At 35.5% G+C, this 59,438-nt stretch overlaps 3 protein-coding genes across 6 annotated transcripts; 1 reads left to right on the top strand and 2 right to left on the bottom strand.

Moving 5' to 3' along the window:
- Positions 1-5,278: 5,278 nt before the first annotated feature.
- Positions 5,279-13,800, bottom strand: LOC128547868 (uncharacterized). Of its 4 annotated transcripts, none has more exons than XM_053521434.1 (7): positions 13,663-13,800; positions 12,095-12,196; positions 10,263-10,498; positions 9,823-9,952; positions 8,783-8,977; positions 8,174-8,262; positions 5,279-7,347 (listed from the first exon to the last, which is right to left on the bottom strand). In XM_053521434.1, the coding sequence occupies exons 2-6, from the start codon at positions 12,162-12,164 to the stop codon at positions 8,192-8,194; spliced, it is 702 nt and encodes a 233-aa protein (XP_053377409.1). In that variant the 5' UTR covers positions 12,165-12,196; positions 13,663-13,800; the 3' UTR covers positions 5,279-7,347; positions 8,174-8,191. The 4 variants fall into 4 exon arrangements, with proteins under 4 accessions (XP_053377409.1, XP_053377408.1, XP_053377407.1 ...); XM_053521433.1 differs by lacking the exon at positions 13,663-13,800 and adding an exon at positions 12,938-13,087; XM_053521432.1 differs by lacking the exon at positions 13,663-13,800 and having other exon boundaries at positions 12,095-12,361.
- A 621-nt stretch (positions 13,801-14,421) lies between these two features.
- LOC128547867 (recQ-mediated genome instability protein 1-like) lies at positions 14,422-42,144 on the top strand. Its single transcript, XM_053521431.1, has 12 exons — positions 14,422-14,516; positions 21,124-21,259; positions 21,985-22,131; positions 26,230-26,340; positions 27,122-27,241; positions 27,790-27,923; positions 32,476-32,737; positions 34,594-35,521; positions 36,003-36,088; positions 40,479-40,631; positions 41,184-41,237; positions 41,752-42,144. The coding sequence occupies exons 2-12, from the start codon at positions 21,155-21,157 to the stop codon at positions 41,917-41,919; spliced, it is 2,268 nt and encodes a 755-aa protein (XP_053377406.1). The 5' UTR covers positions 14,422-14,516; positions 21,124-21,154; the 3' UTR covers positions 41,920-42,144.
- A 3,877-nt stretch (positions 42,145-46,021) lies between these two features.
- Positions 46,022-58,374, bottom strand: LOC128547866 (coadhesin-like). The gene is made up of 11 exons (XM_053521430.1): positions 58,144-58,374; positions 55,525-55,618; positions 54,863-54,993; positions 53,678-53,771; positions 53,259-53,411; positions 51,830-52,000; positions 49,369-49,539; positions 48,904-49,077; positions 47,837-48,013; positions 47,287-47,418; positions 46,022-46,467 (listed from the first exon to the last, which is right to left on the bottom strand). Exons 1-11 carry the CDS (start codon positions 58,357-58,359, stop codon positions 46,391-46,393), a joined length of 1,590 nt encoding a protein of 529 aa, XP_053377405.1. The 5' UTR covers positions 58,360-58,374; the 3' UTR covers positions 46,022-46,390.
- Positions 58,375-59,438: the final 1,064 nt, after the last annotated feature.

The raw sequence follows: 59,438 nt of genomic DNA, 5'->3' as shown, positions 1-59,438 counted from the left end.
TCGAAAACCGATCTCCCAAATTTAAAGTTTCAAGATAGCTTCAATCCCTCAATGCACCATGGTCCATCATATTTACACCACATTTCGTCAGTTGTTCAAGAGACATTTGTAAAACCTTCTGACAACAGAAACAGACTGGATCATTGAAATACGTCTCTCTATTTTTCTAGAACAAGATGTGTATGCTTAGGCGACAATAAGTTTGAAAGTATTCAAATCAAGGTAATGATACAAACTAACGAGTTTTGCATTCTTGCTACATAATCTAAAACAGTGTACCAAAAGTAATTTTCTTGCAAGAGCAAAATTGCCATGCTCGTAACAGCTAATTGCCTGTGTACGAGGATAGCTTCTAATTAGTGGGTAATTAGAATTCTTAATTACATCATTAGTACAGACACAGACTGTATACGAAGATACTTCTACGTCAAGTTCTAAAATGACACGAAATTGTGTTCAAGTATTTTAAAATAGATCTTAACCAAATTAGAAATATGCTTTACCTGAACAATGCCTGAACCCCGCGTTAAATTCATTGTCTTCATTAATATCCTTAACAGTGTATTGCATAAAGTTATTATTAAAAACGTTAATATCAGGAAAATGCTCGTTGCAGGGTCTGGACCTAAACACAATATGTCCCAATAAGCTGAACAGGATGCAGTGGTGGTGTGGTGCTTTGTGCGGACCGACATGTACATGCATTAAGCGTTGCTAGTGCCATTGACTGCATCTGTGTCTGGCAATATTCATAGTTTTGTAATGTTTTTTTCTGCCTTGCCTAAGTGTCAATTTCTCGCCATCATATATTAGTCTTTCACGAACTCCAAAAACACGCTACACAGAATCTTATCTCAAATCTTCGCCCATGTATTCTGGAGCGTTTGTTTGTCAAAAAATCTCCTCTTGAATTTTTCTCCTGCAATTTGTTGTTAAAACGACATCTTGCAAAAACTGAGTTATGGTTTGGCTGTAAATGTGCTTGAAATGTGTCACAGGATGTTTGTAAATTTTAGAACATGTTCCAGAAATTATTCGACGTATGACGTATCTGTCTGCCATGAACATACATCCATAGAAGTGAGTATTATTCATATCACACTCCTTTGTTATCTTAATAAACCGACATGTATTAAATGCACTTGTAGTATTTACTTGTCCCATTAATTAATATGATTCATTTATTTGCCTGCTTGCCCATATCCGGCGGCGGTATACTAACAATTTGTTCATTTTGTAGAAATAATCCGGTCTGAATCGTTAGTTCGTCATTTACTTTACATATATCTATTTACATTTTTGCATCAAGTTTGGTTATTGATTTTGCTAGGGAATTTTATAACGCGTTGTTTAAACATAGGATGACAGTGTAAAGTTAAAATCTTTTCATAGAAATCAACCTTTATCATCCGGGACCACTTCAAATACAATATCTGAATATAGGGTCTGTTTTAATTATGCTACACGATTATTATCAATTTATTTCCGTTTATGTAACAACTAGAATGTGTCTGAAGAACACAGGGTGTGTACCCCACTGGTACATTTGTCACAGATAAGGGGAAATAATTCAAATGTTTGCAGTCTTAATGGGGTATAGCCTAAAACAAGAAATATCTTTAAAAATGATGGTCGGCGAATTGTAATAAGGAAAGAAGTTTATGAATTTTTCATCTAACATTCATCTTTCATCTAACAGTTTTCAAATTGCAAAACTAAACTCCGCACTTTAACAATTTAAATGGTTCTCTTTTAATTTTTCGCAAAGGTTTCGTAGGGTTGCAATTTTGTTTCGTTTATCCTTACACGAATAATTACAGTAGTAGTTTGGTGAAGACTCATGAAGCGGTTAATGAGAAGAGGTCATTAAACAGGTTTATATTTTTAGCTAAATTGGTCCCTATCCCCATTTGTAACAAAATAGCAGGAGACCTTACGATATTGTTACACATCGAGTTTGATAAAAATCCATTACATTTTAGTGGTTAATGCGAAGAAAGGCATATCTACCTTTAGCTATAGTGGTCCCTAATAGGGCCCAAGTTCCTATATAAATAAATTTGGAAGAGGACCTTATAATGATGCTCCAGACCAAGTATGACAAAGATCCACCAGGCTGTTCATGAGACGCTGTATAAAGGCAATTCTAGTTTTAGATCTAGCAGCCCCTAAAAGGGTTCAAATGTCCCAGCTGAACAAAGTTGGCTGCGGGCCTAATAAAGATGCTACAAATCAAGTTTGATTAGAATACATGAGAAAAAATCAATTAAAGGATTTTTTTATTTACTATCTTTATTTATTTCTAAAATAGGCCAACTGATCCCGCTATAACAAATAGCATATTCGCTATTCATGAATCTTTGGACAATGACGTCACACCTATAAAAAAGTGAAGGTCAAGCAAAACATACATTTGTAATTATTTCAATATTTCTGTTTCATAAGCAAAGTTTGACCATAGTCATATCACATAGATAAACTGTATGCAGCGTACCTTCATTTCGGTGTAACGAGATTCAGTCATTATATAGCATATATATAATAAAACAGATTTCAACTGAGTTCAATATTTGCATACCATACTAAAGAAAAATATTCATATATAATAAATCAGTTAAATGATTTATAACAAACATATCAAAGCAAACAAGTAGTCATTTTAATATGCAACCTGAATAAGTCACAAAAGCAAGAAACCTTTTCATATACAGACGACAATTGTAACAAGGAAAATCTTTTAAAAAGCACTTCTCTGCATAAAAGACTCTTTTCACACCCTTATTCATGTGATACGCAGACCGTATTCAGCTCTTTCTTTAATTTGATATATGTTGGTATTGAACAGGTTTTTATCATATTTATTAAACTTACTTATCATTTTGAGATATATCAATATTCTTGCTAAATATACTGAGCCAAAGTTAGCTTTAAAACTGTGAACTGCGTCGTTTAGGATAAACGCTTTGTCTACATTTCACTCAGCGTAGCACAATCAACAGAGTGAAAGAAATTGACACTCTCGTCCAATCAGGCAGAGTGTTGCATAAATCTTCCATTTTGATAAATTATCTATAATGCGTTATCAAGTAGTTTGATTGGCAAACTGAAGTCACGTGGCATAGGTAACGAAAACGAATTTAGACGGCGTCGCCGAAAAAATTATGAAAAGGATTCATTATTCTATACCATATCGAGGGCTTGGTGCAAAACTATTGTAAGTGTATATAAATAAAGAACAAGATACGATAGTTTTGCGCCAAGCCCTCGAATTATACTTTTTGAGCTATGAGCATCACAAACAAAAAATCCACTATTTTGGCTATTTCATGGGCCATAACTCTGTATTAAATGCTAAAATTCTCAAGAAGAATGCCAAGTGTGCAAGGTCACATTATGATAAAGACTCAAGAAGGGTTTCATGAAATTTACATTAAATACTTTCTGAGTGAGGCACACAATTAGGTGAAAATGTGCATTTTTTTACTATTTCAGGGGCCATAACTCTGGAAATAGGGGGCGGACCCAGATGAAAAAGAATAGGTGCGCAAGTTTAAGACTAGTGCAAGGTTTCATGAATCTATATCAAATACTTTTTGAGCTAGGCATGTCACAAGGTGAAAATGTGCATTTTTGACTATTTCAGGGGCCATACCTCTAAAAATAAGGGGCGGAGCCAGATGCAAAATAGGAGGTGCGTGAGTTCATATCACGATAAAGACTCATGCAAGGTTTCATCTATTTATATCAAATACTTTTTGAGCTAGGCGTGTAACAAGGTGAAAATGTGCATTTTTGTCTATTTCAGGGGCCATAACTCTTAAAATAGGGGGCGGAGCCAGACGGAAAATAGAAGGTGCGCAAGTTCATATCATGATAAAGACTCAGTCAAGGTTTCATCAATTTATATTAAATACTTTTTGAGCTAGGCGTGTCACAAGGTGAAAATGTGCATTTTTGACTATTTCAGGGGCCATAACTCTAAAATGAGGGGGCGGAGCAAGACGAAAAATAAAAGGTGCGCAAGTTCATATCATGATAAAGACTCACGCAAGGTTTCATCAATTTATATCAAATACTTTTTGAGCTAGGCGCATCACGAACTTCGGACGGACTGACGGACGCACGAACGGACGCACGGACAACAGCAAATCTATATACTCGGGGGTGGGGGGGAGGGGGCACAACAAAATGTTGATTATCTCGAGTACATTTTTCAACGGGGCATTACTTTCTTATGTGTTTCTGTCCAAATAAAAATCAATGTCTGTTACTATTTTAGTTCAGACTTTTTCTATCATTTAATCCTACACTTCTGTACTCGTGCATTGACAAACACGCTTGTAGAGACATAGTTGAAAACGAAAAGGTGCTCAAGTTTTGGTAACTATTAATTTTAGACCCTTTGTGATTGCAGCCAATGTTTTTCTTTTTTGGGTGTGTGTGTGGGGGTGGGGGTTGATTGCAGAGGTCTGTTTCAATAGAGTACTAAGTGAATAATGTGTTGGAAAGTGATACGCCAACTTACTTATCAAGGTTAATTTCCACGCATCAGTCATGTCCCAATTGTCCAAGTGCATTTATCAGAATGCCTTTGCTTACTACCTAGCTGGCTGTCACAATTTTGTTATGAACATAAGATATGCTAATTTCTTATTTAATCAGATTTCCGGTAATTGTTTTCTCTAACATTTGTAAAAGGTTTGAATATTGATTAACACAGCGGGAATACTAGAAGTATTACTGGATTCATCGCTTGTTTTGGTTACCTCCCTTTATGGATGCAACTGTATTTGTTCATGTGCAGCATTAAAATAGCGCTTTAATAGGAATGTTATATGTACATAAAATTATAAGGCTCGGTTTAAGCTCACTAAGGGTGGTTTGCCACTGATCGTTACATGGCGGTGCCCACTGTACGTGTTCCTTTGTTTGTTTTGTCCTTGTGTGTTTGCATTGTGTGTGCGCGCTGTGCGCGTGTGTATGTTAGTGTGTGCGTGCGTGTATTGGTCACTTTTTCTGTAGAACCATTGGGATTAGTACGAGATGTGATCCCTAATCAGTATTTTTGATATGGAAATTAATATAGATACCCTCTACTGAATTTATAGACAAAAAGAGAAAGAGAATGAAACTGATAAATGTGTTATAATGATAAATAGATACGATACTGTGCACAAATGGCTAAAAGGATACTTTAACCATATCAAATTAAATATGTACCGAGCCGTTTAACTGGTGAAAGAGTTTTATTGCATCACAAAAGTTAAAATCGAAAATTAAAATAAAATATTTTAATAACAAAAATACAATAATGTAATTCAAAACAATGCAAATATGCATACTATAAAAATCTGTTCAATTATTTTACATTTTGTCTGCAAATCAAGCTAATGAAGATATGTCATGTATACAAGTAGGACGCAAATTCATTTTCTTTTTCTATTATGACGTAAATTAGAAATGAATTTAGTGTAACGCCATAAAATAATGATAAAATGTGAACACTATGTTATCACCAAACTGAGGTGGAGATATACGTCTCTGTGCATCATATGAAATACAATACAGTTACTTTGTACAATACTAGTATAACAGAATACAATACGATAGCACCCATAACAACTTATACAGAAAAATAAATCAAAGTCTGAAATAACTCTATAACTTTAGCTGACCATTGTGACATAAAACGTATACATGTGTTTTTAACAAAATTTCAATGCTATGATATATGCCATTTGGGTATCTCTGAGAGACAGATACCTATTACACTATAATTTGCTTACAAGAAAGAAAAAAATGCATTCACTTTACTTGCGAGAGTTTATTTTTGTATAATTTGATTTGATTTGGGTTTTATGGCGCACCAACACAGTATAGACAACATTGGGATAATGTTATTAAGGATAGCCCTATCCGCGAGATTGCACGCGCCTTCACACACAAAAGAGATAAAGAAAATGGTGTGGTGCTAAAATCTTTCAAAATTGGATACAAAAACGTTCAAATAGACATTGTTCGATACAATAAGACAATTGATATGTCTTTTCTATGAATTGTAGGCACTTTAACTATATGACTACAACAAAAACATAGGATTCTAACTTGAATGAAATATTTTACCTATATCAATCTGGAAGTGTAAAACATAAGGGTATATGGGGTGGCCGCTAGACAAAACTTGTTCAAATGTTAAGGATGGGTAAGATAATCTATTCCCTGTTTTTCTGCAGCCTAAAAGGTCTACGATTAGAATATTCATGTCTGTTTTTGTTTAGAATTTTAAAACAAAAACGGATAGCTTTATATACTTTCAAAATATAATAGATGTGCTTAACTTTGAAGATTTGCTAACATCTTATACGCTACATATAGCCAAAATGGTCGAAAGTGCTGCTTATTGTCTCATTATGTGGAACATATAATTCAAGTTACATAAACCATTGAATATTTTGAATGCAAAATACGACCTGACATTTCGACAATAACCTTGAAGTGACATGACCGAAAGTCGTCTCTGTTTTAAGCAAACATTGTTTTTCAAGTATGTGCATGAAGTGAATGGAAGACGGATGAACGAACTGATCAATATAAATAAATCTGAATCTACCAGAATCAGGGTAGAGAAAAACAAATCTTTATACTTTTCACTGTACAATTATAAAATCTACACAACATGAATGACTTGTTTTAATAATATTATCTGATATGTTCACAGTATGTCAAATGAAATTGAAATGTTTTGATGATATAACAGCAATTTCACGAAAGCATAAAACTTTTTAATTTCCATAAATTAGCGTCAAACAAACAATTTTACTGAAAGTTCTACTTTAACATCCAATGATGTACAATTCATATATATTCTGGAATGCAAAAAATAGTCATGATACTTGTTTTTATTTTAGTTTTACTTTCCAGATTATTATCAAAATGCTAAGCAATTTGAAAATTCTTGCAATATACATGTACTATAATCTTTCCATTAAAAATGTGCAATGTTTCATATTTCCAGCAATGAGCAAATGATTCATTAATATTATGATTTACACTACTGTACAAAAATAATCAGCATAGCTTTTTAAATTTCAAATGCACAAGGCCACACAAGACAGCCAATAACATCCAGCCAGCTGGATTATACTTCCAGTTCTTATTTATTAAAAATTAAAAAATAATATTCAAATGACGTAACGTTTAGTTTACATAATATTTTTCAAGATAGTGTAATACAGTATCGAATAAACTTTTAATGAGTACATGTATTTGTACTGTTGCAGTGTTGGTGTTTAAATTCAAAGGCAACTCTTCAGTCCGCAGTGTAAGAAGGCTGTTGCATGGCAAAGTCTGAAAAATACGTACAAAAAGAAATTGAAATGAATGAAAACAGATACACCCTTATTCATGTCAATAATTTAGCCAAACAATTGATGAAATTGATCATATAAAGAGAATGCGTATTTGAACGATGAAGTTGTCAGCCTCAGCCGTTAATAGCAATAAAATATATTGATCTTTTACAGATGACATAATTTACAACGCTAATCTTTCTTATATGCAGATCACATGGATCAACTTGGTACACTAAACCATATTTCATACATTGCATTATACAACATATATTAAGAAAATATAATCAACACCTTCCGGTCTTCTGTAGGTAAGATTAAAGGTATACTAGACTCAAATTTCAAATTTGAAAGCATGATCAAATATTACATACAGTTTGTGTAAACATTAACAAATTACATGTATAAACAGCTCTATGCATTAGGTTAAAAATTGTCCACGATGTATACATGTATAGCTGAACACAGTATGAATGTATACTTTCACTAAAACCTGGAAGTTTCTAAACAATCCACTGTTACTGTATGACATTTAATTTTGAATGTAGCTCTACGTACACAATTAATTAATGTGTTTATTCCTTGATTGGATTTTGCTTTATGGCTTATCCTGTTAAACTAAACTGCATTCGGGGTTGCACAACAACCCAGAACAGTATATTGCTTGGAGCTAAATGGAGAATTCCCTCGAAAAGGAACGCCATGTAACTCTGCTCGTCAGGTAGGCAGTGTCTTGTCTCGTTTTATCTGTTACACGAATATAAGAAAATGATACTTATTTTCAATTAAGCAATCCTTACAAGAAAATAAAATACAGCTCTAACCTGAAGCAGTACTTGGATCTACTCCAGTCTTGTACCAGCATATCCGGGATGTACTGACTGGTATCCAGCCGTATTCTGCATTGGGTATGCTGACGAAATAGTAAAGTATCTATTACAAAACGTGTTTGATTTTGTTAAGCAACTCATGCCTGTAAGCTTAAGTTAAATGAAGCCAATTCAAAGACACTGCTATGAGTAATCTACTGAGTCAAAAATCAACGGGGCCTATCTGCTTAACATGCACAACCTAAATGCAGTATGTTTAATCAAGGCAGTTATGTCTAATTTTCTTATATTGCTTATTTAAGACCTTTTTACTTACTGGCCCAAAATGATGATAACAGTCATCGCAACATACAAAATAAAGCGACACTGTTCATGCTTCCCGTTTTAACGGTTCTCTGATTTAAAGTAGAACTACATTCTTAAGTATAGGAAGTATGTACTTATCATTTGACAAACTGGACCAACAGTATAGTGGAGAAAACCTTTAAAAGAAATAGTTGAGGAAACAAAGGCATGTAGAGGAACCGTCTAAACTTTTTGCAGCATATGCTTGACGCTACATAAATGTCCTACAGCTGCGGATCTCTGTATATTATATTTTACCTGTGGCTGTTGGTGTTGTTGCTACAGACGGTTGTTGATCCCGGTAAACTGCTCCAGCATGGCTTCTTCGTCTTCGACAAAAGAAGAATATGACAATGACCGCCACACTAATTGTCAGCACTATCATCCCAATTACAATACCAATAACCGCATATACAGTTGTAACTGCAGAATCAATTATATCTGAGACGAAGTCTGAAATATTAGTAAATAGTTAACAAGAAACATCAGCTTATAGAATAACTAGTATTCCGGATTACATCAGAAATGGCCTTTAATTAAACTAGTATGAGCTTTACTTCACAGTTCGGTATCGTAGCAATCAGAAAAAAATACTTACTCAAACTTTTATTAATTCAACAGACTTGAAGAGGAAATTTTGATGACTTGAAGTGCTATTTCAGTTAATACAATACCTTTATAATTACATTCGGTATTTTCTTTCTGCTGTGTAATTTCTGTTGATTTCCATAATTTCAATGTAATCTGTGTCCAGTATATATTTTATGTATGTTGTGTTTTAAAAACGTACTGAAGTCACATGAAAAATGACGCAACTGATACGGATTGCTGTGTATTCACTATCCTAGTCAAGTAATGGACCCATAACCACAACCGGTAATTTCTGCACAATTGCGCCAGTAATGCTTATACTTTTTCGGCATCTTTTGGTCTGCTTTTACATGGCACTAGATTATGCCAAAATCTCGTACATAATTGAACGGAAATGCCGATTTTCATTACGAGGAAACTACCATCTGGACTGTGCGAATTACCTATTTGTCATCAGAGTCTACAGAGAGATTATATATATGATCACAGAAGAAGAACATAGAAGGGAATTTTCTTTGAACAATAATTCAATTTGTCATTAATGTTGTGTTCAGCTTTAGTTTTACACGTAGGCAGATATTGTATAGAACTGATCGGTCACGTTTCAAATGTTGACAAGCAAATAAAAGATGAAAGTGTTGGCATCTTACATAAGCTAGCACTATCAAACTATAACGTTAATATGACCAAGAATATAATTATAATACCATCTGTAGTATGAAATTTCAGATTTATTGTACTTGTAGAACTGGTTGCATTGTTCTTAAATACAACATGCAATGTCTGAGATGTATCTGCACAAAAGTCATCGGTCTGTTTGTTGTTACACCCATACCGCTGGAAAATAAGAAAACAACGGCATGAATCTAATCTTCGAGTGAACTGAAAGGCTTAAAATTACAAAAAATGTACATTATATTTTGAACTAATTCAGATTTTTTTGTGATTATCTAATCAATGATGCTGAAATAACTGGATCTATTTCATAAATTACATGAATTCTAAGATGTATATATAAGCTATCGTAACGTTCGATAGTGTGTTATTAAAGTGATGTGAGGTTAATCGTAATTTCCGTGGACAACTTTGAAACACAGTGACTGAGTGCAGAGGTAAAATATTATTGTCTCATTTCTGATGTACTTACCTTATCTGGTATATAAGATGAGCTGTGAAAGGTTTTATAGTACTTCAACTCCGTTTCACAGTCAACATCAAAATGCACAGGCGCTGAACAGACCGTCTTGGAAACACCAGCAGATACGCTAAACTTGCAGTCTGAGGCTAATGAAGCCCCGAGGAAGTCGAGATAAAGTGGGTCATCCTTAGATATACTGTATGTTCCATCACACGTAGAAGACGTGACTGTGACAGTTCTTGTTTCTGCAAATAACTAGAAATCACTGAAAGTTTTCAATAAAAAAGTTTAAATACTTCGCATAAGGTTTTTATAAAAAATTATCTTCTAAGAAATTGTTAACGAATTGGAATACAAGCGTATCTATTTCGTTCTAGTGGTCTTAAGTCCGAAAAGATCGATTACAAATTCAAAGAGACAAAACAGAGACTTGGTGAGAAGTAACTTATCCAGACACAATATAAAGACGGTTTATAAAATATTGTCACCACACTGCATCCTATCATGGTGTTTATTTCGAAAGTGTAAGACACTTGATACTGTGTAGTATCAGATATAATCTCAAGTTATATTTGAGTTTTATAGTTGGGATATATAAACCAGGTCTATGAGGCAGATTTTGAACACAAAGCCAAGGAATTGTAAACTGTCAAAATTATGTCTTAAAGAAATTTTCTTACATATAATTTATTAGCTCAAACAGTCGCAATTTTTACTATATTTATATCATTTCGAATGCATTGTCAGAATGTCAAAATTCCTCAACGGCGCAAAACTTTGCCGACGATCTTGTCATGGACAATTTATTTGTGATTCGTCAATTTCACCGACAGCACAAAGTAATAATAACGTTAAAATCTACAATTGGTATGCTTAAAAGGAGTATATCAACAAATATTGTTGTTTGTTAAATAATTAAGGCAGTGTAAAAGCCTGAAAATACATGTTTTGCAAAGCTTTGACAATTTGACTGGCTCATCCCTAAAAGATGTGAACTTAGATATCCATTTTTATTTCCGTGTAATCAAAACAAATGTTTTGGCTAAATGGTGAAGAGTATTATAACTTTTTTTAAATAGGGTAACATATTTGGCTATTGATAGTTAATCATTATTATGGTCTTCTAACATAATGGCACAAAAACTCCAAACTCCACGAATTGAGATAACGTAATTGTGAAAAAAATTAGTACTAAGTGGCATAAACAATATGTACGTAGTACAATGAAAAGAGTTTAAAATCTAGTCTAATATATATAATAGGAATAGACAATCCTTTAACAATGTATTAAATATCATTAAAACACTATATTTAGTTGTAAATGCCATATGCTGAATTTTCCATTCAAAAGACAGGTATCAAAACAATGATAAATCAATTGATCAAACGGCAAAATGTTCTTTTATACCCATGGTGTAGTTAATAAATTTTATCAGTTATATCTACAAAATACTGATATTTCGAATACATATATCAGCCTGTACTACAACCAGTAATTCTCTAACAAATGTAATCATTGATTTCGATCAAAAACAAAAAAAAAATGATGGTATCAATGCACATACTAAGTTTTTTTTCCAGTACTTCAAGCATATTTCTTCACAGAAAGAGAATGAATAAAGGTCCCGATTAAAATACCACCTTTAGGAACACATGGTAGAACTACAAAATGGATATATAAAAGTGTTTTTAAAAAGTTGAATGAACACCGCTTCACACTGAGATAATTTTTTCTTTGATTTTGTAAATGTTCAATGTTCATCAAGCACAAAGGTGGATACAACCATGTATTTTTAATATACATATTTCAATATGTTCAAATAGAATTGTCAGAAACTTACCACAAACTACAGTAAACAGTCCTCCAAGTCCTCCAAGTCCTCCAAAAAGTAATACACAAACCTTGTTCATTTTCTCCTAGATGACGCTTGTCTTACGAAACTCTGTAAAAACATCTATTTAAATACCATATATGTAGATTCTAACTCATCATGATCATTATTAGAAATGCGATATTTTCTGCGCATGCCCGACCAAAAGCTTATTTATAGTCGCCACGTTAAACCCATATGGACAGCTCCTCCAGAAGACTGTTTGTAACTGTAGTTCAGCATAATGCAAGATAAAGAAAACACTCCGTTTCCAGAAGCCATACAGTGTTTACACTGGACAACTGCGTGCGACCTCTTAAATAAAAGGTTCAAAACCACTAAACCAGGCTATTCTTTATATCAAACGTACCAGCAGAGAGATATAGAAAGTGCTAAATAAATACAAAAAAGGTGTAAATGATCAAATGTTAAAAAATCGAAAAAAAAAATGTCATTACTTGTTCAAAATCTGATTAACCATCTTTTAACAAAATTTAAACTGAATACTAGTTAATCAGATCCATATGCGTATTATATGAAAGATTAAGACATTTAACCAGGTGTGTATTATTGATTTAAATTTATTTTGCCTTTGTTCCAAATTTTTCTTACACGCACAACACATTATATTTTTAGACAAAAAGCAGATATTATCATTTATTTACGATATCGCCAGTCATTATTCACCCATTACAGCATTTGATATATTGCTGTGTGCATTTATTTATCTATAATACCATTTCTTTATATAATAACGATGCTTAATATAGCTTCTGCCTTTAACTAAGTCTCGAAATTGATAATATCTCTTACCTTCATTTAAGTTATATGTCACTTTAATTCCATAACGTGAACTGACATCATCATCAGTGTATTTTTTTGACGGGACAGTGTAATGAATCTGCACCTAACTCACGCAGTTGCAACATATTGCATGGCATGTAAAACACAAAAATGTTTGGGGTTTTTTTTTTGTAAATTTATATAAAAAGTAGATTAGATAATCCGTTTATCTTGTATTTGTTTGTTCAAACATTTTATAACAACAGGACTCTTTGACTGGAGGCTTAAAAATATAATCAGATGCAATTAATATGTCTATGATTTAATCAGCCTAAGCCTTTTATGTTCTAACCTTTTCTTCATGTACCTTATTTATTAAATTTTATCATTTATGTTCAGTCAATATTATAAATGCAACCATTGTAATATGCTGATGCAGCTTTAAGAGTTTGGCATTTTTCTCAAATTAATCATAAATTTAAAACAAATATGTTGAGAGTAGACTAAGTACCCCAGTTTCTGTCAATTAACCAAAGAACAGATCAACAATTACAGTTTACTTTTGAGTTCATAAAAAACTAAGAGCTGAGCCATGCGAAGATACATGTCTTCAGATAAAATATACTGAAATATATGTCTTTTCAAATTTCAAACAAATGATTCTTCGAAAGATAATATTTGCAGAATTCAGCCACAAAGAGCACTTTGCTAATGCCGTTGTCATTTCCTTAAAAATACTAAATTCATGTACTCACCGAGAAAAAATGGAGCAACTTTAAAAATATCCGAAATACACCCAAACTGAGGCACATTATATCCTGGATATGCAAAAACACTATAACACTCTCTATCTAAATACTGAAACAAATATTGTATGATCTGCGTTTTCCAATATCTGGTATATTCTTTGTGGTCTCCATTTTGCAGATCCCCTATATATCTGGTCTGCACTCCTCTTTCCCTTTGTAGTCTGCATTATTTACCTGTGCCGTTTGGTCATAATCTCTTTTATTAAAACGTTTTATAATTTTACAAAAAAAAGTGTAGGAAAATTATCATGCCCTAAAATCTTACGGAATCGGGTTTTGAAGTACCTTCTCGCTGAAGTGTCATTAAATTACTACTAATTTTAAAAACCAAGTCTGGATTACGGTCATAAATTTAAGCAAAATATTTACGCAATTTATAATAACAGTAGCCCTATTGAAGAAGTTTATTTGTAACGTATTGATAATGCACATTGAAATTAACTGAGACATATATCTCCCATGCATGAGCTGCCTGGGAAACATGTCCCCATTCAAATGGGGTGGGGGGAAGTTCGTTGTATAAAATATCAGGCATATATACCAATGGCATTATCTGTTTATTTATTCTAATTGGTCATCATCTTATTTACCATATGTAGAGCTTATAGGTCTCAAAGAGATATAAAATACTTTTTATACTTCTTTATAGCCCTTAAATCACACCGCGTGCAGCTTTACATCTACCCGGAATCCGGGTCCCGGTCCCAGGTTTTAGTCTCTGGTACGCGCGTTCGGGCGCAAATTGTGACCGATAGGAAATTTTGTTGAATAATTTTAGACAAGATTTTCTGCTTACCTAGGTAAATTTAAGCATAAATAATAATATGATCATTCACATGAACACAGTGTCACATTATTCGGTTGTTACTGAAAATCACAGCCAGAAATGTTTTTCTTCCCAATAGATGTGCAACATTCGGATAGAACAAATATTTCGGATGTAGCTTAATGCGGATTCATTATATGTGCTTATATGTAGATCAAGTTTTATGTATTATTAACATTAGATTCTAAAAAATATGCTCAGATTGATAGCCAAGTGGTAAGAATTTAAGTGTTTTTTATCCGTATCTGTATGGTTAGTCCAAATAATAGGACATTTTAGGGACAGAGACTGAGTGTGATAACTTTTGACTGTCGCTGTCAAGTCACGGCCAAACTTATTCTGCATATGCATATGTCTGTTAGGAAATCCACAATGAAATCCATTGGGAACGTTTTCTGGTACATGTACAATGTTTTTGAAATGATTACATCTCTGATAATTTGTGTCATTAGCAGTTGGCTGTGTATTGAAACCTGTGTCAGGGTAGCCTCACACATTTGGCTTGTCAGGATGACATATTCTATGATCTGATATTTTTTAGTTGTCATCCCTCTAAGCCTTACCCGTATCTGCATTTTACTGTTAGGAAAACAAAGACATTAAAAAATCCATAAAAGTTATAATATACTGGTCAGACTTACTTGCTTTCATAAATTAGACATTAATATTTATGTAGAAACTTCAAAATAGTTGAATATAATTCATAATTTGAAATAAGAGACTTAAATCTTCGAAAATATGAAGTGACAGGTATGAGGAGAAATCTACCCTGACACCTGTTTCGGTACATCAGACTGCCGATAACACTAAATTGCAGAAACAAAACACATAATATACATTCATAAAATGTCAGCAAGGTAAAAAAATTTCAGGACATTTCCGGGATTCTGAGTTCAAATTTTCGGGACTTTTACCCTTTGTCCGGGACATACACCGTGACATTAGTATTCGTCTGTTTCATGCATAAATATCATAAAATTACATGTAGTTTCTGGAGATAAACATTGTTCACTTGCTTAGGAATAATTTGCTGCAAATGTCGTCGCTTTCACGGGAGGTAAATACTGTAAATAGGGTAATTCACGTCCATAGTTCGGCACGTGAATTGGTTGCATTCCCGAGGTGAACAGACTTAGGAGACTTACGAAGAATTAACCTGGTCATCGTGATTTAGAATCCAACTTATTTGGTATCATTTTAAAGCTTAAACGTTTATCTAATCATTAATAAAATGAAATCCTCAAAGGAATAAAATAAATCTTGTAGATAAAATCGATATAAAATATTTCGGGTTGGGTAAATTTTCATGGATCGGTCGGCAAAGGCATTCAGTAATCAAAATTTTAATTTAGAATATGTGTGACAATCAATCTACATTTTAAAAGATTACTGTAGGGATAATACACTTTTTTTTGTGTATAAACGTCTGCAGAAGCCCGCGGGATTGTTTGTGACCGAGACCGAATATTTCATGACGATTTATGTATCGTTTTCATATGTGATGACTTGACGATTCCGGTACATTTTTTATTTACCATTCCTGTTGTTCTTGGAAACGGTAAACATGTTTTAAATATCCGTATCCAGGGCCCGGAAATAAACAACACTATCAAAAGCACATCCTGAAGGTTTTTAAGCGATCTTTTTATCTCTCATTATTACAAACATAAAATTACCAATAATTGTTCATATCATTTCACAATTTGGTGGACTCGATCACAATTTCAAGAATAATAACTTTGCATTCGAGTTATATTGAGTACGGACACGCAGTTGGGAGTACGGATGAGTACGAACGTAGTGTCAAGTTTCCAAGCTGTTTATATAAATTCTTCGAGAAATTAGATAAAAACACACCGACTGATACTTACCAAAATCATAAATATAATACCTAAAAACGAACAATAGCATAAGTTACCCGCGGTACTTGTTTATTCACAGTTATTTACAATAACTGAACAGACGCTTTGTAAAGGGAGTTAACTCTAAGAGAAGCTAGTGCGCACATTGATGGGGGCAGTACGTTTGGGGTTGGAAACAGATACAGCTAAACATACTATGGATTACATTGTATATATAATGCTACAAGAAGAGGTTGTTAAGGAAGAAACAAGACGCAGATGCCAAATATCAGTGTGCGCAAAAATACATATATATATCCCTGGCAAAGCATTTCAAAAATAAAAATCATGTATTAACAGCACGTGAATTGCCTTGTTTGCACACGATTTTTCTCCCGTTAATACATGTGCGGATCCAGTGAAAAAAGTAGTTTTTATGCAAGAAAACCTTTTAAAATAATTATCGTTTAATTGACCTTTTTCAGCCATTTCTTCCATAAAGGCTACATGTAGCTTCACCGCCTACGTGCTAAAAACACCGGGATTTTCGGCTATTGTTCCTAATATTAAATTATCATAAAACTGTTATTGATTGCATAATTCTGTCAATTCATAATCAGGGTCATCAAAATAGCCGACTGTAAATTAATCTGGGACATCAAAAGATCGCGGGGCGCGTTCAGTATGAGTGTTGATCGGAGCTGGCTTAATCAACATGAGTCCCGCTCGAGGGCATGAAACTGATATCGGATAATTAGGAATAAACAATGTGACACCGGGGACTGGTGTCAACAATTTATAGACCAAAAAAACTAGTTTTTTTTGGGCCAGGGTTTTTGTTTTCTGTATTTTTAACTTTCCGGGACATTTCAACACTGTCCGGGACACCGGGACAAGTATGTCATTTCCAGGACAATCCGGGACGTATGACATGTATGAAGGTAAGTTTATGCTTTAATGTCAACATAAATTCATTTTCATAGATGTAATCATTACAGATACTTTGTACATGTACCAGAAAATGTTCTCAACGGATAAAATTTCCTAATGGAAATATGCTGAATAAGTTTGGACGTGAAGGGACGGCGACAGTCAAAAGTTATCATGTGGTACCTAAACGTCTTATTATTTGGACTAATGTCAGGGTAGATTTCTCCTCGCAACTGTTTACACATATTTCCGAAGATTTAAGTCTCTTTTTTAAATATATACGAGTTATATTCAACCAATTTGAAATTTGTACATGAATATTAATGTTTAATTTATTGGAGCGAGTAAGTTTGACCAGTATTTTACTACCTTTTTGGATATTTTATTATCTTCGTTTTCCTAACAGTAAAATGCAGATATGGGTAAGGCTTAGAAGGATGACAACTATAAAATAGCAGATCATAAAATAAATCATCCTGATAAGCCAAATGAGTAAGGCTACTGTACAGTCACAAGTTTACTTTAGTAACAGATTATCTTATCTATGTTCCAATACTGTTTAACCCTTCACGGGGACGTGGACGTAGATACAGTGATATTTACTCCAAGAAAAGGTATACCTATTCTCAATGTGCCACAATAAAAAAGCAGTCTTACAGATGTCGAAAACTGCTTTCCTGTTTATTCTAGTCCAAATAATAGGACATTTGAAGTTTCAGGACAGCATGATCTGCATATGGTTCTGTTAAGGAATCCCTAATGAAATCTGTTTTCAATTTGAATATACATGTACAATGTATTTGTAATGACTACATCTCTGATAATGTGTTTATGTTGACATTAAAGCATAAAATTGCCTCGCTGACATTTTTTAAATGTATATTTTGTGTTCTGTTTCTACAATTAAGTGTCATTGTATTGAAACCAGTGTGTTCTCTGTGACTATTTGATAAATGACATTGTGTCTGAAATCATTAGTCCTCCACCTCTGACTCATGTGGGGAAGTTGGCAGTTACTTGCGGAGAACAGGTTTGTACTGGTACAGAATCCAGGAACACCGGTTAGGTTAACTGCCCGCCGTAACATGACTGAAATACTGTTGAAAAATGGCGTTAAACCCAAAACAAACAAACAAACAAACATTGAAACCAGTGTCAGGGTAGATATCTCCTCACACCTGTTCATGTCACATTTCTGAAGATTTAAGTTCAACCAATTTGAAATTTCTGCATTAATGTTTAATGAACTGAAGCAAGTAAGTCTAACCTGTATTTTTTAGCTCACCTGAGCACAAAGTGCTCATGGTGAGGTATTGTGATCACGCTGCATCCGTCTGTAGTCAACATTTGTGTTTAAACGACATCTCCTCCAAAAAAACTGAATGGATTTTGATGAAACTTGGCCATGGTGTTCCTTGGGTGGTCCTCTACCAAAATTGTTCAAACGGTTCCGCTTGGTTGCACATAGATGCTGCCAGAGCTGAAAATAGAAAAAACTTAAAATGACATCTCCTAAACCAATGGTCCGATTTTGAAATATTTCACACAAGTGATCCTTATGTCACCCTCTACCAAGATTGTTCAAATTATTTTGATTTGTCAAAAAAACATGGCGGCCAGAGGGCGTGGTCACTTTTCCCTATATATGTATATAGTGGAAACTTTAAAAATCTTCTTGTGTGAAACTGCTGGCCCGATTTTAAAATAATTTTATACAAATGGTCCTTGTGTGACCCTCTACCAAGATTATTCAGATTGTTTTGATTTGTTAGAAAACATGACCGCCAGAGGCCGTGGTCACTTTTCCCTATATGTATATAGTGGAAATTTCAAAAATCGTTTTTAGCTCATCTGATTTTTTTTTTTGAAAAAAAAATGATGAGTTATTGTCATCACATGATCGGTGTCGGCGTCAGCATTGCCTGGTTAAAGGTCCAATACTAAGGAAAGTGAACATTTTAATTTCTTTTAAAAAGCACAGAAACTATTTCATTTTATTGGAAAATGAAAGTTGGTGTGTAGAAATTCGAAATAAATCGCAGTTTATGTACAATTATTTTTCTATGAAGTATGAAGAAAGTTAAAAAGACCTGGGGGGTCATTCTGTCGATTCATTGAAATTTCAACATAATACACATGCATTTCTTTGAGTTCCAAAGACCTTCTGTAAATTTTGACCTGCCAATCTTCATTATTTAGTGTCTTGCAGAAGTCTATGCACTGGCTATGAAAAAAATTGCCTACTCACTTTCCCTTAGTAATGGACCTTTAGGTTTTATGTTTAGGTCAGCTTTTCTCCTAAACTATCAAAGCTATATTGCTTTGAAACTTAGAACACTTGTTCACCATCATAAGCTGACCCTGTACAGCAAGAAACATAACTCCATCCTGCATTTTGCAAGATTTATGGCCCCTTTTGTACTTAGAAAATATCAGATTTCTTGGTTAAGTTTTATATTTAGGTCAACTTTTCTCCTAAACTATCAAAACTATTGCTTTGAAACTTGCAACACTTGTTTACCATCATAAGCTGACCCTGTACATCAAGAAACATAACTCCATCCTGCTTTTTGCAAGTTTTATTGCCCCTTTTGGACTTAGAAAATTAGTTTTCTTGGGTAAAGTCTTATGTTTAGGTGAGCTTTTCTCCTAAACTATCAAAGCTATTGCTTTAAAACTTGCAGTACTTGTTCACCATCATAAGCTGACACTGTACAGCAAGAAACATAACTCCATCCTGCTTTTTGCAAGATTTATGGCCCTTTTTGGACTTAGAAAATATCAGATTTCTTGGTTAAGTTTTATGTTTAGGTCAACTTTTTCTCTTAAACTATCAAAGCAATGGCTTTGAAACTTGCAACACTTGTTCACCATCATAAGCTGACCCTGTACAGCAAGAAACATAACTCCATCCTGCTTTTTGCAATGATTATTGCCCCTTTTGGACTTAGATAAAGAGTTGTTCTTGGTTGAGTATTATGTTTAAGTCAGCTTTTCTCATAAACTATCAAAACTATTGCTTTAAAACTTGCAACAGTTTTTTACCATCATAAGCGGATTTGCATTTTGCAAGATTTATGGCCCCTTTTATACTTAGAAAATATCAGATTTCTCAGTTAAGTTTTATTAAGGTCAACTTTTCTCCTTAACTATCAAAGCTATTGCTTTGAAACTTGCAACACATGTTCACCATCATAAGCGGACGCTGTACATCAAGAAACATAACTCTATCCTGCTTTTTGCAAGAATGATGGCCCTTTTTATACTTAGAAAATCATGAGTAGGACAATATTTCTGTTATACGAAAAAATCAGATGAGCGTCAGCACACACAAGGCGGTGCTCTTGTTATGTTAAACTGCTGGCCCAATTTTAAAATAATTTTGCACACATGGTACTTGTGTGACCCTCTACCAAGATTGTTTAAATTACTTCGATTTGTCAAAACACATGGCTGCCAGGGTGTGTGGTCACTTTTCTTCTCTGAATCAATAATAGCTACAGCCTTGATATTTGATGTGTGATATCAGATTTTTTAATGTCTACCATAATTGTTCAAATTATTGCCCTAGGTTCAGAAGTTTGTGTGACATGTATATAATATAGGCTGACATAGAAGAAACCTAACTCTGTACTTATACAAACACACTTGAAGCCTTGTACACAGGTGAGTGCTTTAGGGTCAGTGTATTCATGTTTGACTCAATAACTCTATAGTGTCAGTTTAGTTTATTAGAAAAACTTCAAGATTCATAAAATGATTAACTGAAAAACATATTCCTTAAAATGTGCATACTTATTTTGATTGTAGTGGCATCCTGTTGGTATATTAAAAATTTAAAATGCATGTGGTGAAAAAGACGGGTGACTGGCTCAAAGGAAACCATATACTTGTTAATGATGACTGGCTGAAAGCTTGTGTTGAATGGATACAAGAGGAAAATCAGGTAAAGGGCTTGCACAGTGGTGTAAGTTTTGAACTGATAACTTGCAGGTACTAGGTTCAACTCTTAAGTAACAGGTCAGTACCAGTTCATGAAAGATCTTTGCTTGACTGTACCAACTTTATAGACAGCTGTCCCAGTTTTTACACACTTGCACAGTGGTGTAAGTTTTGAACTGATAGCTTGCAGGTACTAGGTTCAACTCTTTAAGTAACAGGTTAACGTTAGTACCAGTTCGTGAAAGATTTTTGCTTGACTGTACCAACTACATAGAGAGCTGTCCCAGTTTTTACACACTTGAAATTATTGCTATAACTATAGCTTTGGAAAAAGTTTATAAAATTTTGTTTGGACTAAGATTTCAAGCTGTTGTTTCAAGCAAATTAGACTATGAAAAAAAGTATTAAAAGGTACTTAAAAAGCACTTGAATTTTTTTTCTCTGATTTTCTGTGTCCTACTCACAATTTGTGTATATGTGTTAATGTATGACCACCCACTATCTGGCATCTGTCTGTCCACACTTCTTCAAATGATATTGCCTCTGAAACTACTAGTCAGAATAGCATGGCACTTGTCCAGTAATGTCGTGATGGATTTTGTTCTGATATAGACAGGTAGTTGAATATGACAGCTATTGTATTTTGATTTATATCCAGCCAGATGCAAGTACAGGCATTCTTTGATGAAACTTTCGTTAGCCAAGCATTGTTTTATAAATATTTTGCAGGGACAAGGGTTGCCAGATGAAGACATAAATTCACAAGTTTATGAACAGTGGTTGTTAGCAGATCTTCATGAGTTAGAGACATGCTGTCTTCCGGCAGAGATAAGAGAATCACAGAAATACGAGCTATGTGGAACTTATGCCTTACAAGTATTGTTCTAACACAGTGTTATTGAGATCTTAATTTGAAGTTGTTATATAATTATTAACATTTCAGTTTTGCATTGTGACAAAGAGTGTATCAGAAAATTATCTTGGTTCATATTTATTGCCCTCTGCATTTTTGGAAGAATAAAAAGGGGACATAGAAAAAGACTGCATCCTTCCGTTCATCCGTTCGTCATACTTCTTGTCCCGTCCATAAGTCTGCCATCTATGAAGGGATTTAAATATAACTTGGCATATACTTTCCCTATAATGAGATGGCATGTCTTGCATAAAACCCAGACCCTAGTTCCAAGGTCAAGGTCACACTTAGAGGTCAAAGGTTAACAGGGTCTGTTTCGTGTCCGGACCAAAACTGCCTGAAGAGATTGTGAAATTACACAAATGTTCCCAATAATGAAACTGTCAGATGACACATCATGTGCAAGACCCAGACCCCTAGCTCTAAGGTCAAGTTCACACTTAGAGGTCAAAGGTTCACATGGTCTCTTTCTTGTCCAGTCCATAACTCTTCCATTCATCAAGGTATTTATAATTGCTTGGCACAAATGTTCTCTATAATGTGTTGATGTATCATGTGCAAGACCAAGACCCCTAACTCTAAGGTCAAGGTCACCTTTGGAGAACATTTTGGTAATTTGTTTTGTCTGGTCTGTAAGTTTTTTAATGCATTGGTGTATATTCGAATAACTTGGCATAAATATTCGCCATTACGAGTTGTCAAGTACAAAAGGTCAAGGTCACAGGCACCCAGGTTAACCTTTTTTTGTTCGTACATGAAATTACCTCCCTTTTACCGGTGTATGATAATGTACAATACATGTGGTTTTTTAGCTCGACTAATCGAAGAATAAGTAGAGCTATCCTACTCACCACGGTGTCAGCGTCACACCTTGGTTAAGTTTTTCGTACCAGTCCACTTTTTGACAAAGTCTTTTGAGATAAAGCTTCGAAACTTTCAACTCTTGTTTACCATCACCATGGCCAGTTATAGGCAAGAGCACATAACTCTTTCAAGGATTTTGGCTGAATTATGGCCCCTTTTGACTTAGAAATCCTGGTTAAGTTTTTGTACCAGTTCATATTTTGGCAAAGTCTTTTGAGATAAAGCTTTGAAACTTTCAACACTTGTTTAGCATCACCGTGTCTAGTTATAGGCAAGAGTACATAACTCCATCAAGGATTTTGGCTGAATTATGGCCCCTTTTGACTTTGAAGTCTTGGTTAAGTTTTTCGTACCAGTTCATATTTTGACAAAGTCTTTTGAGATAAAGCTTTGAAACTTTCAACATTTGTTTACCATCACCATGTCCAGTTATATATATTATATATTATGATTTCCATCTGTAGGCAAGAGTACATAACTCTAACAACTATTTGAACAGAATCCAGGAACACTGGTTAGATTAACTGCCCGCCGTTACATGACTGACATACTGTTGAAAAAACGGCGTTAAACCCAAAACAAACAAACAAACAATTTATTTGTAATTTAACGCGGTAAGAATTTGGTTAGAATTTAGCATAATTATATCTGTTTGAAGGAATTTTATGATTTTATCTAATCAGATTGCGTCCAATGAAATCAAAACTGTTCACTTTTTAGCTCACCTGTCACAAAGTGACAAGGTGAGCTTTTGTGATCGCGTGGCGTCCGTAGTCCGTGCGTGCGTAAACTTTTCCTTGTGACCACTCTAGAGGTCACATTTTTCATGGGATCTTTATGAAAGTTGGTCAGAATGTTCATCTTGGTGATATCTAGGTCAAGTTCGAAACTGGGTCACGTGCGGTCAAAAACTAGGTCAGTAGATCTAAAAATAGAAAAACCTTGTGACCTCTCTAGAGGCCATATTTTTCATGAGATCTTCATGAAAATTGGTCAGAATGTTCACCTTGATGATATATAGGTCAGGTTCGACAGTGGGTCACGTGAGGTCAAAAACTAGGTCAGTAGGTCTAAAAATAGAAAAACCTTGTGACCTCTCTAGAGGCCATATTTCTCAATGGATCTTCATGAAAATTGGTCAGAATGTTCACCTTGATGATATCTGGGTCAAGTTTGAAACTGGGTCACGTGGGGTCAAAAACTAGGTCAGTAGATCTAAAAATAGAAAAACCTTGTGACCTCTCTAGAGGCCATATTTTTCACTAGATCTTCATGAAAATTGGTCAGAATGTTCACCTTGATGATATCTAGGTCGAATTTGAAACTGGATCACGTGGGGTCAAAAACTAGGTCAGTAGGTCTAAAAATAGAAAAACCTTGTGACCTCTCTAGAGGCCATATTTGTCAATGGATCTTCATGAAAATTGGTCAGAATGTTCACCTTGATGATATCTAGGTCAAGTTCGAAACTGGGTCACGTGGGGTCAAAAAACTAGGTCAGTGGATCTAAAAATAGAAAAACCTTGTGACCTCTCTAGAGGCCATATTTTTCATGAGATCTTCATGAAAATTGGTCAGAATGTTCACCTTGATGATATCTAGGTCAGGTTCGAAATTTGGTCACATGCGATCAATAACTAGGTCAGTAGATCTAAAAATAGAAAAACCTTGTGACCTCTCTAGAGGCCATATTTTTCAAGAGATCTTCATGAAAATTGGTCAGAATGTTCATCTTGATGATATCTAGGTCAGGTTTGAAACTGGGTCACGTGCGATCAAAAACTAGGTCAGTAGGTCTAAAAATAGAAAAACCTTGTGATGTCTCTAGAGGCCATATTTCTCAATGGATCTTCATGAAATCTGGTGAGAATGTTCAGCTTGATGATATCTAGGTCAAGTTCATAACTGGGTCACGTGGGGTCAAAAACTAGGTCAGTAGATCTAAAAATAGAAAAACCTTGTGACCTCTCTAGAGGCCATATTTTTCACTAGATCTTCATGAAAATTGGTCAGAATGTTCACCTTGATGATATCTAGGTCGAATTTGAAACTGGATCACGTGGGGTCAAAAACTAGGTCAGTAGGTCTAAAAATAGAAAAACCTTGTGACCTCTCTAGAGGCCATATTTGTCAATGGATCTTCATGAAAATTGGTCAGAATGTTCACCTTGATGATATCTAGGTCAAGTTCGAAACTGGGTCACGTGGGGTCAAAAAACTAGGTCAGTGGATCTAAAAATAGAAAAACCTTGTGACCTCTCTAGAGGCCATATTTTTCATGAGATCTTCATGAAAATTGGTCAGAATGTTCACCTTGATGATATCTAGGTCAGGTTCGAAATTTGGTCACATGCGATCAATAACTAGGTCAGTAGATCTAAAAATAGAAAAACCTTGTGACCTCTCTAGAGGCCATATTTTTCAAGAGATCTTCATGAAAATTGGTCAGAATGTTCATCTTGATGATATCTAGGTCAGGTTTGAAACTGGGTCACGTGCGATCAAAAACTAGGTCAGTAGGTCTAAAAATAGAAAAGCCTTGTGATGTCTCTAGAGGCCATATTTCTCAATGGATCTTCATGAAATCTGGTGAGAATGTTCAGCTTGATGATATCTAGGTCAAGTTCATAACTGGGTCATGTGCGGTCAAAAACTAGGTCAGTAGGTTGAAAAATAGAAAAACCTTGTGACCTCTCTAGAGGCCATATTTTTCATGAGATCTTCATGAAAATTGGTGAGAATGTTCACCTTGATGATATCTAGGTCAAGTTTAAAAGTGGGTCATGTGCCTTCAAAAACTAGGTCATTAGGTCAAATAATAGAAAAACCTTGTGACCTCTCTAGAGGTCATATTTTTCAATGGATCTTCATGAAAATTGGTCAGAATTTTTTATCTTGATGATATCTAGGTCACATATGCTCAAAAACTAGGTCACTGTCAAATAATAGAAATAACGACGTCATACTAAGTTCAACACTGGGTCATGTGGGGATAGGTGAGCGATTCAGGACCATCATGGTTCTCTTGTTATTGGGAATGAAGCATGGGCCTGAGAATACTGAACAACTTTCAAAACTGAACAAAAAGTGGTCTGAATGCTGTTCGGTTTTCTTGGATTCACTGTAGTAAGATATTTCCTATTTAAGTATTGTTTCCAATCCTTATCCATGTTTGTTTAGTGTTGTTCATGTTTCAGATTGACAGTATTGTAGATGTCGGTGTTTCATTTTACTCCCAGCAACAGAAACTAAAAGGAACAGAGAATGCAAATGTACATGTAAATGCTGAGGAACCAACTCAAAAACCTGTAAGCCTTAATATGTTTCATGTAACATTACACCATTTAAACTTCTAAAGAGTTGCATTCAAATACTGTTACATTTCAACAGCTTAAAATAATTGCATGTAAAGGAGCTGATCACTGCGTTCAAGATCAAGGTCAGAGTTGGATGACTTTACCAAATTTGTACAATATTGATAAAATTATTCGGATTTGTCAGTATACATGGCCGCCAGAACTAATTATAAAAAACATCCCCTATCAACATATATGTTAAACCATTGGTCTGATTTTGAAACAATTTCACAGAAATGTTACTTTGCTTACCACCTACCAGGATTTTTATATTACTCTGATTTGTCACTTGTCTGCCTGAGCTAAAAGAAGAAAAAATTTCAAAAGCCATCTCATCCTAAACCACTGATCCAGTTTTATAAAACTTTCAAAGAATTGTTCTTTTGGTGACCTTCTACTGAAGTTGTAAACAAAACATCTTGATGTTTAAAAAAAAAAAACATGGCTACTTGGGGGTGTGGCTAATTTTCCTTATATGGATGGATGGAAAACTTTTGAAAGTCTCAGCTGAATATGCAGGGATGTGTTTCTTGTTATACCTTTCTGAGTTATGTGACTCAGGTGAGCGATATAAGACCATCGTGTTCCTTGTGTACATTTTGAGCGGTTTAAAACCAAAACTGCAAGATTCCTTTCATGCACGCTTTCTGCATTTAGGTAGCCATTCTGTTGATTAAGAATTTTAGCAAAGAATTTGTTTTTGTGATATGGATTATATTTTGTTTGTTTATAGTGGGAACCAAAGCCTTCCAGAATGTTGATGTTTAAACTAACAGATGGTACCCACTGTTTGCAGGGTATGGAGTACAGGCCAATTTCATGTCTCAGTCCACAGACTTCTCCTGGAGCAAAGGTAGGCCCCATATTCCCAAAAGACTTATCTCAGTTTCCCAAGTACAGATTTATCTCATGTAGCAGTAAGCACTCACTTGGGGCAATCGTAGCTGCAATGGTAGACTCAGTATTCCAAGAGGAGATTTAATTCATTTGTAAGTATGCACACTTCTGGAGCAATACTCATCATACCTAGCACATACTTATCTCATGTCTCAATCAGCACACTCCTGAAGCAATGGTAGATTCAATATTCTAAGTATAGATTTACCTCATGTTTCAGTGTGCACACTCCTGAAGCAATGGTAGACTCAATATTCCCAATAGATTTATATCATATCTCAATAAAACTCTCTCCTGAAGCAATGGTTGTAGACTCATATTCATATTCAATGATTGTACAGATTTACCCCATGTTTCAGTATGCACACTCCTGAAGCAATGGTAGACTCCGTATTCCAAGTACAGATTTACTTCATGTCTTAAAATAGTTAGTTTTAGTACTCCTTAAATGTATTCTAAGAATAGGAGACATTTATTTTACTGTATCAGCTTTTTACTTTTCAGATTTTGGTACATGGAAGTGTTCTCTGTCGTCATGGTGTGTTAATGTTGAGTGACAATAACATCAAATTTCTAGGTGGAGAAGTAGATACGCTGGTAGAGGCTAACACAGTATTAAACACGCTACAGTCTGCTATGTGAGTTCTTAACCCTTTACCCTGCTAAATTTCTAAAATGGACTGGTCCATCATTCAACTTGAGCAGTACCATTTATTGTCGAGCCCTCTTGCGATGAACTGGATATAGTTGTCATTTTTGGCGGGTCAGTGTATGTGTGTGCATCCTTGCGTGTGTCCATGTTTCAGTCCAATTTTGTCCGGACCATAACTTTGACATGAATGGACCAATCTTGTTTATATTTGGCATGAATGTTTACCTAGATGAGAAGGAGTGTCATGTGCAAACCCCATGTTCCTATCTCAAAGGTCAAGGTCACAGTTGGAGGTCAGAGATCAAATTGAAGTTTGTCTGGACCATAACTTTGACATGCATGGACCAATCTTGTTTATATTTAGCATAAATGTTTACCCCAGTAAGATGGAGTGTCATGCGCAAACCCCATGTTCCTATCTCAAAGGTCAGGGTCACAGTTGGAGGTCAAAGGTCAAATTGAAGCATTTCTTCTTCGTGCATGGTGGGATTTTGATGTAACTTAGCATGAATGTTCACCATTATAAGACGAAGTGTCGTGTGCAAGAACAGGTCTAAGGTCAAGGTCACACTTCAGGCCCGTGTCCAGGATTTTTTTGCTGGGGGGGGGGGGGGGCCCAACCTGGGGGGGGCTCGGGAGGGGTATCCCCTCCGGATGTCGAAAAAATTTTAATATGGCACATGAAAAGATGCATTTTCCTGCTACCTGAAACACCATTAAGGATGCATGAATGTATTATATATTTAAGGAAAAGTCTATTTTTAGCTCACCTGTCACAAAGTGACAAGGTGAGCTTTTGTGATCGCGCGGTGTCCGTCGTCCGTCTGTGCGTCCGTAAACTTTTGCTTGTGACCACTCTAGAGGTCACATTTTTCATGGGATCTTTATGAAAGTTGGTCAGAATGTTCATCTTGATGATATCTAGGTCAAGTTCGAAACTGGGTCACGTGCCATCAAAAACTAGGTCAGTAGGTCTAAAAATAGAAAAACCTTGTGACCTCTCTAGAGGCCATATATTTCATAAGATCTTCATGAAAATTGGTCAGAATGTTCTCCTTGATGATATCTAGGTCAAGTTCGAAACTGGGTTACGTGGGTTCAAAAACTAGGTCAGTAGGTCTGAAAATAGAAAAACCTTGTGACCTCTCTAGAGGCCATATTTTTCATGAGATCTTCATGAATATTGGTCAGAATGTTCACCTTGATGATATCTAGGTCAAGTTCGAAACTGGGTCACGTAGGGTCAAAAACTAGGTCATTAGGTCTAAAAATAGAAAAACCTTGTGACCTCTCTAGAGGCCATATTTCTCAATGGATCTTCATGAAAATTGGTCTGAATGTTCACCTTGATGATATCTAGGTCAAGTTCGAAACTGGGTCACGTGGGGTCAAAAACTAGGTCATTAGGTCTAAAAATAGAAAAACCTTGTGACCTCTCTAGAGGCCATATTTCTCAATGGATCTTCATGAAAATTGGTCAGAATGTTCACCTTGATGATATCTAGGTCAAGTTCGAAACTGGGTCATGTGGGGTCAAAAACTAGGTCAGTAGATCTAAAAATAGAAAAACCTTGTGACCTCTCTAGAGGCCATATTTCTCAATGGATCTTCATGAAAATTGGTCAATGTTCACCTTGATGATATCTAGGTTAAGTTCGAAACTGGGTCACGTGCGGTCAAAAACTAGGTCAGTAGATCTAAAAATAGAAAAACCTTGTGACCTCTCTAGAGGCGATATTTTTCATTGGATCTTCATGAAAATTGGTCAGAGTGTTTACCTTGAAGATATCTAGGGTCAAGTCACGTGGGGTTAAAAACTAGGTCAGTAGATCTAAAAATAGAAAAACCTTGTGACCTCTCTAGAGGCCATATTTTTCATGAGATCTTCATGATTATTGGTCAGAATGTTCATCTTGATGATATCTAAGTCAAGTTCGAAACTGGGTCACGTGGGGTTAAAAACTAGGTCGGTAGGTCTAAAAATAGAAAAAACCTTATGACCTCTCTAGAGGCCATATTTCTCAACGGATCTTCATGAAAATATGTAGAATGTTCAGCTTGATGAATACTAGTCAGGTTGTAACTGGGTCATGTGTGGTCAAAAACTAGGTCAGGAGGTCGAAAAATAGAAAAACCTTGTGACCTCTCTAGAGGCCATATTTTTCACGAGATCTTCATGAACATTGGTGAGAATGTTCACCTTGATGATATCTAGGTCAAGTTTAAAAGTGGGTCACGTGCCTTCAAAAACTAGGCCATTAGGTCAAATAATAGAAAAACCTTGTGACCTCTCTAGAGGCCATATTTTTCAATGGATCTTCATGAAAATTGGTCAGAATTTTTTATCTTGATGATATCTAGGTCACATGTGCTCAAAAACTAGGTCACTATGTCAAATAATAGAAATAATGACGTCATACTCAGTTCAACACTGGGTCATGTGGGGATAGGTGAGCAATTCAGGACCATCATGGTCCTCTTGTTTAATCATTTCATCAAGCCTTTTCAATGTATGTATGATTGTACAATCACAGTGTATGGACTTCATTTTTCTGTATGATACCCAGGTCTCAGTGTATTGGCTCTGATATCTACCAATCCAATGTATAATTAACCAGCTACCAGTAATAGCGTCGGTCTATGGATCGCGGGGTAGCGAGTTGGGGCGGGGCTTATGTTCTCCGTGACTATTTGATAAACAACATTGTGTCTGAAATCATTAGTCCTCCACCTCCGATTCATGTGGGGAAGTTGGCAGTTACTTGCAGAGAACAGGTTTGTACTGGTACAGAATCCAGGAACACTGGTTAGGTTAACTGCCCGCCGTTACATGACTGAAATACTGTTGAAAAACCGCATTAAACCCAAAACAAACAAACAAAACCAGTAATAAAGAAGCTAGTAGTTCTTGTGTTCTAAGCAATATAATAAAAAGAAAAACATGTTGAAGTTTTAAGATGATTGATTTATATGCAAAATGGCCAAATGTTTTTAGATTTCCAACAAAACAAAGTATTACGACAATTACTATTTACATCATAGATTTCAAATGCCAATGAACTCTTAACTGTACAAACTTTAACATCACAGCACATATTTTTATGTATAAAACCCTTCATAAATAACAAGTTTTAGATGCGTTTTGTAAGATTTACTAAGAAACTACTTTTAAATACATGAAAGTTTTTAAGTAAGGTTTTGTGGACCCAAAAGAGTAAACTTGAGACTTCAAATTCATAATTGTTGTAAAATTACAATGCAATCTCTAAATCAATACAATTACAACCTCATGTATCGGGCAGCCTCATTGGTCACTTGTTCTCCACTACCCAGTCAAGTACCGCCTTTAATAAGCAAGGGATCAATGAATCATGTACAAATAAACTTTTACCTGTAACATGCCTGGGGCTAATTTCCACTACCGGACACGGTTTTATGGCTCTTTAGCCTGTGTATTGCTGTCAAATCAAGCCAATTGCGCTGGTGTATAAATTTGTTAACTGAGGGGCCCATAGTAATAAAATTCGTAACTAGCCAGCCAGCTGGGGGGGCCCCGGGCCCCCTGGCCCCCCACCTGGACACGTGCCTGCACTTAGAGGCCAAAGGTGCTGGCGGGCTCAACATTCTGCCCGTGGGTATTTGTAGTTATTTCAAGGGAGTGTTCAATGAAAATTTACTAATTGAATTGCAAACAGTGCAGACCATGATCAGCCTGCACGGATGTTCAGGTCGCAAAGGCAGAATCACTTGCCAAGTTGCCACCAGCAGGCTAAAGGTTAAAGATAGTTTCTTATTATTGAAAGTTTGAGAAAGTTGAAAAATGGAAACTCAGTAAAGAAAGAAAAGTAATTTCCTCATTTAAGGCTCAGATTTTTACCCTGATGTAATGTTATATTATAATGCTGCTTATACAGTCAATCTTTGTTCTCTCTATCTCAGATGACTTTAACCTTTAGCATGCTAGGTAAATTGTTGTCTGCTGCAAATGTCGTCTGCTAAAATTGTAAAGTTCATTCTATTTGCTCCAAAATTGGAAGAAATATTGTCAGAGTAGCAAACAGCTTGGAACCTGATCAGACGCCGATTTAATCGGCGTCTGATCTGGTTCCTAGCTGTTTGCAAAGGCTGTTAAATTCGCCTGCAGCAGGCTAAGGGTTAAACACCACCCTTCACTCGAACTCATCGTCAGGTCCCAGCAAAATCCCTGTATAATGTACATTGTTCGATGACTCGAACTACCAATAACTTGAACAAATTTTGTCGGTCCCGATGAGTTCGAGTTTACAAGGTTCGACTATATTTATGTAGTGCATTAATTTGTAAACTATAATCTGAAGTTGATAGCATACTGTGAAACCATTTAATTTTGTGAACATAAGATTTTATGGTTTTGGATAAAACTGCTAATTCATGGGAATAATAATTCATGGATTTCAACTTGAGAAGATAAAATGAATTTTAGTTTGTTTATTGGGATTTGATATTGCAGATTTAATCAATAACAGGTCCTGGAGTATAATTTGTGATTTATATTTTAGGGAGGCCAGTGAGGAGCATGCTGGAAAGGACCATAGACAGACATTTGCTGGTACCCCAATCAGACATTGTAATCAGCCACTATCTGGCAATCAAGTAAATCAAGGGAACCAGTCCAGTTCATGGGGAAATTCTAGAAACAATTACAACAATGGCAACCAGTTTTCGCAGAGAGGAAATGCTGATGTCAAGCCTTCAAGTAAAATGAAAACTGAACCTATAACACAGAGCAGTTTTCCTAGGAATAACCAAGTCAATAATCAGGTTAGGATGAATTTTAGTGGGTACAATTTTTGCCTATACTTGATGACCAGTATTGTTCTCTGAGACTCAAAACTGAAAACGTTTTCATGATGATCTGTTGTAGATAACTCTAGGGCCATGGATACAAACTCTGTAGGGTGATTGTTTTTGGTCTGTAGATGTTTTTTTGAGTTATTCAATGAATGGTAAAGGTTACAGTGACGTTCAGACTAAAAATAGTAAATATATTTATAAGGCATGAACCAGTTGGCATTAAACATCATAGGATGATAGATTACCACTTTTGTTTTTAGCTCACCAAAGCACAAAGTGCTCATGGTGAGCTATTGTGATCACGCTGTGTCCGTCGTGCGTGAGTGCGTCCGTCAAGTCGTCCATCCTTCGTCAACATTTGTGTTTAAACGACATCTCCTCCAAAACCAATGAATGGACTTCGATGAAACTTGGCCGTGATGTTCCTTGGGTGGTCTTCTACCAAAATTTTTCAAACGGTTCCGCTTGGTTGCACATAGGGGCTGCCAGAGCTAAAAATAGAAAAAACTTCAAACAACATCTTCTCCTAAACCGATGGTCCAATTTTGAAATAATTTCACACAAATGGTCCTTATGTCACCCTCTACCAAGATTATTCAAATTATACCATGGCTGCAAAAGAACATGGTCACTTTTCCTTATATTATGTAGTGGAAACTTTAAAAATCTTGTATGAAACTGCTTGCCCGAATTTAGAATAATTTTACACAAATGGTCCTTGTGTGACCCTCTACCAAGACTATTTAAATTATTTTGATTTGTCAAAAAATATAGCCGCCAGAGGGCGTGGTCACTTTTCCCTGAATGTATATAGTGGAAACTTTCAAAATCTTCTTGTGTGAAACTGCTGGCCCAGTTTTAGAATAATTTTACACAAATGGTCCTAATGTAGTCAAGTAGAGAATAAAGGTGCAGTTACACGGCCTTGCTAAAACCCTGCTGTTAATGCAAAGTAGTAGAGATCTGCATTAAGTGTAAGCAGTCCTGGGTTTGAGTCCCAGTCAGAGTTGATAAATATATGCATTCTTTTACAGCATATTAGAAGGATATCTGACTGTTCCAGATGTTCTTTAGCTTTAGCAAACATTGGATCATTGTTTAGCAATCCAGATCACAGTTGAATATAAAATAGATACACCCAAATAGAAAATATTTAATAAATCATGTCCCTTCCGTGTTTCTGCTGTACACGTCCACGAAGAGTTATATTTCCTTGATAACAATGAAAATATTAAATGCTCAACAACTATGCACTTTTGATTAAAATGTTATCAATACAGTGTATATCTATTTTTTGAGAAATATATGGACATTTGTGTGCATTGCAAAGCTTTCTAACTTGATAAAATAGGTACCATCTCTATTAGATAGATTGATCTAAAAAGAAAAATCTAAAGATTTTAACAAACTTTTTAGCATCACATAATAAAATATCAGTTTGATGCAATCTTACATCTTTTTTATGAAAAGAGTTCAAATTAGAAAAACATTATTGCCATTATACTCGAGCAATTTATGAATATCATTCCGTTGTTTTGCATACATTTCAATATGATGACTTTTTACGTACAGACTTTTTGAACTGGGATTTTAGTCACATTTGTAATTGATCATTTGAAGTTTGTCCAAGAAATGTATAACACGGCACAAAACTAGTTTGTGGTTATTATTGATCCATTATCAAACTAAAAAGTAGGAATTTCTAATGTCTTCGCAAAAAATGTTTAATTATGATGCTTTTATATGCCGTATTTCCAGAATAGTTATGGTGTCTTTAAAGATAATGATATAATGATGTTTTCTTGTAATTTGAACTATTTCAGACTATCTCTGGTTATGATGAGTTTATGGATGATGATATGGATGGTATTATGGAGGAAATGACTGATGAAGATTTCGGACCAGCGGTTAACATGCAAAATAGAAATTCTAATCAGAATTTCACAAATTCTGGAACAACTAATCAAAATGCCTACAGTAATTCACGGCAACATGGGCGCATTCAAAATAATAATATAAAAGTGTCTAACAGTCAGAGAAATAAGGGCATGGAGAATAGAGGTAAGGTTGAGACATCCAGTGTATTGACCGATCCAGCATCTGCTAGAGTGTCTAACAGAAATAGTGTGCTAACTAATGAAGACCTCGTTGCCATGGAATTTGAAGATGACATGGATTTCCCACCGATGGATGATGATTTTATGACATCACCTAACACTGGTGTTAGTCAGCATACAAATCAAAGTTTAAATAATGTAGGCAATAGACTAAATGCTAATAATAGAAACAATCAAATTTCAAGTCATACAAATGTTCAGAATGTTACTGGTAAGATAAACAACAGCTCAACACGTCAAAACAGTAATATGAATAGTCACACAAACCCAAGTACGGTTTCAAACACATCTCATTCTGCAAGTTCTAATAGTTCAATAAATTTAATGGATGGTTCCCGGCCTGTTGTTTTAAATAATGTTGACATGACTGTAAATATATCTAACAAGGGAGTTAACTGGTCAATCACAAGTCGGACACAAGACTCGGCTAAAACAGCTGCTACGGCTCCAGTGAATAGAAGTACAAATACAAAATTATGTTTGCCGAAAACAGAGACAGAAAGAAAAACTGATGCGATAGGAAGTTCAGCAACAATACACAGGCAGCAACAGAGTTCTATAGAGAGTTTCCTCACTCCAAATAAGAAAGTCCCGCAAGAACAGGTACAGACACTGAGGGAAAACAGTGGCCTAGGTTTGTATGTTTCATTTAACATAAGGTACTAACTTCTTCACTTATTGTATGTGACATATATAGAACTTTTCACAGGTGTACTCGACTAGTTAATTTGATACATTAAACTTTACCCTGCTAAATTTCTAAAATGGACTGGTCCACCATTCAGTTTGGGCAGTACCACTTTTGATTCAAAGGGATGTTTTTACTGACTGAATAATGAAAAGTGCAAAGAGAAATGAAACAAAATTGCCCAACCCCAAAAAAAGAGATTATATCACACATCATATTAAATAAACTGATGTTAATTTGGTACAGGATAACATATGAAACTCAGTATGTATGTACATGTATGTTAATATGCAAGTTTTTCTGTATGTGATTGAATATGCAGAGTTTATTCAAAATAGAGAAATTGCTCTGGTCATGTAAGCTGTAGTCTGAGTGTTGGTTGATCTTTAAATGATTGTCTAGTAAACAGTTAAAGTAATGATTTCAGACATACAGACAGAATACCCATTTACTTACCTCGTCAAGGTGATGTCATTACCTGTCAAAAAAGAGCCTTCTTACCACACTGTGAAGGTAGGTTTTCCTGAGCATGACTTGTACTGTATGCCATCAGTTTATTGGAGCAACAAAGGTTTTCCTCTGGGCCCTTTGACTGCCATCATGCATTTCAGATTATTTTCAGTATTGATTGCTTAGTCACTGTGGAGAATAAGACTTCATTTTTAGCTGTGCTTGTGGTGAGCTGTTGGGATCATTCAATGGCTGTCCATCAGTATATTGTCCACGATTTCTTTTAAAAAAAAAAGCCTCTTGTACTAGACCTCCAAGCCACTTTCAACCAAACTCAACAGGAATGTTCCTTGGGTTTTCCCATTTCAGATTCCTTCAAATCTAGGTCATCTGTGCACCTGAACTTACCCATATTGAAACCTTTATTAAAGCAATGTTGGTATGTTGTAACTCATTATTTCAGTATTTTATTACATAATCGCCTTATATAAATGGCTTGTACATATGATTTATGCTAAATCAACAGTCCATAGTCAACAGATTTAATAAATAAAATAAATGAAAAAAATGAGATGTATCTGTGTCATGTTATAAAACATTACTGAATGACTTGCCATTCAATAGTCTAAAACTACTGGCTCTCAGTTTTTTTTATCTCAAGCAATAGTTTTGAATGTTCACCAACACGCCATTCAATAATTATAAAATGTATGTTATGTAAAATTTGTAGCATATTATTGTAGCCTACCCTTTACTGTTTCAGCAAAAAGGATAGCTTTTGTATTCGACATCACTTACAAGTTAATGTTTTATGGCAAGCTCAATTTCAGAAATATCTTTCTTAACTAATGCCCCTATTCTAAAACATCAAATATGGATTGGTCTTGGTAAGAGGCAGTCTTTTTCAAGTTTATTTGTCATGGAGTATCTCATACGTCAAGATCATAAAGTCTCGCATGAGAACTAGCCTTAGTGATCGGGAATACTTCCAATCTAATTTTGTTATATTTCCACATCACTTCCAAATGCAACTGCAAGTTGTTTTTAGCATTCCGATACACATATATTGCTTCTTTTGCTCCTTAATATGTGTTTATCTCTCCTGTAGGGTGGCTTATTTCAGACATTTCTTTATTTTGTGTTAGCATGTGCACGGTTTTTGTAGCACATTTTGTTGTGTTGTTTAGGGGCACATGCAAGCATACAATAACGAGGTTTGAAAACCGTATGTTGTTGTGGCTTGCACCAGGGCAACAAAAAGAAAAATTGCAGAACTTGATTTTGCATTGTCTTGCCTGCCATGAGCAAAGATTTTATATTGGTGTGTTGGCACACATGCCAAAACAAAATGAAATGTTTTGTTATGCGTTTGGCTATGTAACTTATTTTGCTAAGTTGTCCTGGCACGTACCATCCCGAGAAAATGAAACATTTTATTTCAACTTGGCACATACACCAAGACGCTGTAACAAAATCTTTGTTAATGGCTTGCACACAATTGCAAAAGAATGAAACATTTTGTTTCTTCTTGGCATAGGCACCAGCATGAAATTTTGTTGATGGGGCACACACTAGAATGAAATAATTATGTTTTTACTGTCACATTATTGTGTATTTCGTTATGTTATGTTGTTAGTTTCTCTTTGTAGTGTTTGCCCATGTGCCAGAGTGACACAAAAACTTCTAAAATTTCGTGCAAGCAGAACACAACGAAATTTTATACATAAAACATGCACATGCCAGTGACATAACGAAATGTCCTATATCAGCCACCATACTACTGTCTTTATTTTCAGTCCCTTAAAGGGATTTCCTATAGTTTTTTATGCGCATCTTTCTGCGCAGCCGACACTTTCTATGGAAAACTGAAGTGAAGTCAACGTTTGTTAAAACATGTGACAGACAATCTTAAATATGAGGAATCTTGAATGAAATACCATTTTTGATAAGTTTTATCAGTAATCAAATGTTGATACTGGTTTATGTTATATTGACAAGTATCATGCCTGACAGGTATCTTGCCATTTTTGTAGTTGTGTTTTCACATTCCGTTTTAGTACAAAGACAGTGTTGTTCATATAATGTAAGACAATTGACTTAGTACTGATAAGACAATATCACCTTTCAGATTATTTAGTATTCAATTATAGTAAGAATTAAGAATTTTTAAAACTTTATTTAACTTCTAGGAGACATACATGTAATCAATTTGGCCAGGTTCGCGCCATTTTCTGTCCGAACAGGTGTTGTATTCTAGCGGCCTTAACAAAAAATTTAGCCTGGTGACCCATACATTTTTAGCCATTTTTATGCTCATAATACAATTATCTATACACAAGAAAAACAGGAAAAAATTCTATGAAACAGTTTTTTTCAAAATTAAAAAATAAATATTCTTCACTACTGTATAGGTATTTTTCATTGAGAAAAGTTCATTAAAAGTGAATATGAAACAATTTTTTTTTTAGAGTATTACTAATATGACTATGATATCAAGTAAGTATATAATAAAATCTGTAAAAAGAAAAAAACCTTATTGTGCTGTCTTGATGAATATTTTGGTTTGTATTTATAAAAAAGCAGAAAATTATAAAAATGTTTAAGAATCGCCGACAGTTTCAGCAACAGTGGGTGTGTTCAAAACAATTTTTCACAAAAACAAGCCTGGTGACCCATTGTTTTTATTTGTTCATTGTTTTCAGCACAAATTTTCCTATCATATATGTGAATTTGAAAAAATTCTATGAAAGGAAAAAAACTATAGGAATTTTCTTTAAACAACTTTGATTCACTTTTCATAAATGTTTCACACAACAACATGATTACCCAAACATAACTTTCAGCCATGTTGGTTGAAGAACAAGGTTTCAGTGAGCCTTAAGTCATACAGACAAAATTTCATGTCTTTTTTAGCTCACCTGTCACGAAGTGACAAGGTGAGCTATTGTGACCACTTGATGTCCGTCGTCCGTCGTGCGTCAACAATTTGTAAAAAAATCTTCTTCTTGAAAACCACTGGGCAGAATTACACCAAACTTCACAGGAATGATCCTTGGGTGGCCCCCTTTCAAAATTGTTCAAAGAATTGAATTCCATGCAGAACTCTGGTTGCCATGGCAACTGAAAGGGAAAACTTTAAAAATCTTCTTCTCAAAAACCAGAAGCCCTAGAACTTAGATATTTGGTGTGAAGCATTGCCTAGTGGACCTTAGATATTTGACATGTAGCATTGCCTAGTGGACCTCTACTAAAATTGTTAAAATCATGACCCCGGGGTCAAAATTGACCCCCGCCCCAGGGGTCACCTGATTTTACATAGGAAAATCTTCAAAAAATTTCTAAAAATAAACCAGAAGGCCTAGAGCTTAGATATTTCACATGTAGCATTGCCTAGTGGACCTCTACAAAATTTGTTCAAATCATGACCCCCGGGGTCAAAATTGACCCCGCCCCAGGGGTCACTTTATTTTACATAGGAAAATATTAAAAAAATCTTCTTCTCAAAAACCAGAAGCCCTAGAGCTTAGATATTTGACATGTAGCATTGCCTAGTGGACCTCTACTAAAGATGTTCAAATCATGACCCAGGGGTCAAAATTGACCCCACCCTAGAGGTCACTTGATTTTACATAGGAAAGTCTTCAAATATTTTCTAGAAATAAACCAGAAGAGCTTAGATATTTGACATGCAGCATTGCCTAGTGGACCTCTACAAAAAAATTTTCAAATCTTGACCCCCCCCCCCCCCCCCCCAGGGTCAAATTGACCCAGCCCCAGGGGTTACTTTATTTTATGTTACTATGAATAGCTTATTTAGTAACTTCTTTATTATTGGCCGCAGGGAAAAACCGAGACCACTTTTCTGTGGTACAACATGGATGGTACCTCCAATTTTTAGGTGTATTTTGACATATCTGTACCTTGAAGAAAATTTCAACTATATTTACTCATGATTCTTTTGATTGATCTTGATTACGATTTTTTGAGCTTCTTGTCCTGAAGTGCAATGATAACAGGTGAGCAATATAGGGCCATTATGGCCCTCTTGTTTTCATATCTCAGCTCCATCAAAGAATCTTTAGATATTTTGATACAGTGTTCAGTATAATAAGACACTGTGTGGGTGGCAACTTTCAGCAATGTTGGTTCATGGTCAGTATAATATTCCAATAATTCAGACAGTAATATTCAGGTCTTCCACAAAATCAGACCCTCGACCTCTGGATCAGGAATCTGATGTTGTACCCTAGCAACACTTTGCATTCTTGTCTGTTTTATGTCAATATCGTGCATTGAGCTATAGTATCAGACAGTCAGCTGAAATGTCTATATTACATCTAGAAAACACAGTTTTTGGTGAGGAACGTGCTTTTGCATAAACACAACCATCTGATGTAAAAACATTTTAGCAAGGCCATGTTCATGGCAATATAATTAAGATTTGATTTTGCAGGCATATATATCCACATTGACAAGCAAACTGACTACAGTAGGAGGAAAGTGGACTCTGGCATGTAAGGTAAATGATGGAACAATGGCTGTTGATGTTGACCTGTCTAACCAAGTTCTCACAGAAATGATAGGATTCTCACCAAAGGAAGCACAGGTAAAAGTTTTATTGGATGACCATTGCTCTGTTTTTAAGTCTGCTTTCTTCTTCTACCGGCCATTATTCTGTCATTCATTTAAGTATAGAGAAACTGTTCTAACTCTATCATTCATTTAAGTGTAGGGAAACTGTTTTTAAATAATCTTGACCATGATGTCACTCACAAATTGGTCACTGGCACATAGGTCAAAGACAGAGCTTTGCCAGAGTTGTCATTATTATTACGGATTTAACAGTTATGTATGTCCATATGCTCTGTAGAAGTTGTTATTGCAAAAGAGGCTGTTAAATTGCTGCCTTCTTTATAGGTTAGAACTGAATATTTGATACAGACTACTTTATGAAATATTTAAAAGTGTGGTTATCCATTACCTGTGTATGTAAGCAGAGGTAATTTTACTCCAGCTTCAGATTAAAAATTTCGAAAATTTGTTTCTATTTGTGGCTTAGTTTCATCAGGTCAGATTTCTTCCAGGTCACTGCAACCTCTCTCCACAAAAAGTGTGTTTTAAAAAATGGATATATTCTACATTATTTTTCTGATTGTAGGAAATGAAAATGAGAATAAAAACTGATCCTGGTGTTAAAGAAGTTCTTCAAGAGGTATGAACTTTGAAATACATTGTGTTCTTTGTTTTATGTGAAATCTAAAACATTTATACATTTTCTATTTTGTTTTATACTATTTTTGCATATACCGTAAATTAATTTATTTGAATAAATAAGTGATTAAAGTATTCAAAAGCTGCTTTTGTAGTCATATAAATATTTTTGAATAGAAATCCTTGGCATCACATGATCAATGTAACAATACTTGATAGAAGTTTACTGTTTCCATAGAACAGTAATACTGCATATCTCTGATTTGCTCAGCTATAAAGCAAAAACGGGGGTTGATCTTTGCTCTTAAAAAAAATCCCTTTAAAGGAATTTTCATGAAGTGTACGTTTTATGATTGTTCATTTAACTTCATCTTTAACATGCTTTTATGGAACTTTCATGTTTGCTCAGATAGATTACTTTAATGTACATTGTCGATAAAAGTTGACAGTGTAGGTCAGATGTGACCATCTTGTTCTTGGGTTTCCCTTAATATGAAGAAAACTTGCTATTTCAGGGTATTCAGCAGTGTCAGCAGAAGCTCATAGAGCTTATGTGTCTCCTGGAGTTGGAGATCTGTGCACAGAATCCACGTCCTGTGATCGTTGCTACCAAACAGTTGACCACACATCACATTGATATGCTGTATAACCGAGTGATGGCTGGCTGGAATACAGGCTCTTAGAATACTAAGATCAAATATCAGTTATTTCGTCAGTGATGTCCGTTATGACTTTGACAGTATATAATATAATACATGGTGATGCTATACATTTATAAAAGATCTATAGTTTATAAGATGCTGTAATGCACCATCATTTATATACTAGTATGTTTAAATTCTTACTGCGTTTGGTTAAAGTCATTTTCATGTTAAAATTTTTCGGGATAATTACAAAGATACATCTTGTTTAACTCTTAGTCTCATAATTTAACCCCCAACATGATTGGTAATTGCTGTGGGCATTTTGGACAATACAGAATTTAGATAGTGATATATTAGGTGTATAGAGGATAATTGTTAATTAATGTTTCTGTCAAAGATGGATATTTATTTTGTTAAGGAGCATTTATTTAAACATCTACAAAAAGGGCAACAACGTCGCTTAAGATTTTAGTAATAGAAGTTTCCTTTGATGCTAAATGGGACACAATCTTATGTACAAAAACTTAGCCAAACATGTGAAGACAAAATGACAATAACTGGTAAAGCAAAGTTATGAAGTCGTGCATTGCATGTTGGATCAACAAAGAAGTTTCTATACATTTTCACTAGAGTTTACGGAGATACCAGCATACATACAAATACTTGAGCAATCTGGACCCCCGAGTTTGACTTTGACATTTGAGTTGGGTCTTGCATAATTATGACACATTATCTTGTAATAGTTAATGTTTGTGGCAAGTTTCTTGAATATCTACCCATGGATAAAAAGTTAAAGTCTGGAAAAGAAAAACACCTTGTGTCTGAATTCTGATTGTGAACTTGTTCTTTGAGCAAGGGGTATGGGTCTTGCATGCAACACATCAACTTGTATTGAGGAACACATGCTGAATGAAGTCAATAACCCTTGATGGATAGCAGTGTTACAGAACAGACAAGAAATTGACCAGTTACCTTTTGCTTGCAAGTGTGAAATATCTGACATCTGAGCTACAGATTTGGGTTTTTTGTCAACGGAATATTTACGTCGATTTCTATCAAATCCACAAATAAGTGGCAAAGTGATTGACTGGACAGGAATATGTTACTGATTAACAATGTTTCAAGCTCGACTGGTTTTGAACCACTAGGGGATTAAATGTATCGGGCACATCTGTACTTTATGGCGATCATGTGTATGAAATTTCACTGGAATCCTTTAAAATGTCAGAGTAGTTGGCTTTACATAAGTGGGAATAGCAACCACATGGTCCCCTTTTTGCCAATCCCAGAAAAAAATATGTCACACACATCTGCATTTCATATCAGTCCGTTTAGAATGTGAAGGTAGTCCACTGAACAAATTTTTCACATGGAGGGAAGGATAGGGACCCCCGAGTCCCCATCTTCTCTGCCCCAAAACACATTCTTGTCCATTTCAGAAAAAAAAATGCCATTTTGCAATTAGCAGGACGCCTCGGCCTTCCAAGTCCAATGTATTTAGCATGAGGAACATTATTATTGATACAAAATTAATAGTTTTAGGTGCATTGACTTTGTGTAGGTTTAAAATACTACACACTTAATATATAGATAGCTAAACAATAGCCTGAATGTGTACTACCACTATTAACCTTAGTGCGAGCAACAAGGCACCATTAAGGGTTTGACCTAAAAGTTACTGCTGAAGTCTGCACCCGGAGGACTAGTAAAAATCCAGTGCATGTATGTCGTCGTCTGTACCTGTATGAGATATATTATGAAATATGTGCCAATGGCAAGCAGTGAAATACTTCGTGGGGGTGCACAAATATCCAATGTGCAATTACAACGATGACCATGTGCAAGATTGAAGTAAGAAAACAAAATTTTGACTAGAGCAACAACTTAAAATAAATGACAGAGTTGTAAGCAAACAAAGGCGATAACAAATTTCGTCAAAACAGGACTCGTTGATTAGAGGAAGTGTTATATGAGATGTGGATGATAGCATGGGAACATTAAAACCACCGGCTGAAATTTTTTTTAAAAAAGCACATTTATCTGTGCATGCAAGCGAGAGAATTTTATTTTCTCAATAATGGAATCTTCGATGAGGATGTTCCCAAGAACTACATATCAATTTCATGTGCCCACTTTGAAAAACAACATAATTTCATCACAAATATTGGTCATTTTATTATCCAACCATAATATACACAAACAAATAAAACAGTCAAATATATACATATGTATGAGCAACTGATTACATGAACATTTTACATTCAATGACAATGCTAAATTATTTTTAAAGATATAGCCACAACACTTAAAATACATTTCAGTTAAACAAGATGGTCATAATGACCCTATATCGCTCACCTGTTAAACTTGGCCTTGAAATCTTCAAGATAAACATTCTGACCAAGTTTCATGAAGATATATTGTCATAAATGGCCTCTACAGTGTTAACAATCTTTTTCCCTTTATTTGGGCAATGACCTTGTTTTTGCCCCATGGCCAAGTTTCAAACTTGGCCTAGGAATCATCAAGATAAACATTCTTACCAAATTTCATGAAGTTAGGTTCATAAATATGGCCTCAAGAATGTTAACAAGCTTTTCCTTTGCTTTGTCTGGATGACCTAGTTCTTGATCCAATATGACCCAGTTTTGAACTTGGCAAAGAAATTATCAAGATAAACATTCTGACCCACGTTTCATGCAGATCTGGTCATAAATGTGGCCTCCAGGGTGTTAAAAAGTTTTTCCTTTGATTTGACTTGGTGACTTAGCTTTTGATCCCACATGACCCAGTTTCGAAGCTGGCCTAGAGATCATCAAGATAAACATTCTGTGCAAGTTTGTATCAGATCAAAGCATAAATGAAACCTCTATATAGCTGAAAGGGCCAAATAGAAAATTTTGCAGTTACTATAGGGCCCATGATGGAATTGAACCGGTTTTCGAAAGGAACCGAGATCTTTTTGTGACAAGTTGTTTGTAAGTCTGGTTAAAATCAAATGTAAAATGTCACTTCTATTGTGTTCACAAGGTAAAAATTTTAAAATTAACAAATTTTGGCTCTTTCATGGGCCATTACTCCTGAACCTGTAGTTGGATAACTCTGGAACCCATAATGGGATCTGGCCAGTTTTCGAAAGGAACCAAGATATACCAATACAAGCTGTGAATTAAAATCAATTGCAAAATATGGTCTGTATCGTGTTCACAAGCCAAAGTAGCAAATTTTGGCCCTTTAAGGGGCCATAACTCTGGAACCCATGATGGGATCTTGCCAGTTTTCGAAAGAAACCAAGATAATATGCCAATACAAGTTGCTTGCAAGTTTGATTAAAATCTATCGTGTTCACAAGATATTGTGGACGGACCAAGGGAGATCACAAAAGCTCACATTGTTACTATGTGACAGGTGAGCTAAAAAATCACAAAGAAATAGAAAACTACCAAAGTAAAATATGACTGTGACAGGTAAAACCTTGTAACATTTTTTGTGTAGTTTACAAATATTTCATAATTTATCATGTGTAATATATGTAAAGTTACAGATCTTCAACACAGCTATGTAGAACAAGTGAACAAAATGTGAAGGTGTCTAAGACTTGTAATGTCAAAATGTTGGTATACATTTATATCTCATTCAGTTATTATAGGTTATTAGCTTTGTATCGGGAAATATGCACGAGTTCTTCTGCGGAAATATTGCGCGACTTTAGGAGCGCAATATTCTTCCGCTGAAGAACGAGTGCATATTTCTCGATGCAGAGATAATAACCTTTTTATTACATACTTATCTACACCGATAAATATAATGCAAATATCATAAATGTGTTCAATATCCTGAATAGGATTGACAATACTGAACTAAATCGAAAAAAATAGTGCAACAGCACACACTGAATTACGTCACGCACCCGATATGAAATTCAGGCGTCAGTGTATGGAAAAATATTGACGTTTCCGGTACCAGTGTAACTTAACGGGGAATAGAAACGAGTATGTAATAAGTACTTTTATTAGTGTCTTGTGGTTATTATGTCATTTATGAACATATGGTTTGTAAGTAATTGATCTGGCTATGTGTGACATCTGTCAGAAGATTGTTTATTTTATTAAGAACATATAGCAAATTTATTTGCTACTGCAAATTTATTTGCTACTGTCCCACCTGGTCAAGCGCACTTTAGTTTGCAGGACTTGGTTTTATTCGTAAATATAGACATTCCTAAATTATAACTGACTTGTGTTTAAAACTCTGCTGCTTTTATGTATATAAACAGCATTAATTACCCTTGTTTCTTTTTTTCTGTGCATGATTTTATATGTCACTAAAATCACTACACGTTTACAGTGTTTCAAAACGCGTTCGCACCATCATAAACACTGTGAAAATTAAATACTTTGTGTTTGTTAAATGAATAGCTGCATTTCAAAAACCGGATAAGGAGAATGTCCCTGCGTGCAAATTTCACGAACAAACATTTCTTGGTAACGATGAAACTGTAATCTTAAAATCAACCATCAACATCTACCGACGGTGACTCTGGACATGGTACCTTCCCTGAACACTTCCTGGTCTCCAAATATTCACCTGTGAAAATAAGTACAACCAGAGCGTATTAGAAGTTCTTTATTATAATAAATACAATGTACATCGGTGAGGAAAAACTTAGCAGGATTCCAGGATGAAATAAATTGGGCATGTTGCGCCTTCAAGCTATTTCTAAATTTAAGGTACGGCACGAATCGGTGAATAATCTAAAGTAGGTTTCTACCTCAGTAAAAATTTGACAAAACTCTCCGAGTATTCGAAATTCAACCATTTGTAACTAGAGCTATCACTTAATCTGATTCATACATCAACTAAAAGCCTTGTTTGGAAAGATTGTAATGTATAGGTATATTATTTATTATATCTTTTGAATACTTTTTAACTACTGTTTCTACTTTTACTATTCACAGTCATAGACTGTTAACAACGTCAACAATTATCAAGAACAATAAGGGAGTTCATATAAATATATATGACAGACTAATGGTTCTTCCTTTCTTTTAACGGATTTTTTTCAAGTGAAACGGAGGGAAAATTGTGTCAAAAAAGCCACAGCTATGAGACTTGGTATGTGAAGTTATGTTATGATCCTAAAACATATTGTAAGGTTAAATATGTAATAAATTTTGGTTCCAGAGATGAGAGGTACACAAAGCGCGAAAATTTTGTTGAAACGAAAGGCATGGGAGATAATGGGATCTGGTATGTCATGTGGTTCTAAAAGCATTTTGTAAGTTTCAACGTGATGTATGCACTGGTTACAGATACTGGACGGGACAGAGACGGATGGCAAAACGGTGATTCTCAAACTCCACAAACACATTTTAGCGGGGAAATATACATGAAACATGACCCTACCTTCGCAGGTTTTGCCGCCATTTTGTGATGGTGGACAGTGACATGCCCTTGAACGTGTTTGTGTCGAAGTATAGCCGAGACACGTGGCACTACACGGAGACCAGAGTCCAAAATCACACCAACCGCCATCAACTACAGATAAAAAACACTATCCACAATTATCTGTAGATCTTTACATTAATTTTCATTATTCTGTCATAGTACTAGTTGTATGTTCATGGTGTAAAAGCTCATGTAGCTATTTAGTTTAAACATTTATCCCACAAATAAAGTATATATATATATATATATATATATATATGTCATACTGTGGTGAAAGCCAAACAGGAAAGGATAAGAATGGAAGACAAGTCTTATAGAATTCTCCTCCTTTGAGGACAAAATATAACTACGGGCATATCGAGCTGAATTTGTAATGGGACTAGGAATATAGTCGTAAAACGAGAGAAAATAAATCGTTATTTGTATGGTAGAATAAAAATGTTTACATAAATGTAGGAGATAAATTACGAAAATAATAAATAAATGCACATTGCTTAGTTATACTAACCAGGACAACCCTGTTCGTTCATGCATGATACACGTTCAACACTGCGGCCACGACACATGCGCCCTCTATTACGCGGCCGGGGATTGTCACAAACCCGGGTTCTGATGCGGTGACCGCGCTGGCATGGTGCAGCCCGACAACTTCCGAAGTCGCTCCATTCTGACCAGCCGCCATGTACTGAAACAGAATAAGTAATATGTTCACTGTGAAAAAATACCATGGAATAGTTTTGAAATGATGTACTTTAATTTAACCATTTCCCAGTGTTTGAAAACACAATTACACAATAATAAACCAAATCATTCAATTAATTCTTTTAAAGCGCACGAAATTTCTATGAATACCATTAAACATGCAGAAATGTAATGACTCCAATAGATGTTTAGCAAATTGTGAAAAATGAGGCATAGGGAGCTTTCCTTTCTATTTGGCAATACGACAGAAAATGAGTAAATATGCAAGGATGGTTGCATTAAAATCAACTTTAATTTGTGGATTTTTTCTTTACAAAAAATTCATCCAAAAGGCGACCTTAAAAATTAAAAACAAGAGCAAGGCAATGCGGAGTAATATACTCCCGAAGGTACGACCTTTGACCCCTAAATGTGACCTTGACTTTGAAGCGACTCATCCGAAACATGCGGTCTCACGTCATCTCAATGTTGTGAACATTTTTGCCAAGTTTTTTTAAGATCTTTCAAGAAGTTCAAGAGTTACAGAGCGGACACGAAACAAAGTCTTTCGCTCTGACCCCTAAATGTGGCCTTGACATTGAAGCGAGCCGTCCAAAACATGCGCTCTGCACATCGTCTCGATCACGGTGGTGAACATTTGTGTCAAGTTTCTTTGAAATCCTTCGATAGGTTCAAGAGTTACAGGGCGGACTTGAAATTGCTATCGGAGAGACGGGCACCGGCGTCATAACATAATTATACGTCCCTTTGGGCGTATAAAAAGCGTGTAATCTAACAATTTGATGCTGGATAGACGAGGGGTAATCGCAATGGCTCACCCCTGAGCATTTTGCGCTGATGTAAGCTAGATATTGTGCTGTTTATTTCTCTTACTTGGGCATGGTGTTCCAATATCACAGATATCAGTGTCCAGTTCAGACCCATCACAGTGTCGTCCTCCAAATCTAGGCGGTGGCCTATTACAAGCACGCGATCTCGTGCGTGCGCCTGTACCGCATGTGACAGGGCAACCAGACCATTCTTCCCATGTCGACCATCCTCCATGAACTGTAAGAAATACAAATTACCAACTTACATCTCGAACGGAACATTGGAGTACATATAACTTCTGATTTAAGGTCAGTCTTATCAGTGCAATTGTTCGTACATACTAATCCATGAGGAAAAAAAAATAACCACAAAAACAACCACAAAGCATTTTAGAGTCGTATAGTTGTGAATTGCATCGTATCATATACTCGCGGATTTATTTCTTTTATCACATACACCTTGCTGGATACGTGAGAATGGTTCGCACTAAAAGGTGCAATGACTTTAAGAACATTAATCTATATTTACTTGCACATTTCCGCCGTTCGCACCTCCTTGTTTCTACACTACCGCCATGGCACGGCCTCCCACCCCCAGCAGGAGCGGGACTGTTACACTCACGAGTCCTCGTCATCTCTCCTCGCCCACAAGTTCGACTACACATACCAAACCGTGTCCACTGGCCCCAGTTTCCATCAACTGTATATAACAAATAGCGACTGCATCGTTAGTACATATATAATAGTTTCCAAGCGACTTGCGGAGACTCGATTTAAAAGTTGCTATGGTCACACTCGCATTTAAAGATATGATGCTGTGCGATTTATAAAACAATATCAAAAATAATATTGAAAAAAATACAGATGTATCCTTACTGACTCAGATAGTCAATATCAGATTTAGTTTTGTGCGTTTTCATTAGGCTGATCGAAAGAAATACTTAGAAATCAGTAATTGGTATTTACAAGTGTTTTAATGATGTTTTGTTTATTTCGGTGCTCGTTTTTTATTTCATTTTTTTTTCTTCCCCACCATATCCTGCAGCATTCAAGATAATTATAGAATGTAAATAAGATGATTTAACCAATCCTGAACCAGTCAAAGAAATGACAACTCTTATTCGAGAACTGAATAAAGATCAATAAAGCAGTGTTTATTAGGTATCATTTACTAAATGTCACAGATTCTGAGAGGAGGGTGGGGGGTAATCTGCCCCACATACTTTCCGTTTACATTACTAGCATTTTGTTATCTACACGAGTGTCAAGTTATCATCCTAGAACTATATAAAGAGCCTCATGTTTTGGGCAAATAATTCTTCTTTGTATTTTTGAAAATGTTTTGATTAGAAACTGTCAGAGTTTTTTTAATTGCAGTAAACTACTTGTAATATGCAAACCAGTCGAATTAAATTCAGCGGTAAAGTATCATTACCTTATCAACATTAGCAAATAACTAAAATTACATTTATAACTTAAAATACTTCAATAAGACAGCAAAATAATCTTTAAAAAATAAATGCATGTCCTAAACATACCACCGTACGAATGCAACAAGACTTGAAATTTCACATATTTTCATCTACAAGGAAAATACCCCGACCTCTCCCGACCTCTACACTTCAGAATTTGTGCATTGCGAGATAACTTTCAGATAATGTATGACATGTATTTTACAGGTTTTTTTTTTTTCAAACTGTCGAGAGTGCGGCTATGATACAATGTGTTGGGCACATAAACGAAATTATGGTCAATATATCGCTAATAACATGTGTAAATAACAGACATGAAACCTTGGAATATTAATGAATAAAGGATGCTTGGATTATGTTGATTCATAAAGTTTTACACATATACCTTTAGGGTAATAAAAATATAATGGAATCATACGCTACATTTATATATGTCTGTACAAAAACAAATCATTCATTTAGCGCGTTTGAAGTTTCATTTCACCATCTGCGAATAATTTAAAACTTCAAGCTGTCTGGTACATGTATCTGGATCCTTCCATGTTCGAATGAGAATTACATAATGAAAGTTTTGAGTTTAATAAGAATCAGAAATTGTGAATTTTTCATTATTTAAAACATGAAATTTGGAGAAACTATCAACGCTTTCTTATTAATTAAGATTTTGTTTAAACTTTGTAGTGTGTGAAAACGACACAGTGACTTTTCTCGTTTTCTATTAAGTTTCCAGTATCAGAAACCTCATAACTTACAAAGATAGCAACTAATTATAACAACAATATAAATTCTACGTTGGTAAAACCGATCAATTTTAAAATATGTAATTTCTAATGGAAACCCAATCTTTCCAGCTGGAGATCCACTTCGATTTTCATTCACAACCATTGATACCTCTAAAAGTATTCTTTGAAACTAACTTAAACAATAGAATTTCGAATCATATATCACATGATTAGGGTTTTTTTTTTTAAATCATGTGACAAACCAATTTAAATACATAATTATAGAACGCACGCAAAGATTGATCTGTACTACCACGTGATAAGCCAGAACCTGCGGCCGAAGCATTTATTTTAAGACTTTATCGTTTTATTGCATGATAACAATAATAATTAATAATAAAACCCTTGCACATAATCAAAAATGTAGACAACAATCTCTGACTGATATTGACCACCTGTCTAGGTATTAGATATACATATAGCAACAAAAATAACATAGACTTTCAATACTAAATAAAACATTTATTAAAAATACATCCACAAGAAGTGCTGCATAATGCCTGCATTACGTAGAATCAAACAAAATGTTTCATTACCGGAATTTATTTCATACAAGTTCATGCGTTTCAGGTTTCGACAAACTTGTATCAAAGACGACATAAGAACTGATCGATTTAAAAGTGTTTTCATTATAAATCAACTAGCTCATGCCGTTGGCATTAATGAATTGATTCGAACTGATTTCAGCCATAGGTTCACAAACATTAAAAACTGTGAATATGAATTTTAATTTTACCAGCACACGGCTCCTCATTGCACGATTCTTCGTCTAACACTGGTCCTTCACAATCTTCGCCGCCGTGCATAGGCCTCGGGTTATTACAGAACCGCTCTCGCCGCCGGATGCCGACGCCACAAGACGCCGTGCACGTCATCCATGTCATCCATTCACCCCAGTTACCATCGACTGTAATATAAACAGTTAACTTGTCAGTGCTCATATTGATAACTTTCAAAGCGAAGAAAGACACCACAATATAATTATATTAATATAAAACAACAGAAAACTATACCAAACTGATACCAAAAATTGGTGGAACACATGTACCTGGTTTTCATAAAAATGGAAAGCAATTCAACTTAGAAATATCAAGAGTATCAATATTTCCTTTGAAATCATACAATATTTAGGCAGCCAGAACGAACCTTCAAGACATACGCCAGGCTTATCTGGTAAAGGTGTTTAATAACATTTTCTCTGACAAATAAAACAGTATATATATTGCTATTCTTTCTTTGTTACCGTTTTTTTGACAATATTTCAGTTATGTAGCGGCGGGTAGTTAACCTAACAAGTGTTCCTGGGTTCTGTACCAGTACAGACCTGTTCTCTGCAAGTAACTGCAAACATTCCCGCATGGATTAGAGGTGGAGGAAGAAATGTCTTCAGATATATTGTCTTTTCAAATCGCCACGGTGAACAAACGCCTGGTCCGGGGATCGGACTCGTAACCCTATGATCCGCGAATCTGAGATTTCCCTATCGAGCGAAGCGGGCGGCAGCTTTTTTTATAGACAAAATAAAAATGCTACAAAGTCCAGCCATACTGGGCGTATAGAACACTTTGTGTAAATTGGATATCAGACAAATAAAGCGTAAAAAGAGCAGTCGCCAATTTCCTCCTGACGACCCACGATTCTATTATACGTGATGCTAATGAAATTGATTCCCAGAAGGTTTGTACATAATAGAAGTTATTTTATTTGTTCGCGGCTGTTTGCTTGATTAAAGTAAGCAAGAAATCTAGTTAATGGGCACTGAAGTATCATCACTGTCCATGTTAGTTTGATTAAGCGGTCAGTCGATAGAAAACAGGTCACAATAAGTTCTATTTTGTCTTTATGCATGCTACACATAGTCATGGCGTATAGGTTTCAATTAACAATTCGATAGTATGTACAGAACAAGAAAGATATCAAATTATTATAGCTCTGACAACATGGAAGTGGAAAAAAAAGTTAAAAATTTAAAATAAAAACACTGCTTTTTATCACAGAAACTCATTCCACTGCATGAAGGTTGATCAGCCTAGACCGAAATGGTCAACCATAAACTATGCTAAAATCTATGAAATTATTTATAGATTTCAGTAATGTCATGGCAATATATTGTGTATAATATATAAGGTTTCTGTTTCTTTTCGTATAATTCGACATTGGCTTACTTGGACAATAGTAGTGGACGATACACGGCTCAGACTGTATGCTCAACCCTCCGGTCTCCTCACAGCTACTGCACTCCCGGTATCGTGTCCGCCAGCCAGTCCCACAGGTTGTGCTGCAATCACCCCATGGTCCCCACTCGCCAGACGACTTTTCTAAAATAATAAAATGAGAATAATGCTTGCCGTAAGCTGACATCTTGTCAAAGAAAAATTTCATGCTATCAAAGGATTTTAAATAGTTCTGAGTATACAAATCTAGCAAAAAGAAAAAAAAAAGATTCTGGAAAAATGCTTTAGGAAATGTTTTCCAAAAGGGGCGACCCTTTTTTATTGTTATTCCATTTATGTTAAAATATCCGTAAAGCTTTATAATGAATCAACGTAGCTGTAATAAATATTGTCGAGATAACAAAAATGACCTGTTGTTGTTGTAGGTAATGTTGTTATATATCCACGTGATTTCTTCCATTCAATACATGACATGCACGTGTATCTGTTCTTCCCTTTTCTGTCCTGTAAAACATATGGAATACCCAAGTTATTATATACAGCAACACAACAAACTTCTTGTATACATTGAAAATCTCCAGAATATTTATGAAAAATAAATGAGCTGTACCATGAGAAAACCAACAGACCAGCATGGTTCCAGACCAGCCTGCACATGCGCGCAGTCTGGTCAGAATCCATACTGTTCGCTTTCAAAGCCTATTGCACTTAGAGGAACCGTTAGCGAAAAGCATGGATCCTGACCTGACTGCGCGGATGCGCAGGCTGGTCTGGATATATGCTAGTCGCAAATGCGCTACGTTGGTTTTCTCATGGTGCAGCTCTATTGCATCAGTTATATACACCTTAAGACTTAAACACGAATAACAAACAAAAGTTGCTTGCAAAACACCTATGCCTTCCTAGCCCCAATGACGGCCTGTCCAATTTCCGGTCATGAGATCATACGACCTTGCCCTTTCACTTACTGACCACCAACAAAATCAGGTCATCTACTGATCATAAGCAATCATCCTCAGAAGTTTGAAGGTTGTAGGCAAAAGGACTCTTAAGTTTCTGAGCGGAAACCGTTTTCAATCTCAGTATGACTGCGTTTGAATCTACTGACCCCCTCAACTCGTCTAATGTCCACGGGCAAACAACCTATAAAGTCTGATTACTGTTGGCCAAACCGTTTTAGTGATTGAGTGGAAACCGTTTTTCAGTCTCAAGTTCATTGCGACCATGGCCTTTGATCTACTGTTAAAAATATACAAGAACAATTGTTTGCTGACAACAGGTCATCAACCTTTGAAGTTTGACGACTGTAAGCCCTAGCATTATCTAGCTCTTGGCCGGAAACCAAAGGTCTACCGACAGACAGAGACCGTCAGGCAATCAGCTAAAAAAATACCATAAATTACTAGGTGTAATCTCGAGAAATTAAGCTTTCTAAATTGGTTCATCCGATTCTCCTTTTTACTGTGTCGAGTATCTCAGATTCAAGATCTCTCAAAGTATTTCAATACTTTCGAATCAATCTAGAGCCATCGAATTTCTTCTTCATTCCATTCACATTTTGAATAACTACATGTATATATGTATACGATAGTTACCAGTCCTACAGTTGTTAACCCGAGTCCTGGACCAAAACAACAGTCCTCTGCGGTGGACACTTTGCGCTGTTTGATTGGACCTCCACATACTTGCTGCTTCTTTCGGAACTTACGGAAACAATGTACATCCTCTTCAAAATATATTATATAATATTTCAGTTAAATAGTAAACTTTTATAACAACATATATATATATTTGAGCCGTGCCATGAGAAAACCAACATAGTGGATGTGCGACCAGCATGGATCCAGACCAGCCTGCGCATCCGCGCAGTCTGGTCAGGCTCCATGCTGATCGCTTTTATAATCTATTGGAATTGGAGAAACTGTTAGCGAACAGCATGGAGCCTGACCAGACTGCGCGGATGCGCAGGCTGGTCTGGATCCATGCTGGTCGCACACCCACTATGTTGGTTTTCTCATGGCGCGGCTCATTTGTTCTATGTCAGGCATTGAATTTGTAAAGATTCACAAAATATTCATGAAATGTCTGAGAAATTTTATGGCTTAGTTTTAACACTAAATATATGCATATTTATTAAAATGCTATAAAAATCAAGATATTAAAATCAACATTGTAGGAGAAAGGGCTATTTGACTGTTTAATAGCAAAGAAGTTCCACAATGGTAAGAAATCAAAATGAACAACATTTTGCAAATACCTGGTAAAGATGTTGTTGTATCAGGGTCCTTATCTTTTTGTCTTTCCCATTCTTTACATGATACACATGTATATTTGTTCTTCCCCAGTTTATCCTGTCATAAACGGTAGTATTGTTATAGTTATTCTATCATAAATGGTAAGAATTGTTATAGCTTATCCTTTCGTAAATGATAGAATTATTAGTTTGTCCTGCCATAATGAGCTCGTACAACACGAAATGTCCCCCTTGATGCATTCAGTAATTACACAAGAAACAGAAATTATTTGGTCACTGTGCATTGGACGTTTGAAATACAGACCTATGGGTTATTTACCAGTCATATTAAGTAAACTCCGTATCAAATGTGATCTTAGACTGAAGCATTCTCTTGTTATTCGGCAAAAAGTTCCACAGTTCTGTGACCTTGACCTTTGACCTACTGACCTCAAAATAAACAGGGGTCATCTGCTGGTCATGATCGACCTCTCTCTGTTAAGTTTCGTGATCTAATAGGCCCAATCGTTCTCAAGTTATCATCCGAAAACGGTTTAACTGTTCCGGGTCACTTTGACCTTGACCTCTGACTTCAAAATCAATAGGGGCCATCTGCTGGTCATGATCAACATCCGTTTAAAGTTTCGTGATCCTAGTCCCAAGTGTTCTCAAGTTATCGTCCGGAAACGGCTTAATTGTTCCGGGTCACTATTGCCTTGACTTTTGATCTACTGATCAAATAGAGATCATCTGCTGCTCATGACCAACCTCCGTATTAACTTTCATGATCCATAGGCACAAGTGTTCTCAAGTTATCGTCCAGAAACGGTTAACTGTTTTGGGTCATTGTAACATTGACCTTTGACCTAATGACCTCAAAATCCTAAGGGGTCATCTGCTGGTCATGACCAACCTCTATATCAACTTTCATGATCCTAGACCAAACGCGGCATTTTTGAGTTATCATACGGAAACCTGCAATAGGGATCATCTGCTGGTCAACCTTTCTATCATGATCCTATAGGCCCAGGCGTTCTAGAGTTATCATCCGGAAGCTGATTGGTTTACGGACAGACAGACCGACAGACCTACCGACCGACCGACCGACATACCGATCGACCAACATCTGCAAAACAATATACTCCAATGTTCCAACGACGTATATAATTATGTAATAATATGTTGTTAAATGTCCAATATTTCAAGATCATGATAAATCCTTTACACATATTGTTCAAATATGTTATCAAGATTTGGAGTTTAATTCACCATAGGCCTATACCTAATTAAATCCGACATCTTTGTTCTTTTCCTGATCACATGTGTTAAAGCGCTGTTAAATAATTGGAGGATAAATTCTTGACCATTATCTGGTAAAGGAGTTAAAATTCTATCCTATATTTAGAGGACAAATCTTTGACCGGCCTTTATCTGACCAAGTGGGTTAAAGCACTATCCAGTATTTGAGGATAAATCTGTTCAGATGTATAAAAAGCTAAGTAACATTCTTACTTTTATCTGTTCAGATGTGTAAAAGCGCTATCCAACATTTTGTTACTTACATTTGTTCAGTATAGGTAAGAGGTTCTGATAACCGGGCGGAGCCCGGTTATCAGAACGTCTTACCTACTTATTGGCAAATATGTGGGGGTGAAGAAATCTGACCTTCCTAATTAACCATGAAATTGCTGTTGTCAAACAAATTTGTGTCTTCAGAGGTAAGCTGAGTGTGAATTCCATCATTTATTTTGTCTGTAATTTGGAGCCAAAACAGATGTGAATGTCTAGCAAAATGACGGACTGTTTTCAGTTTGTTTCAAAGGATTATGTTGAGCAAAGAATTAAAACAGTTATTTGTTCCCTAGCTAGCTCTTTTAGTGAAATGTTTAATTAAATATTTTCACACTTCATAATATGTCGTATGTCACTGCATTCCTGTAAAGTACACCACAAATAATTGAGTCTGATAAATAAATTGCCTTTATCACTTGATTGTGGTCTTATCATGACCTTCCCAATTAAACCTGTCAGTTAAAAATTATGAAATAAGAACCGGGTTCTTACTGAATTTTTGGGGAAACATGAAGAACACACCATTAAGAAGCAGTTTGCCAATAAGATGCGTAAAACGCTATCCAACATCTGTTACTTATATCTGTTGAGACGTGTAAAAGCGCTATATCCAATATTTGGAGGATAAATCCTTTACCTTAGGCTATAACTGTTCAGATTTGTAAAAGCGCTGTCCAATATTTGGAGGATAAATCCTTTACCTATTACTGTTCAGATTTGTAAAAGCGCTGTCCAATATTTGGAGAATAAATCCTTTACCTATTACTGTTCAGATTTGTAAAAGCGCTGTCTAATATTTGGAGGATAAATTATTGATTTTAACTGACCAATGTGTATAGCTGGAGGATAAATCATTGATCTTTAGCTGACCAAAAAGTTCTACCCAATATTTGAAGGATAAATCTTTTTAATGAGTAAAAGCGCTATCAAATATTTGTAGGATAAATCATTGACTTTGAGGGCTATCGAACGTTTTAAACCTCAGTTTTTGGAGGATAAATATTTTGACTACACCTATTCAATGTATTTCATGATTGGGTAAATCGACAAAACTTGTTGAAGTGTGCTTACCAATGTTTGGAGTGTAAATCCTTGGCCTATATCTGAGCAACATTTGTCAGGACTGGGCAGACTCTTTCTCTTCACCAATCCTCCACAGTTATTGTTCTTCGCTCGAAACTTTTTGAAACATGAGAAATTACCTGTAAATTCATTAAAAATATCAAGTGTGTAAAGATTGCGAGAAGTTCGACATTCGACATTGGCATAGAGAACGGCATTTGACATTTAAAGCGTGAAGTTGGCAAGAAGATAAACATACCATATCTGACATTCGTAACAAAAACGACATTGAACATTCAAACCCAGAACGACATTGGACATTCGTTTCAAGAATGGCATTGGACATTCCAATCCAGAACGACATTGGACATTCGGAACAAGAACGGCATTGGACATTTGAACCCACAACGGCATTATATATTTGAATCCGAAACGACATTGACATTCGAATTGAGAAGTACATTGGACATTTGAATCCAGAACGACATTGGACATTCGAATCAACAACGATATTGGACATTCGAACCCACAATGACATTGGACATTTGAAACCAGAGCGGCATTGGACATTCGATTCAAGAACGACAGTACGATGGTGAAACACGACAGTACGATGGCGAAGCGCGACAGTACGACGGACTGTCACCATCGTACTGTCGCGCTTCGCCAACGTACTGTCGTGTTATCACAATCGTACTGTCGCAGCTTCGCCATCAAACTGTCGTGCTTCGCGCTTCGCGTTCAAAGGGAACAGGCGCTGGCCCTAACGGAACACCGTATCAATCTCTTACTCAGTAAAGTATCATGGACTTCATGGAATCTGGGTTAATGTTAAAAAGGAATTATTGAAACTTCATATTTAAAATGCTATTAGGATCAAAAGGGAATATACAATACGCAAAAAATCAAATATAAATGATTGATCTCCAACATTTTGGGGTCAGAGAATCCATCTCCAAAGCTAATCGAAAATCTTCCCGGTTCTTGGTCGAAAAATAAGCGCACTTTCATGAATATTTTCATCAATTATTTAAGTCCTATGTGTGTGTTTGGAACTTTGCGCAATTTTACGCGATACTTTTATGGATGAACGGGGCTCGAATGAATTGCAGCGGAATAAGTAATCCAATTTTACAACCCATTCAACTTTCAGCAGAGGAAATTGATTAAGATGTTATGGTATAGACATCATATAGCAATACTCTCTAGAGAACCCAAGCGTCTTCACGTCATAATTGATTTATACTCATAAACAAGCTTATTCGATTCCACCCAGTCTCGTGTCTAAATTGAATCTGCAGAAT

Source organism: Mercenaria mercenaria, chromosome 13, assembly GCF_021730395.1.
Source record: "Mercenaria mercenaria strain notata chromosome 13, MADL_Memer_1, whole genome shotgun sequence".
In the NCBI taxonomy this organism is placed as follows: domain Eukaryota; kingdom Metazoa; phylum Mollusca; class Bivalvia; order Venerida; family Veneridae; genus Mercenaria; species Mercenaria mercenaria.
The sequence above is the reverse complement of the archived record's forward strand: the minus strand, read 5'-3'. Positions and strand labels throughout refer to the sequence as shown.

Excerpts from the sequence above, each read along its gene's own strand:
- LOC128547866 (XM_053521430.1), bottom strand. The coding sequence starts at position 58,359 with ATGTCAAATGCCGTTCTCTATGCCAATGTCGAATGTCGAACTTCTCGC. Across the intron at positions 54,994-55,524 it reads TACAACAACATCTTTACCAG|AGGATGTACATTGTTTCCGT; the intron begins GTATTTGCAAAA and ends TATATTTTGAAG. Across the intron at positions 48,014-48,903 it reads TATTGGAACACCATGCCCAA|TACATGGCGGCTGGTCAGAA; the intron begins GTAAGAGAAATA and ends ATTCTGTTTCAG.
- LOC128547867 (XM_053521431.1), top strand. The coding sequence starts at position 21,155 with ATGCATGTGGTGAAAAAGACGGGTGACTGGCTCAAAGGAAACCATATA. Across the intron at positions 26,341-27,121 it reads AGGAACCAACTCAAAAACCT|TGGGAACCAAAGCCTTCCAG; the intron begins GTAAGCCTTAAT and ends GTTTGTTTATAG. Across the intron at positions 32,738-34,593 it reads ATAACCAAGTCAATAATCAG|ACTATCTCTGGTTATGATGA; the intron begins GTTAGGATGAAT and ends GAACTATTTCAG.
- LOC128547868 (XM_053521434.1), bottom strand. The coding sequence starts at position 12,164 with ATGAACAAGGTTTGTGTATTACTTTTTGGAGGACTTGGAGGACTTGGA. Across the intron at positions 10,499-12,094 it reads ACTGTTTACTGTAGTTTGTG|AAACAAGAACTGTCACAGTC; the intron begins GTAAGTTTCTGA and ends AGTTATTTGCAG. Across the intron at positions 8,263-8,782 it reads AACAACACCAACAGCCACAG|CATACCCAATGCAGAATACG; the intron begins GTAAAATATAAT and ends CTATTTCGTCAG.